Below are 58,213 nucleotides of genomic sequence, written 5' to 3' on the forward strand. Positions count from 1 at the left end.
GAGCCTCAGTTTGCCCATCTGTATAGTGGTGATAAAAGTTGAATTTACATCATGCAGTTGGTGTGAGAAAAGCATGATTCATGTAATGTGATCCACTAACATCTGGTACAGAGTAGCTGTGTGGTTAATGGTGATGGTATTGTTATTTTTATTATTACAAGAATCACTCAGTCTTAAATAATTGTTGACATGCTCTTCTCCCCCACGGGCTGGGCACCTTGTCTCCTTCAATGGTAAAACCCATTGGTCCACCTCTGTGGCTCCAGTGTGGGGACACTGGCGGTCACCAGAGAGATCTGGTGAAGGAGAGGGTATTTGATAAGGCAGAATAATGCCCCCTCAAAAGATGTCCATGTCCCAAACCACAGGACCTGGAATATGTCACCTTACATGGCAACAGAGACTTTGTGGGTGTGATTAAATTTAAGTATTTTGAAATGGGGAGATCATCCTGGATTATCTGGGTGAGCCCAGTGTAATCATGAAGGTCCTTATAAGTGAAAGAAGAAGGCAAGAAAGAGAGTGATTTGATGTGAGAAAGACTAGACTGGTTATTGCTGGCTTTGAAGATGGAAGAAAGGGGCCAAGGACTGCAGGCTGCCTCTAGAAGTTTGAAAAGGCAGGGGAATGGTTTCTCACCGAGAGCCCTCAGAAGGCCCAGAAGGAATGCAGCCCTGAGGACACCTTGTGAGACTTCTGACCTCCAGAACTGAAAGATAATACATTTGTGTTGTTTTAAGCCACTGAGTTTGTTGTAAATTTGTTACATCAATAACAGGAAACCACTAGATGGGGAATGGGGAAGGCAATGGCACCCCACTCCAGTACTTTTGCCTAGAAAATCCCATGGACGGAGGAGCCTGGTGGGCTGCAGTCCATGGGGTCTCGAAGAGTCGGACACGACTGAGCGACTTCACTTTCACTTTTCACTTTCCTGCATTGGAGAAGGAAATGGCAACCCACTCCAGTGTTCTTGCCTGGAGAATCCCAGGGATGGGGAAGCCTGGTGGGCTGCCGTCTATGGGGTCATACAGAGTCAGACATGACTGAAGCGACTTAGCAGCAGCAGATGGGGAAACACATATCCTCTCCACTCCCTTCCTTCCTCCTTCTCAGGCCTCCACTCTATCAGAAATGTCCAGTCCTGTGGCCCCTGGCCCTGGGATGAGATGGTGGCTCTGTCCCTTCCATCAGTCTCTGAGACAGGGGGAGACAGGAGGGTGCAGGTCCACTGAGGAGGGTATATTGGGACCCAGTGCTTCTCAAGGTGGCAGACAGGGAAGGGGCCTGGGATACAAAGGAGGCCCCCTGCCCATTATCCACCACTATAATAATACACATACTTGAAGGTAGACACAAAGTGTCATGAGCCTGTGATTGTGAGATCTAGAAGGGGCTGATAACAACTGATGTTTACTTGCTCAGGTCGAGCACTGCCCCAGGTGAAAGTGTTATCTCATTTAACCTTCACCACAACCCTGTGAGGAGGGAAAGTCATCACTCGTGATGACAGAGGAGCAAAGGGAGACACAGAGAGATTGTGTAACTTGCCCATCATGTGACATCATGGAAATTTAGTCCTGGACTGTGTCATTCCAGAGCCCCGCCTCTTGCTCACCCTACTCCACCGCCTGGATTACTAGATTAATCAAAAGTGGTCATAGGAAATTCCCTGGAGGTCCAGTGGTTAGGACTTGGTACTTTCACTGTCAGGGGCCCAGGTTCAATCCCTTATTGGGGAACTAAGATCCCACAAGCTGTATGGTGCTGTGAAAAAAAAAATGTGGTCATAAATAAGGCCATTACACATATTTTCTCCAAAGCCCGGTGGGCACTAACCCCCTCTTATGAATGAGAAACAAAGGCCAGGAGAGGAAAGATGATTTGCCCGAGGTCACACAACCAGGACTTGAGGTTCTGGCCTTTATAGCACATTTACCAGACTCTAAAACCACATTTCCTCAGTTAGTATGAATGTGAATGAGGTCCAAGGGAATATGGACTCCAGAGTCTGAGGACAAAATTAGCAGATCCTATCCATCCCCTCAAACCTGTCAGTCCTAAAGGAAATCAGTCCTGAATATTCATTGGAAGGACTGATGCTGAAGCTGAAGCTCCAATACTTTTTTTAGCCACCTGATGCGAAGAACTAACTCATTGAAAAAGACCCTGATGCTGGGAAAGATTGAGGGCAGGAGGAGAAGGAGATGACAGAGGATGAGATGGTTGGATGGCGTCACCAACTCAATGGACATGAGTTTGAGCAAACTCTGGGAGATGGTGAAGTACGGGGAAACTCGGTGTGCTGCAATCCTTGAGGTCACAAAGAGTCAGACACAACTGGGCGAATGAACTGAACTGATCCATCCCCTCAGAGAGGTATCCCCACACCACCGCTGGTGTCAGGAGATAAAGAATAAACAATTTCTGCAAAATATGACTTCAGACAGGGCTGAGGGAACGTCAGTAACTTCCAAGACTGATGGTTAAGAGGACTCTGACTCCAGAGGAGGTTCTGACGGAAGTAGTCTACACTTCGTGGTCTAGACAAGGAAATTTGGGTGGCTCAGAGCCTGTGTGGAGGAGTCCCAGAGAATCATATTACTCCTACTTCTCACTGCATTTTTAGTTGTCTTTGGTGTTTTTTTTCACTTGAGAAATGTACATCTTAATGCAGATTAATGAATTTCATATCTATGAACAACCACCCAGATCAAGCAGTAGACCATTATCCACATTCCAGAAGTCCCCTGGATCCCTTCCCAATCATATTCTTCCCTCCTCCAGAAGTAAACACTATTATGACTTGATGATTATTATTCCCTTGATTCTCTTTGTAATTTTACCAGTAGTAATGGATTCACTTCACCTGTTTTTGAATTTTGTGTAAGTGAGTCATACAGTGTGTAAGCATTTATGTTTGGGCTTCCCTGGTGGCTCAGAGGTTAAAGCGTCTGCCTGCAAGGCGGGAGACCCAGGTTCAATCCCTGGGTCAGGAAGATCCCCTGGAGAAGGAAATGGCAACCCACTCCAGTATTCTTGCCTGGAGAATCCCACGGACGGAGGAGCCCGGTAGGTTACAGTCCACAGGGTCGCAAAGAGTCGGACACGACTGAGCGATTTCACTCTTTTGCTCAACAGCATATCTGTGTGGTTCATCCAGGCTGTTCCATGTATTCATAGATCTTTCATTCTTATTGCACAATAGTCCATTCTACGAATAAACTATTTACACACTTCATGTCACTTTTGGTTTTTCTATTTGTAGTTTTTAATATATTCTACGTTTGAGTCTTTAATCAGTTAAATGTGTTTCAGTTATCTTCTCCCAATTTGTGCCCCAATTTGTGGTTTTCATTCTCTTTATGGCAGTTTTGATTAATAGACATTCTTAATGTAATTGAATGTTTTATAATTGTCATTTATGGTTAGTGTTTTTTCTGTATTAAGAAAAATCTCTATACTATATTAAAGTCTTAAAGCTCTTTTGTCTTTCACATTTAGGTTTTCAATCCATCTAGTACTATTTTTATTTGTGTTTTGAGGTAGGGATCTGATTTCATTTTTTTCAATATGGAAAACAGATTGTTCCATTTATTAGAAATCTAACCATATTGGAAGTCCGATCTCACAGTACCTCCTTGGCCACATATTCTCTGTCAACATACAAGTGGGTCTGTTTCTGAGACTACTATCTTTCATTGGTCTATTTGTCTACCCTTGCAGCAGTATCACACCATCTTAATTGCTATACCTTTAGAGTAAGTATAGGTGCCCTGGCTTGTTGGAACTTCCACATAAATTTAAGAATTATCTTGTTGTGATACACAGACACAATATCTATTGAAATCACGACTTTATTTGTATTGAACCTATAAAACAGTTTAGAGGGAACTGAAAGCTTTATGACATTGAGTCTTCCATTTGATAAATACGTATATCTATTTAGTATTTTAAAATTTCTTTCTATAAAGTTTTATATTTTTCCCAAGAATGTTAGCTTCTTTCATTAATTTCTAAGAAGTTCAAAAATGGTATCTTTATTAAAATTTTCTTTGTTGTTAGCATATAAAAGCAGTAGATTTTTAAATATGGATTTTAAATCAGAAAGCTTAAAATTCTTTTTTTTTTTTTTTTTGGCCTCACCGTACAGCATGCAGAATCTTAGTTCCCCCACCAGGGATCAAATCCATGGCCCCTGAAGTGGAAGCACAGTCTTAACCACTGGACCACTGAGGAAGTCCCAGAAATATAAAACACTTAATAATTCTTATAATTTATCCATGGACTATTTTGAGTTTTCTAAATATACAGTGGTATCATCTACAAATGGGGCTTCCCTGGTGGCTCAGTGATAAAGAATCCGCCTATAATGCAGAAGACCCAGGTTCCACCCCTGGGTCAAGAAGATCCCCTGGAGGAGGGCATGGCAACCCACTCCAGTATTCTTGCCTGGGGAATCCCATGGACTGAGGAGCCTAGTGGGCTACAGAGTCCATGGGGTCTCAGAGTGGGACACGACTGAAGCAACTGAGCATGCACACACGCATCATCTACAAATAATGGCAATTCTGTACTTCTTTTCCTTGCCTTACTGTGCTTGCTAGGCCCCCCAGTACGATACTGAGCAGAAATGGTGATAGCAGGCATCCTGTGTGTGTGTGTGTGTTAGTCGCTCAGTATAACTATAGACTGTGTTTGTGTCCCCTCAAAATTCAAAAGTTGAAACCTAATCCTCAGTGTGAGGGCATTAGGAGGAGGGCTTTGGAAGGTGACAAGGTCATGAAAGTGGAGCTCTCATGAATGGGATTGAAAAAGAGAGAGTGAAAGTCACTCAGTCGTGTATGACTTTTTGCGACCCCATGGACTATACAGTCCATGGAATTCTCCAGGCCAGAATACTGGAGTGGGTAGCTGTTCCCTTCTCCAGGGATCGAATCCAGGTCTTCCGCATTGCAGGCGGATTCTTTACCAGCTGATCCACCAGGGAAGCCCGTGATGAATGGGATTAGTGCTTTAATAAAATAGCCCAGAGAGCATCCTTGTTCCTTCACTGTGTGGGGACACAGCAAGAAGAGAGCCGCCCATGAACCAGGAAGTTGGCCCTCACCAGACACCAAATCTGCCAGCACCTTGATCTTGGATTTCCCAGCCTCCATAACTATGAGAAATCAATGTTTTTGTCTATTAGCCACCTAGTCTACATATTTTGTTATAGTAGCCTGAACAAAGACAGGAAGTTTTCATTTAGTTTAAAACATTTACATCTATTTTCTTTTTTAATATTTCTTTATTTGTCTTCTTCAGGTCTTAGTTGCGGCATGTGGGATCTAGTTACTGGGGCCCTGCGTTGGGAGTGCAGAGTCTTAGCCACTGAACCACCAGTAAAGTCCCACATCTATTTTCTAATATCTCATTAATATTTTTTTTACTCAGAAGGTTTTAGTATCAAGGTTATATAAGTCCCATAAAGTGAATTAGAAATGCTCCCTCTTTTTCTACAATCTAGAATTGCTTTTATAAAATTGGAATTATTATTGTAATTATTACACATTATTATTATTCCTCAGAGCATTTCACCACTGAAGCCATCTGAGTCAGTTTTGGCAAATTATATGTCTGCGAGTGATTTGTCCATTTTACCTAGTTTTTCAGCCCAATTGGCATAAAGTTTCTTTTTTGGACACTGAGCAAATTATCACATCAGTGGAAGGCCAAGGGCACATGTCTAAACTTTGATACTTAACAAAGTCAGAGTATCCTCATTAAAAGGTGAAATATGAGTGTGCTCATTAAAAGGTGAAATATGAGTGTGTTGAAAGAATCCTCCTGCCAACACAAGAGACACAGGTTTGATCCCTGGGTTGGGAAGATCCCCTGGAGAAGGAAATGGCAGCCCACTGCAGTTTTCTTGCCTGGAAAATCTCATAGTCAGAGGAGCCTGGCAGGCTACAGTCAATGGGGTCACAAAGAGTCAGACATGATTGAAGTGACTTAGCACACACAGCTGTTTTCTTGGCAGAGAAACTTGGGTAAACTCTGAGAGATGGTGAGGGACAGGTAATCCTGGTGTGCTGCTGTCCATGGGGTCACAAAGAGTCAGACACAACTTACGAACTGAACAACAAGCTGTTTTCTACTTCCTGACCTCAGCAATGCTATTCCCTCTGACGGGACTACCCTCTCTTCCCTTCATCACCTGGTGGATTCCTTCTTGTTTTGTAGGGGAGAAGGAGGGTTGTTGTTAGTTTTGTTTGTTTTTTTTGTGTGCCAAGCGGCTTATGGGATCTTAGTTCCCTGACCAGGGATGGAACCTCGGCTGTGGCAGTGAAAGCACCAAACCACTGAACTGCCAGGGACTTCCCATTTCTTGTTTTTCAAAATGCAGCTCAGGCACCACATCCTCCAAGAAGGCTTTAAGAGTCCCTACACTGGACTGAGCACCTGTCCTAGGGCCCCCACAGCTCACTGGATCCATTGCTGCTAATGCTCTAACCACACTGTGGTACTAACCCCCTCTGTGTCTGTCTCTCCCACTAGACCATGGGCCCTTTCCTCTACGTCCTAGAGTAGAGCACACATCAACACTTGTGGAGCTGAAATGAGCTGTAACCACTGAATTATCAGCTAAGTTCTCTAGCCACGTCTCTGTATTTCCCCACATACATTTGTTTGTTCACTTATTTCTTTCAAAATGTATTTATTGAACACTTACTATGTGCCAGGTACTGTTCTAGAAGAGTGGCCAGTGGGGAAAGAGGAAAACTTACAAGAGTGTGGTATCCTGGAAACCAAGTGAAGAAAGGATTTCAAGGTTGAGTTGATGGCCCACTGTGTCAAATACTGTCAATCAATTAAGTCTGATTAGGTCTGAGATGACTGTCAATAGCATAATGTGAGTATCATCAGTGTCTTCAGCACTTTTGCTGAAGTGGCTAGGCAAAAAAAATCCAATTGGGGCTGTTTCAGAAAAGCATTGGAGCCCTGGAGGAGAAGGACTAAAGAAAGATGACATAAAGTTTTGCTATGAAGGCAAGTAAATAAATTTATGGTGTTTTATTTTGCTATATAGAGTTTTTCATTTGCATGCAGTATATACATCTATCCTTCCTTTCAAAGATTCTGGGTTTCCAGTTTTGAGTTAGAATGCAATGTCTTGGACAGCAACTCAACTATGACACATTAAGTCCTCTGTCCTTTCTGAAGCCATCCCAATCCTGAGGGCAGAGGGCTCTCCCTGTGTGTCAAAGGCTGTTTTTGTTTTTCACTAACCTCAAAACCTTGTGGCTGATTCACAACCAATATCCCCTCATCCACAGCTGGCCACATGTCATAGAGTCATATGTGTGACATCAAACACTCATGTGGCCACCATTCTTCCTCCACCCCTGGCAGAAGGTGGAAAAGACCAAAGGATCTGCCCCCACTCCCGCAAGACCACCAGACTACATTTTAGTACCATAGGTGAGATGACAAAGATCCTCAAGGACATACTGAAGCAGCAGCAGCAGGTATGACCACATCCCACCCCACCCATCCACCCCCACCCACTCTCCACCATGGTCCTTCCACAGAACATGGCCACCCTGCACATTTAGGCCCAAAGAGGAAAACACTGCACAACAAGACACATTGTTTCTCATAGAGTTCTATTGCGGCGTATAATAATAGGTACTCTATATAAATTAAATTAAAAATAAAGCTCCAGCAGGTTGCACAGGTTGGCTGTTAATAAATACATCTCTGGGTAATTGTGCCCCAAGACCAGCTCATGACCACTCTCCCTCAACCAGAGAATTATACAAAAATAAATACAGGCTTGAGGGTGGGGTGGGAGGGGAGGACATGCCCAATTCCATTCTGCAAGTTCTTACACCATCCCCGCATGCCACTTCTCTCCACTGGTATCACCACAGGGAACCCCGTGCTCACTGGAGAGCTGAGGGACAAAGAGGTCTCTCTCCAGTCAAGTATTCTCAGAAGCAAAGGACTGTTCACTGAACAGACCACACAACCCATCTGAACCCTCTGGGGGGGGGGGTGATGCAGGGGCTGCCCCTCCCCAGAGAGGGGAAACCTGTTATTGCTCATCTCACAAGCAGCTCCTACAAGAACCAGACCAGAGAGAGGCACAGTGCAAGCACCAGGAGGGACATACCATTGTTCAGAGCCACAGGGACCACCACCAGCACAGCTAGGACCCCCAGAGTCTGGGTCAGGGGTCCCCAGAGCTGGGGAGGCAATACACACATGCTTTCTGCAGGGTCTGCTAGGGTAGGAGACCTCTTTGGGGGTTCAAGGCTTGGGCCTGAACCCCCTTCATCCTGGGGGCTTACATGGGGCCTGGCCAGGCTGGAAGGACAGACTTCAGTCCCTAAGGGACCAAGGAGGGAGAGATCTTGCCGCCCCTGCAGGACCAGAGCAGCTGGCTCCTGGCCAGATATAGAAATCAGCCTGTCTGCCAACTCAGTGGTAAACTCCATCTGGGCTTCTGTGGCACCTGAGGACCCAGTCACCCCAGATATCATCCTACTCACATGCAAAGAGTCAGAGTCCTTGCTCGTCCCCTTCTCTGGAGCCCCACTGAATTGACCCTCTATACCCAGAGCCACAGGGCTGTTACATCCAGAACCCTCCGCCCATGGGAGCCACACATCTCCCATAGTGGATACCAAAGAAGGGGCCCCCGAGAGGATTTCTGGAGGTGATTCCTTAGGGGTGTCCCCTTCTGGGCTGGAGGGTATGATGGAGAGCCCCTCTTCCCCCTCCCCCTCCTCATCAGGGTCCTCGGTGTCCTTGATGAGCTCCACACCACGTCCCAGCCGGGCATAGTGCAGCGTGATCTCCTCAGCCAGGGCACTGTTCAGGGCCCGCTCAGGGCCAGGCCACTTCAAGATCAGGTCGCGGTCTGTGAGTATGCCCAGGGGATGGCTGGGGGACACCCCTCCATCTATGGACCCCTCCCCACCACCTCCCGCCCCACCAGCAGCCACGGCAGCCCGCAGGCGGCTCAGGTGGGACTGGTAGAGCTGCTCCAGCTCCTGGTCGATGGTGTCCTCTCCAAGCAGCTCCTCCAACCCACTCACAACCTCCAGCCCCCCGGGAGGCTTGTCCATGACAGCTCCCACTACGGGCTCCTTTCGGCCCCTTCCATTCTCGCTGGATACTTCCCACGTGGCCTCCATCTGTCGCTGGCTCGGTTCCAGGAGAGGCCCAGCTGCCCCCTCACTTGCATCAGGCCCAGAGGCCTGGTCCCGGGGAGAGCGACCCAGGGCGCAGAGAGAAGAAGAGAGGGGAATCCTGATGGCCGGTGCCTGGGGAACCTCTGTGAAAGTCACAGGCGGGCTGCTTCTGGTGACATCACCTTCCTCTGGGGGTCTGCCAGTCACTGTAACTTCAGAAACCTGGAAACCATGGTGGGAGGTGGGAGCAGAGAGAAAGGGAAGGGAATGAAGAGGCAGGGGAGGCAGGGAAACAAGCAGAGACAATGAGAACTGGTGACAGCCTGCACCCAGCCCCACAAGTGTTTCCAGATGAAAACTCCTTAAAGAACTATAATTTCCTTAACTCCAAAGAGTATGCCTATATTAAAATAGATGGAATAAAAGGGGACTTCCTGCAGATCATAAAGCTGAGCAATTCAGTGGGCACCAATATTTGATGAACAACTATCAGTAAAAACTATTGGTTGACCTCCAAAACATATCCAGGACATCCATATGAATTCATATATTTTCTCTTTAAAAAAAAATTGTATTTCCTAGCACTGTCTTTTGACAAGGCCTAGAAACAATGACCAGTCTAGTAGCAACAAGCATTCCTAGCTCCCAGATCTTGGTTTCTAAATACCATTCTCCACTAAAAGGAATCAGGGATCCTGAAATAAATGACTGTTTTTCAAGTATGGGGCAGGAAAAGTACAAGATGAGGTTGTGACATATTGACATACCAGAATGTAAGAAAGTGCTCAAAGAATGTTGGGGATGTGTCAAAACAAGTCTGGAGCCAATGAAAATAAATTCCCACTGGCCAGAGACAGTTCAACTTAAGCAGTTAAATTTATTATCAAAATAAATAAATAGGTTCAATGGGTTGAAACTCATCAAATATGTTTAAAATTCATGAGTTAATAATATCACCCCAAAACTTAAATCCCTAACTGGTCACCTTTGGTGTTCATTTCTTCTGAAAACTGGTAAATGAAAGGGAAAATTTTAAATATTTATCCAGCTTTCTATACAAACTATATATATCCTCAGTGTATATATGCTCAAGGTAGCCAAATAGTTGATGAGAGAAAGCTTTTCTTTAGAGAAGAATTTCAGCTAATAAATAAAATGGAAATAGAAGTAAACAGAATTGATTCTATTTGAATTACTTTAATAACAGATTTAATAAATGTATTTAATAAAAATTAATAGTTTAATAAATTAATTAAACCTAATATTAGATCAAATAAAATAGAATAAATTAATAAAAATTAAGTAGAAATGTGTTTCCACGTGGATGCAATCAGCCAAATCCAGACTGTGGGAAACTCTATAGGACAAACAAGTCTTCGTCAACAAACAATTTTACAACTGTAAAATAGATTTAAAATTCTAAAAAGACTCATCAACCAAATGCAATGTGTTGACCTTGTTTGAACCCTAAAACACTTACAATATAAGGAAATTTGAACACTGACCAAATATTTGGTAATACTAAGGAATTACTGTTAATCTTCTGAGGGGGAATGATGTATTGTGGGGTTTTTTTTTTTTTTTTTTTTTTGAGTGCTTAATTTTCTGAAATACAAACTGAAGTATTTGTGGATGACATAATGTCTAAATCTTCTCCAAAATAATTTCATAGGGAAGGCGAGAAGAAGGGGTGGGTGGAGTATAGAAAAAGTAGGAATGGATGTGCTAAAATTTGTTGAAGCTGGGTGATAAGTATATGTGGGTTCCTTATACTGCTGCTGCTGCTGCTAAGTCACCTCAGTCGTGTCCGACTCTGTGTGACCCCATAGACGGCAGCCCACCAGGCTCCCCCATCCCTGGGATTCTCCAGGCAAGAACACTGGAGTGGGTTGCCATTTCCTTCTCCAATGCATGAAGTGAAAAGTGAAAGGGAAGTCGCTCAGTCGTGTCCGACTCTTAGCGACCCCACGGACTGCAGCCTACCAGGCTCCTCCATCCATGGGATTTTCCAGGCAAGAGTACTGGAGTGGGGTGCCATCACCTTATCCGTTCCTTATACTAGTTTCCTTATTATTATTATTATTATTATTATTTTGGCTGCTCCTATGGCATGCAGAGGAGAAGGCAATGGCATCCCACTCCAGTACTCTTGCTTGGAGAATCCCATGGACGGAGGAGCCTGTTGGGCTGCAGTCCATGGGGTTGCTAAGAGTCGGACACGACTGAGCGACTTCAATTTCACTTTTCACTTTCATGCATTGGAGAAGGAAATGGCAACCCGCCCCGGTGTTCTTGCCTGGAGAATCCCAGGGACGGGGGAGCCTGGTGGGCTGCCGTCTATGGGGTCGCACAGAGTCGGACATGACTGAAGTGACTTAGCATAGCATGGCATGCAGAATCTTAATTTCACCGACCAGGGATCAAACCCACACCCTGTGCAGTGGAAGCATGGAATCCTAACCACTGGACTGCCAGGGAATTCCTGGTTGCTTTACTTTGATACGCTTGAAAATCTTTGTATTAAAAAGTTAACACACACACACACACACTTACATCTCTAGAATCTCTCTCTCTCCCTGCCAGCACCAGCATCATTCACCTGGACCACTGCAGTAACCTCCTCTTCCTAAGGGTCCCCCAGCTTCTGCCCTCAACCCCACGGTCTATTTTCCTCAAAGCAGCCAGAGGGAACCAGCTAAACCCTAAGTCAGATCACAGCCCCACTCTGTTCCCCTGCCATTTAGAGTAAAAGCCAGAGTCCTCTCCACAGCCCATGAGGTCCCACACAATCTGTCCTCCCCAACCTCCCCCACCTCACCTCCTGCCGCTCCCCTGCACTCACTCTGCCCCTCTGCACTGACCTCCTTGCTGCTCCTCACACATATTAGCCACAGCCCCGGTTGGGGACTTTGCACTAGCCTGAGATGTTCTTCCCTTAGTTATCCACATGCCTCACTATTTCACTTTCTTCAGCTCTTCACTCAAATCTCACTGACCACTAAGGCCTTCCCTGGCCACCCAATCTGAAGTTGCAAACATCTCCCCTCCTCTAAACCCCCCTCCCACACACACACCAACATACTCTCTCTCTTTATCCCTTTATTTTTTTCCTTAGCACTCATCATCTAAAATACCATATTTTTAAAATTTGTTTTTTAATTGGTAAAATACCATACATTTTAACTACTACTTTGTTTTATTATGTCTCACTCCACTAAAATGTAAGTAAGCCCCATGAAGACAGTGTTTTTGGTCATTACTGTGTAACCAGTGTCCATAACAGTGCTTGGCACAGAGCAAGCACTCAATAAATATTTGCTAAGCAAATGACATTTCTATAAGCCCAAATAACTGCATTCTACTGTTCTGCCACCAAGTTCTGACTTGGGGGTCTCCCCCAACTCAGTGGACATTAGTTTGAGCAAAATCCGAGAGATAGTGAAGGACAGGGAAGCCCGGTGTGCTGCAGTCCATGGGGTCTCAAAGAGTCGGACACCACTTAGCGACTAAACAGCAACAAACTTCTACCTAGGGTTGACCCAGAGCAAGTCAGCCCCCACCACCCAGCCTCTCATTGGGCCGTTCATCCAGAGGCTGCCAGGTCTGCTTACCTGAAGTGTCATCTGGGGCCATGGACGGAGAGGTGTGGGGGCCACCAAGGGACCCACTGTCTCCTGGACATCAGGACGCTCTGCTGGAAAGAGGAGGACAGCGTTGGGGCCAGGCAAGTATATGAACTGGCCTGGTTTGATTAAGAAAATATATGCTTCTAGCCAGTTGTCAGATTTGCCTCTGAAGCTTTCTGTGACAATCTAAGGCAGAGGGTGCCTCTTAATTTATGGAGAAAGAAGAGAAAGATAGAAATAGTAAATATAAGCTAAAACTCCCACAGCCTGCCAATTGCTTACCCACAGCAGGGGTATTATCGTCCGCACTCTTCATCTTCAGCTCTTCGTTAGGCCTGTGGGGCGGAGGAGAGAATGCATGGATCTGATGCCCTGAAAGGCCAGTTCTGCCACCTACCGGCACTTTCTGAGCCTCTCTGCTGGGCCACCCTCACCTGATAGCTGCAGTTTCTCTTCTGCTGTCTCTCTCTATCCTCTGGTCATAAAGTCTACACACTCACTGTAGAAAACTGACGAAATACAGGAACGTGTAAAGAAGCAGGAGGAAAGTCATGCATCAGCCAGAGGCAACCACCATTACTGTTCTGGAAAATTTCATTCCACACATTCTACGAATCATTTAGATTCTACAGGCATAATTTTGCAGCTGGTTTTGTCCACTTAACAGTAAGAAGCAGAATTATATACTTTTGTAACCATCTGAAATGGCTGTTTACTGCTCCTATCACATGGGCTGACCTTAATGTACATAGCCATTCCCTTCCTACTGGGCAGCTAGGTTATTTCTTTCATCTTGCTCTGGCAAAGCAGACTTCAGCAGACATCATTGCTACTGCTAAGTCACTTTAGTCGTGTCCGACTCTGTGCGACCCCGTAGACCGCAGCCCACCAGGCTCCCGTCCCTGGGATTCTCCAGGCAAGAATACTGGAGTGGGTTGCCAGGACATAGCTTTGGATTATTTCTCTAGGGTATATTTCTGGCTGTGGAGGAAACCATCTTTTCCAAGAAATGGCAAGTGAGGACTGTGGGGCACAGGAAACAGCAACAGGAAGGAAGGAAGCAAATGGAAAACAGGAAGGTCAGAAGAAAAGGCAGTTATTTGAGGTTGCAGAGGCCTAGGTCCCTCTGCCAACCCTCCACCCACTGCTGTATCAGCCTGGCAGGATACTTAAACTTCCTGAACCTCACCCTCCTCATCTTAAAACGGAGCACAGAGGAGCCAGGATGTATACACCAAACACAGAGCAGTCATGGGAAATGAGGACTTCAAGCCAGACACCAGGGCCTGGCACAGAGCAGGGGCTGAATAGATATTTTTTTGGTCTTTTCCTCCTTTGCCAGGCAAGTCTGACCCCAAGGTCTGAGTAGCAGAAACCAAGTGTATTTCACCCAGTCCCTACCACAAGTGAGGGCATGAGGATCATGCGGAAATCATTGTTCTCATGAGTATCAGCTGTTTCCAATGAGGGAACCATTAACTAAAATCATACGGAGATCTGAGAAGAGCTGAAGCAATAGCTCAGGGCTTTTTTCTTTCTAAGAAGTACAGTATGATATTGACACTTCCGGAAGTGGTTGCAACTTTTTTGAAAACATATAATCAATTATCTTCACAATTACCTACAGAAACAGAATTATCACTAGCTGACCTGAATATAGTGCTTACTATGGTACTTCGTAGCATAGCTTCACATAGCTTCACATGTATTCACTTAATTCTCATGAGAACCCTATGAGATACTTTTATTCTTTTGAAGTAGACAGTATTATCCTTATCTTACAGATGATGAAACAGAAGCCAAGTAAACAGCTCAGTCATGCAGTGAAGATAGAAACATAGGCCTTTCAGCTCCTAAGTCTGTGCTCTCAACCAACAAACTGATGAGGGAGGCTGGGATCTTACCACAGCCCCATCTCCAATCCTTTCCAGAGTAGATAGGAAGCAGCAATAATGGACAAGATCCCTCCCTCCATCTTCATTCAAGCTTTGCTTTCGATCTGCCTTTTGCCCACACTGTCATTCCCAGTTTCCCTGCCTTTGTGGGACATGTGGCTAGAAGACCACCAGACACAGAAATGGCTGAAAGAACTGCTTTTTATTAGCACCCTTGGGGAGGGTGCTAATATAAAGCTTGAACAATGCACATGGATCTAGAGTCTGGAAGATCCAGAAAGGACCATCTGTCCTTCTCCACAGACTGGGGCTCACATCTCCCAGAATCAGAGACTACAGGGCATGGAGTGGGTGACTTTAGGAGCTCAGCCATCATCTCCTGTACTTCATGGATGAGAATGGGGGATTTGGAGCAAACTGGCTTGGTCCTGCACCAGTCCCTTGAGTAGGCTGAAAATCCAGGTCTTTGGATTTGTGGCCCAACACAAATTCTGCTGACTTCTTTGGCTAATGTAGTCCTTCATTAAAGAAAATGTCATCTTTCCAGGGTCTTCTCAAGCATCCTTAAGACCCACAAACAGAGAGGCAACCCTCCTTCCAGGGCAGGACTAAGCCAGCCTTCCCCTGCCATCTGGCCCAGTGCATGTACACAACAATCAGACTTCTAAAAGCCACTCCAGAGCCTTGGGTATATATGAGAGATAAGAGGGGGAACACAGGATGCAGCAAACAGCAAGGAAAGAACTCCACGGTCCATTTGAAGGAAGAGAGAGAAGAAAAACAAAGACATAACAATCCTTCTGCCCCTAGAACATCTCTTCCACAGCCAGGGAAGGTGAGAAGAGGGGGGACATCCAAAAACTGGGTCAAGCAATTCAGCCAATCCCAAGATCCACGAAGTCAGCAGAAGTACACAGTTCATTCTCCCTTCCTCTGACGTCAAAGAAATGAAAGCAGGAGGCACAAACATCGTTCTCCTCCTCCACCGTGGACCCTTTTCACTGATACACTTAAGTCATGTGAAAACCTTCATATCTATCCTTCTAAGCAATACCCTTCCTTTTGCAGAAACTGTTTGCAAATGCAGAAACTGAGGCTCAAGGAACTCTCTATACACACTAACTACTAACTACACACCACTCTGATAACATCCAAAGAGGGTTCCATTTTGAAGACAGTTTGAAACTTTGGGCCTTAAAAAAAAAAAAAAAAAAAAAACACTATCCTTGAACTGTCTTTCACAGTAAATATTTGGAGGCAGCTAGGATTTCAATCAAAAGGAGGATAGTAAAAGAAATGGGAGTACAAATGTATACTGACTCAATAATCGGTAACAGAGAAGAGGGGTTCTTAGAAAACTGGAGAGGGAGATTAAGAACAAAACTGTACCTCCAGTGTGCTTGCTAATTTTTGAGAAGGAAACCTGCCCTTTTGGCACCAACCCCACACATGCCACATGGTATCACCTTAAGGGTTATGAGCAGTCACAAGCGGGAGCACACAGATCAGGGGGCATCTTGGGTGCTCTTCTGGGTGCTCTCCTGACAGCTAGTCAAGACAGTGTGGCCTAGAAGGGGCCATGTCAGGCCTGCACGCCTGTCTCCTGGGCCTGAGAAGTCTTCCTGCCATCAGGAGACTCAGTGGCCTCTGACCTGATGGCAGCTGAGACTGGGGGTGGGGTTTCTGAAAGAGCTGCTGGGGACCCCAGCCTAGGCCAGCCAAGACAGAACAAAAAAAGTGCATCGTCACAGTGAGTGAGCAAGTGATGGCTGACAACCCCTGTGGACAACCATGGAGAAGAGCAAAGCAGACTTTTAGGGATGTCACATCACTGCCGCCACCACCCAAGTCCTCTGAGAGCACCCCCAACACTCGTGTTTTCAAAGAACCTGGCCAGCCCAAAGTGGGTCATGCAATGAAACCCAAAGGGAAACTCAGCAGACCCCAGCTCCCATGCAGTCAGCCCAAAGATAATGCTGACTCTCCAAGGGGACAGGTGGCTTTGGAAACTTGCCCAAGATACTTGGAATCCCAGTTACCCTGAGCCATCTGCTTTCTGAAAAGAATGGGGTTTGAAGGAGGCTGAGAAAGCCAAGTTATGTGGGGCACTGCTTTGCCTTCCCCAGCTGTGTGTGTCAGTTCTGGAACTTACGGACAACCCAATAGGGTGGAGGGAGGAAGCTCAGCAGTTTATTGTGCTATGAGTTTCTGTTAAAGCAATGCCTCTATTCACTTCGCAGTGACCCACAGTGAGATACATTTTACATCATAACCCAGTACACGCTCATACATGTGTAAATATATAGACATATACCTGAAAACCAGTTGTTCTTTGAACACTTACCTTTACTACATGTTGTGATGCACTCATTATTTTCTATGCTGTTTTTTAATGTTTGTTGGAATCGAGTAAACTGATCTCACATCTCAATAAAGGGTCATGACATGTAGTTTTGAATAACCCCAGCTCTACCACCTACCAGCTGTGTGACCTAGAGCAAGTTATTTAACCTCTCTGTGCCTCAGTTTCCTCATTGTGAAGAGGGTGTAATAGTAATACCTACCTCAGAGAGCTGTTTGGCAGATTGAGGAAATATTTTGAAATTGCCTTTAAAGTGCTTAACCAACAGTACTCCCCTCCAAATTCCCACTAAAAGAAACTGAGGCTCTAAAGAGGAAGGAAACTTGCCCAGCTGGTAAGACCCATCACCCAGCCTGGCACAGCAGTTGAGAACTGGGGTGCCAGAGCAGGAGCTCCCAGCTCAGATCCCAGCTGTACCATTTTCATAAAATGTGGCCTCAGGCCCACATCCTTGACCATGATGCCCTACTAGTTTTCCATGGAATAAAAGAGGATCACTTTCCCACTAAAATCCTCACTTTCTAGACAACTAAGATGACCCCTGGCCCATCCTGTTTCAACTTTGATTGTTCTGATGTCCCAACTGCTAACTCGGATAGCAAGTCAGGTCCCCATTCATTCGCCTACAGGTACACCTAAAAATCATGGAGGCCTTACTGTGCATCAGCCCAGGGACAGACCCTGGAGACAAAATGGTGAGCAAATCCGACTAGGAGGCTTACAATTCAGTGTGCAGGAATATATCAAAAAAAGATACTCACACTCATTCTTTCAACAAACATTTATTGAGCACCTGTTAAGTGCCAGGCACTGTGACAGGCCCTGTGGGAATACAGTGGTGAACAAAAGCAGACCATGTCCCTACCCCTCACGGAGCTTACAGTCTAGCAGGGCAGAAAGGGTCATCCAATAATCCCCTAATGAACGTCTCACTACAAACTGAGGCCAGGGCCTTCAGAAAAGGAAAGAATGCCCTAGAACAAGGGGCCTTGGCCCAGACTACAGGATCAGAGAGGGCTTAGGATGCTTAGAAGAAAAATGAGCAATGGAGGGGTTGGGGAGTAAGGGGCTGCTCAGGACTCTATGGAAGAGGTGATGGAGTCAATCTTGAATGAGGAGAGTTTGAGGCATCTTTGGGACATCAGCCAAGTAGAGGTACTGAGTTAATATATATGAGGCTGAAGAAAAGAGCAGAGAGAAAGAGAAGAGCCAGAGTTCAGAGGAAATGCAGCAGAGGGTGGTCCCAAGGCAAGGAAAGAAAGTATTTTAAATAGGAGTGTTCAACCACTTCAAGAAAACAAAAACACCCCTTTGGAATCTGGTAGATGCAGGGGCAGGAGTGGAGAGGTGTAGGTACCTCTTCAGAGACGGGTCAACAGTGAAGGGGAGAAGGGTGACTGGGTGCTAGCCAGGAGCAGCATGGACAGAAGTAAGGTCAAATGACATATGGTTAAGACAGTAGAGACGCTGGCATGTATAAAGGCCAATAGAGAGGCTCAGCCAAGGAGGGCAGTGAAAAGCTGCCAGAAGAGAAAGTGTAACTGATTATGTCAGGTTCTGGAGCAAGGTGCGGAAAAATGGAACACAGAGTGTAAGCAGGGGACTGGCCTAAGGGAGGAAACACAAAGGTGGGAAATCAGTTTGCAGGCTTGGGGGCTACAAGTCGTAGGGAGTTCCACTCTTATGGTTTCTACTTGTTTTTTTGAAGCAGGAAGTCTGAAGGTAAAGAACATTCAAAAGAGTCACTTTAGGGACAAGACAAGAGTGGCTCAGAATAAAGTAGGACTGCCAGGCAAGGTGGAAAGTGATCCTGGATCTGTGGAAATGCTCATCTGCTCTGCTATATGACAGTCTCTATCAGGGCTTGCCTGCTTGGCTGATCAGTGCTATAAAAAGACCTGGGCCTGAGGTCACTGGGACGGACAGGCTTCCAGGAGGGGAATTGAAGGATCAAAATGAGGAGCTGCAAGGGGCACAGGACCAACATTCTTGGTGAGGGAAACAGCAGGGACAAAGGCTCTGAGGCAGGAAAGGGCAAAGCACCTTGCAAAGACCCCAGTGATAGAAGCTCAGAAGGCAAAGGATGGTGTGAGGTGAAACAAGTAGACCTGGAGGCCAGACTGGGGGAGAAGGCAGGAGGTGCTCAAAGGACATGCTGAGGCCTTCCTTGTCTTTATTTTTAAGAGGAACAGGACACTTCCCAAGGGTGTAAGCCGAGGCAGACCTGGAAGACTCTCCTCCCCACACCGGCCCTGGGATTCTGGACTCTGGGAGCCTCAGTTTGCTCATCCAGAAAAGAAGGATCAAAACAGTCTTTCTCACAGAGAACGTTGAAAGGGTTAGATAAGACTGTGCACGCAAATACTCCGCAGGGTCTCTGCCAGATCTTGTTCAACAAGCCCTCCATCCCTGCCCCTCCCACCCAGTTCCACCACCAACCCTTTGACAACTTAGCACCAGTCTGCAGTTTTTGCCCTATTTGAACCTAGCACTGTGCCCAGCACATGGCAGGCCTTCAATAAATGCTTGCTGATGGGTCATCTCTAAGCCTGAGGGTTATCAGAAGCCTAGTCCAGCAACTTGAGGAATGCAGCCATTTCAGTTTCTGAGCTGTATCCCAAGGGCTAGCACAGACTTCTCCCATGCCCCAACATGATGTGGCTGTGCTGGTGCACAATAGGCCTGGAGCCAACACTTTCTGAATGGCAAGCCATCTATGACAGGGCTCCCGCAGAAGGCTAGCCCCTAAGATCCTCTACCATCTCCTAAGAGGGCTGGGTCGCAGGGAGTGGCTGTTCTTCAACAGCGCTCCATGTCACCGGCAGCACCCAGGTTTTAAAACAATAATAAGTTGAAATGTACTCGCCAAGAAAGCCACCGACCTACAAAGAAAATCTTATCACTGATCATCGCTGATCTTGCAGTGAGCACCAACCTCCCCTTTGCAAGAGCTGAGATCAAGATAAAGAAGCTATCAAAAGCCATCTGCCCACTTAAAATAATATCACAAGTCATGTTAGGAACCACAGACCTGGGGCCAGATACCAAAACAATTGTCTGAACGGGCCGCTTCAATTTCTCCTTAAAACCACCCATGTATTTTTAAAAGAAAAACACCCTCTCCACCCACCTTGGCCCTGCAAGCTTTTGATTTCTCTGTTCCCTTCCTTTCACACTCTAAAATGACCAAACTCTGCTACCCAAACTGTCGCGTCTTAGACAGAGCTCCCACGACAGCTGCCTGGGATGACGACTTGGGAAAACTGACAGAAATGAGGGTGATTCTGGGGCACTGGAACAACTCAATTATCTTGATCTAGGTGATGGTTTCACAAAGGCATACATATGTAAAAATCTATTGAGTTTTACACTTAAGATCAATAAAGAATAAAAAAGATAAAAGGAAAGCAAGACATGCTGGAAACACAGAAACACCAGGAGTAAAATGTAGAATTTGCCCGGAATCCTATCAGGCCTTCAAGAGGAACAGTAGTTTTTTAAAAGGTCCCTACCTCTCCTCCCTGGTCCTGTCACTCACTAGCTGAGTATACTTGAACAAGTTGGCTCACTTCTCTGAACTACCTCAGTTTTCCCCTCTGTTAAATGGGCATAATCATAGCATCTACAGCACACAGCATGCACAGTAGGACTAAAGAGAGAACAAACTCGAAGCTCTCACAGAGATCAGTAAATGCTGGCCACTGTCAATCTTTCGAAGCTGCCACTATGCTTCAGTTACCTTGCCCATGCTTGCTGCATCCAATCCAAGCACCAAAGTGACTGTCACATCCCTTTAGCAGATGGGAAAACTGAGGCTCACAGATGAAGAAACTGATGCAAGGCTACACAGCTGATGACAGGCAGAGCAGAGATGGGGAACAGAATCCAAGAAACCATCTGTGATTCCCTAAGTATTAATACTGACACCTATATGGCCCCACTAAAAGCCAGGCTCAGTTCCGAATGCTCTTACTTGTCTCCTGTGAAGCAGGTGCAATAATTATGTTTTCCAGATGAGAGTACTGAGGCACAGTGCAGTGAGATGAGTTGCCCAAGGTCACAAGGCTAATAGACAGGACCAGGATTTGAACTCAGGCACTGATGTCAGAATCCACTCACCGCTCAGCCTTGCTGCTTGCCCTGTTCAAGTTACTGTGAGGCTCACTGGTTGGTAAGTGGGTACTTGTCTGCTTGCTCACTTACCCAGGCACATCTGCGCACCAGACCCAAGCTAGACCTTTCAAACCACTCACAGCCTAAGACTTTGCCAGAATCATAAACATCTTGCTGCAGCCAGAGGCTTCTGATCAAGCATATACAAGATCCAAAAAGCATTTTCCCACTCCAATTTCCAGTCCTCCAAAGAGTGGGGAAATGCATGCATTTCCCACAAGTGCACAAAGAACCTACTTATCCCAGGTTAGACTTAGGTGGCTCCCCTCAAAATCAGGCCTAGCTGCTACTCTTGAAGAACTCGCGACTTGATAGGAGAATCTTACATCAAGACCTCCTGGGGTTAACGGGTTCATTCTCCCAGGACCTGAATGGTCCGTCACAGGTGGTACAGCAAAAACAAAGATCAAGAGCTTCCAGTCCAGGCCCATCTGGTTCTGCCTCTGCCAGAGGCACTGCTTGCCTGTGAAAGCAGGGGCGCAGCCCCTCAAGTCCACAGGAGATATCAGACTATATTAGAGCGAAGCAGGAAAGAGTGCACAGGCTTCAAGGTCAGACATGGCTGAACTGGAAAAGCCAGGCACCATCACTTCCTCAACCAGTTTCTCCCTCTGGAACCCTGGCCTCCTGCTCCATCAAATGGGGATCAGATTCCCCGCCTCCCACTGGCAACGCCCTTGGTCCACACTACCATATCACTGCAGTTCTCTTCACTCCAGCACATTATCCTTCATTCATACCAGATACATTTCCAGCTCAGGACCTTTGCACTTGCTGTTCTCGCTCCCTAAAACACCCTTGCTCCCGTCATATGTGCATAGCTATTCCTCTTTATCATTCAGAGCTCAGTTAAAACAGCACCTCCTCAGAAAGTCCTCCCTGTTCCCTTTTCTACAACCCCCCCGTATCTGTACATAACTCTTTACCAGCATCCAGGATTCACTCCCTCAAAGGCCCTCCCCAAACATCCTGCCTAAAGCAGCTATTCCCTCCCAAACTATCCCCCTACTCTATTTTACTTTTCTCTCAGCAGTTAATCTTATCCTATGTATCTTATATACCTGTGGGTTTTTTTCAAACCATGCTTATAAAAGCTTGTATGAACCTTGAGGGCAGGGAAGATGTCTGTCTTGTTCAGGGCTTTACAGTGGACCTCAATAAATCAATGAAACCCCAGTAATTAAAACACGGCCTAGCACATGTTTGGTCTCCATTACTCTTTGACTAACTGACTGAACGTGCCCTCCTCCCTGTCCTGGACAGGCCTGAGGGTTGTTGGAATGCTTGTCCTCCATCCTAAACACAGCCCTGCGTTGGCGGAGGTGGCGCTGGCAGACATTACCTGCGCCTCATCGGCTTCATGCAGCTCTTCAGCTGCCTGGCCTCAGCCTCCACGGGGCCCTGGCACTCGGGCTGTGGCTCCAGCTGCTGCTGCTGGAGCAGCCCTTCAGCATCAGTGGGTATGGGAGCGGGTGCAATCCGGAGCAGAACTGTGTAGTTGCGGCCGTGGTTGTTGGCCCAGAAAGTGCCCTCGGGGGTCTCATAGCGCACCACGAAGTCCAGGCGCGCCCCATCGCCCGCGCCCTCAGCAAAGGGCAGCTGGAAGGCAAAGCGGTCAGTGCGGCCACCGTCGTCGGGCGAGGAGGCGGACACCTGGCCAGGGCCCAGGCCAAGGCCCAGATCCAAGATGGGATCTCCTGCTCCTGGTCCTCCCGCTCCTGCCCCCGGCGGGCTGCGTGGGACGTAGCGTGCTGGGTGGTCGCAGAAGGAAGCCCAGCCGTCGTGTGAGGCCCGCACGTGCACCACCTTCTCGAAAGAGCGGTTCAGCACGCGGACCAACCCTCGCAGCACTGGCGGGCGCCCCCCAGGCACCCACACCCCGGCACCCCCGGGGACCGCTCCGGGAGGCGGCAGCAGCGCCTCCAGCTCCACCATGACGCGCCCCAAGCGCTCCAGACGGCCCGGCGCGGGCGGCAGCGAAAATGTGGGCACCAGGTAAAACCCCCCGCCAGCGGGAACGGGGCACAACGGCGAGGGCTCGGGGCAAGCCTCCTCTTCCTCCTCCCCTTCATCCCCATCCTCGCCATCGTCGTCCTCAGCCCCGCCGCCGTCACCATCTTGCCCGGCCGCCGCCGCCATCTTGCCCGCCCCGGGCCCGCCCCACGGCCGGTAGCGGCGCAGCTGCGCCAGCGGCAGCCCCAGGGCCTCGTCGGCGAACAGCACCCTCCGCGGGGCCACCGCTGCCTCTACTGAGGTGCGGGGCTCGCCCGAGGCCAGCGAGGGGGGCGCGGGATGCCGCAGCGGGGGCTCCACAGGGGCCGTGCGCGCCATATTGGCGGCGGCGGCGGCACCGACGGCACCGGCAGCGGGACCGGCGGGGGCAGGGCCTGAAGGGGCGGGCAGCCAATGGGAAGGCCAGCGCGGGGGAGGGTTACGACTCACGGGGGACGTAGGCGGTGAAACGAAGACAGGTATAGCGGAGAACCAATGGGGATCCGCGCATGCGTGACGTAGGCGATGAAGTTCGTGCAGGGGAAGCACACAACCAATGGGGATGCCCGAGAGTGGGCGGTGTACGAGGCGGGATGATCGAGGAATCAATGGAGAGGCCTGGATGCGTGGGGGGTGCGGGCCCGGGATGAAGAGAGCAGACGTAGGATAGCTAATGGGGAAGTGTGAGCTGGGGTGGTTGGGAAAATGGAATGGCTACAGGCGATGGGGCAGCAGGGAGCGAACAGAAAGGCCAGAAAAGTAGGAGATCCGTAGGTTGCGTAGGTAGTGGGACGGAAGAGAGAGACAGCGAAGAGCCAATGGGGAGCCGCGCGCCGGTGATGTAAGGAAGGATGACGATAATAGCTGCAGTGAGCCAATGGAGAGTCTTGTAAGTGTGCACTACGCCTTTAAGGGGCGGTGCCAGGGCAGACGTAACCAATAAGGAGGCTAAAAAAGATGAACAGGAGGTGGTGTCAGCAGCCTCAGCGGGGAGGGGAGGGGAAGAGCCAATGGGGTGGGCGATGAAGGAGCAAGGAAGAGCTGCCAGGTAGCCAATGGGGGAGCCAGAGTGAAAGCAGTTGAGACCGCAAAGGGCAGTGCTAGAACGGGATGAACCAATGCCGAAGCCAGAAAGTGTAGAAGGACCCGGAGGCGGGACTGCAAAGAGCAGAACCAACTGGGATGTTTTAGGTGTTGTGAAGAAGATGAACAGCCAATAAGGAGGCCAGAGAAGAGGACAGTGCGTAGGCCGCCTGAGCTGTAGGGTGATCAGGCCACTGATCTGTAGAATGTAGGCAGCCCTTAGGAAGAGTACACCTCTGACGGATGAATTTCAGTTCAGTTCAGTTCAGTCGCTCAGTCGTGTCCGACTCTGCGATCCCATGAATCGCAGCACGCCAGGCCTCCCTGTCCAACACCAACTCCCAGAGTTAACTCAAACTCAGTCCATCGAGTCGGTGATGGATGAATTTACGTTCTCCTTAATCCTCTGTGACTCCCTGTTGCCCCAAGAGTGTGAATGCCCAGAGCCCCTGAGACCTAGATTGCATCCTCATGTGAAACCTAAGAAGGCACAACGGACCTCTCCTGTCGCAGTTACTGGGCCTGCTCGACCCAGCTCCGAGCCTTTCCTTGAGCTGTACCACTAGCCAAGAATGCCCCTGATTATCATCTTCAGTATTCTCCAGACTTGGCATCATTCTTGAGTGAATGGCCAAATGAGAGTCAGAGCTTTATGGGGAAGATTAGCTTTTTCTAACTCCAGCTCAGAAACACTGAGTGATAACTGTATGCATCCAGGAGTTGGTTGAGCATGTTGGCAGACATTGACTAATGTAATCACAAACCAGAGCCCTGTCTTTCTTGCCTGACTCAAACTCCACACCCCTCAGTGGCCTCAGCTCCCTTCTTTCTGTCTCGGTCTCTACTCCTACTGTTCCCTCCTCCAAGAGTACTGCTCCTTGGTCATCTAATGAACTCCTCTCACTCCCCTTCCACTCTTACTTTGAAACCCTGCCTCCTGTGGGAACGGAATTGTAGCTTGTGTCCACTGAACATGACATGTTCTCCCTCCATCCTGGGAGGATTTTTCTGAACACCCACTGTATGGAAGGTTCTGACTCACAACATCCCTAGGAGAAAGGCAGTTCTCCCGGCGGGCTCCCCTCCTCAGGTCTGTGTCCAGGATAGGGTCATGGGCCAGGAACTAATATGTTTAGTTGCAAATAACAGGGAAACCCACACAAAATAATATGGGCTTAAACAAGATAGAACTTTTTTTTTCTCACCTAAAATTTCAAGATGTTAAGTAGTCCAGGAAGTCCTTCGTCTGTGTCCTGGCCTGGCCTAAGACTGTCATCCTTCAGCAAATCCTGTCAGCTCTCCATTTGCTATATTTCCCAAATATGCCCTCTCCCACTCCCTCCACTGCCAGCACCATCATCAGTCACATGGATTACTGCAGTAGCCTTTCTCTCACTGATGCCTCTGCTTCCACCCTCACTCCTACAGTCCATTCTACACTCAGCAATCAAAAGGATCCTGTTAAATCCTATGACAGTTCACATCTCTCCCCTGCTCACAACCCTCCCATGGCCTCCTGCTCATTCAGTAAAAGCCAAAGTCCTTACCATGGGCTATAAGGTCCTGTATGGTTCAATGCCCCTCCCCCCGTCCCCTGTCTTACCTCAGCTCCTACCCGTTTCTCTCACTTGCACCACTCTAACCACACGGACCTCCTTGGTATATTTTGAGCAGATCAGGCACACTCCCACATCAGGATCTTAGCACTGGCTATTTCCTCTGGAATTGCTCAGATATCATCTACATGACTCCCCCCTCACCTCCTTCAAATCTTTGTCAAAGGCCCACTTCTCTGCAGACTTTCGCCAGCCTCTCTATTTAATCCTGTCCCCTCTCCCATAGAAGCCTCCTCTGCGAGAGGATGTAGTCCAGTGCAGAGAGGTGGTGACCCTGACCTCTGCCCACTTGACCCCTTGGTCCTCGCTGTGCACGAGTCCTGGCCCCCAACAGCAGCAGCATCACCCCTCACTCAGCCTTCTCCCTCCTTTTCTGGTGCTCCTCTCACAGAGTGAGAGGAAGGGTAGGGGCCCTGTGGGGAGGATGCAACCCACACCTTGGACTCTGAAAGGGAAAAAAGAGCCCCCTCTCTCAGGAGGGAACAGGTCCTGGGGCAGGGAATGGGGCCTCAGCTTCTAGAACTGACCTGGTTTACAGTTATATAGTTCAGACCCCCCAAGTCCACAAGGAGCAAGGGACATCCGTAAAGTCAGACTCCTTCCTGACAAGCCCGTTCCTCACCCCATCTCTTGCTCTTAACCACATGCCACATCTTTTAAGCTCCTGCTGTATGCAGGATCCCTGAAGGCCTCCAGCCTGAGACCTTACCCCACTTGGTGCCTCCCCTGGCTGCTCGGCACACATGGGCCATCTTTGGGTCTCAGACATATCTTACCACCTCAAACGCCTCAACCAGTGAAATTGTTTTGAACTAATGGTAGGGAGATTTGGTTTTTTTTTTTTTTTTTTTTCTTTATTGTTGTTGGCTTTTTTTTTTTTTTTAGGTCTTTTTTCTCTATTCACTTTTTTTTTTTTTCTTGTCTTTACAAAGCCAGGCCACCAGGCCCCTCTGCACTTTTCCAGAAAGGTAAGTCTGAGTGGAGGAAAGAGGCTCTCCTTCTTTTGAAAACTTGAGAGGGAATGGGGAGAAAAAGAAGTGAAGGGGTTGGGTCTTGGACAGGAGGTTTATACCATGTGAATAAGCTCTTCCCAATTTCTGTTCCCCAGGCCTGAAGCCAATCTTGCAGACGGGTTGGAGTAGACATTGGATGGCAGAACCCTAGGCTCTGCAGGGCACTGGAGTGCTAAAGGCAGAGAGTCTCAGCCATGGCTTATCTGGAGAAGCCCGAGGGCTGCTCACACCTGTTGAAGATTGATTGGAGGGAAAGCTCACTGAGGTGAGGAAATGCAGCCACCAAGTCTTGGACAACCTGAAACCTTCAAGCCCCCCGAAGAATCTCCAAATCTCAGAACCTCCCTGTCATTGCAGCCTAGAATTTAAAACGTGAGACCATTGTGCTCAAGGAAACATGGGGGTTTCAAACTCCACCACTGATGGGACACAGGGCCCCTATTCACCAGCTCTGTGATCCCAGGCACATTGCCGGACTACCTCATGTCTCCGTTTTCCCGATATGTATAACCGCCATGATGACAGATGGATCTCCAAGGGCTGTGGTGAGGATTGAACATGATTAGTTGTGAGAAGTGTTCAGTGCTGTGCCTGGCACATGGAAAATCTGAGATAACTATCAGCTATAGGGATGATGGTGGATATTTGGAATACTAAATCCTTAGAAACTGGGATTTGTCAGAGTAGAAAATTACAAAGGCTGAGGGCCTCAGAAGCATCAGAACATGATGTACCTGACCATGAGAAGTTTGGTGTCCCAACGGGCCTCTCCAGGCTTTGCGAGGATGGATGTATTAATACTGGGGTCTGGTTGGGACCTTCCTGGTAGGGCAGCCTCTGGGTCAGAGTTCTCAGGCCTGAGATATAATGAGGCAAGACTTTTCTCCCTTTCCTCATTCAGTGATGTTCAGTGGATTCTGGGAGTGATTCCCAGACTCTTGGATTCTGTGAATTGTGCGGGGGTAGGGAGGGACTCCCTGCATTTTTTCTCGGTAAATTAACTTCTATGCCCCTCAGTCTCAGAAGATGGGTTGCAAGAATGTCCAGAGCTCCTCATCCTTGGGCAGTAAGAGCGTGATGACCATGTCAGTTCCACTTAAGGGTAAACAGGCCTGGACCACAGCAAGGCCTCTGGAAATGCAACCCTATTTCATTTATTTCCCTGGCATTTCCCATCCATGCATAGCCTGTAGTTCGTCTCTCCCTTTCCTCGGAGACCCTCACATATGCCTTCACTCATGGGGTGGCATCTCTACTTGCCTGAGAAGCCCCTGTGATTTATTTGAGTTCTTTTCCCTTTTTTTCTAACTCTACACAATTGTTTTAAAAACTGTGGTTTCTCATGAGCCTTGTTATCTCATTGATACCTCTCACCTCTGTAGTGAGGGGAAGAAATCATATTTTCAGATGACTCGTAAAGGGCAAAGAAAAAACCCAAAATTTCAAAATTTCCGTTTAAGTCTCATAATCAAGAAGAGAAGAAACAGAGCAAGCGAGTGAGAGAGAGAGAGAGAAGAAAAAAACTATGAGAACCCCCCCCCACCCCGTGATTATCAGCGTACACACTCATCAAAAAAAAATTGGATTATTAGAAGAGAGAGGTCTGTGGCTTCCACACCGTGGTTTTTCTTCTCGGTATAAAAGCAAAGTTGTTTTTGATATGTGACAGTTTCCCACAAGCCAAGCTGATCCTTTTCTGTCAGTCCAGTTCACCAAGGTGAGTGTCCCCACTCTCCCCCACCAGATGTGGGTACAACGGAAGAGACGACAGTGAGGTAGGCATTGAGGGGATCGGGGGCCCTTGGGGACTGTCAAGACGCACACAGCTCCTGTGGTCCTGGTCAGGTAAGGTATTATTTACAGTAATAATAGTAATAACAAACGCCAGAAGACTGATAGATAAGCACTTAATCAGTGCTGAGGCAGAGGCAAAGATAAATAAATGGATCAATGAGTGGATGGGTAAGATATTTTAAATATATCAACTGCCAATCTTTATGAATTGCAGAGCTTTGAACAACTTGAAATACTATCCAGGTAAAACTGGAAATTTCAATTACGTCTGTGGCATCTCTTCGGCTCTTCTCTCTTGATACCTCCCATACCTCTCTGTCTCGTTCTTTTTATGTTTCTCTGCCCCACTCTTTTTCTGTCTTTTCCTGGAATGCACACTCTCCATCCCTCTGTCTCTCTCTGTCTCTGACCATTTCCCCTGTTGCTGTCTCCTCCATCTTGACCACACTCCGTCTGTCTCCTTTCCTCCGTCTCTCCCACCACCTTTCCTATTCACTCATCTTGCCTTCTCCCTGCCTGCCTCCCCACACCCCAAAGTCTAGCACTGAACTTTGTACAGTTGGTGGTTAATAACAGTGTGTTAAATAACGTTGAGAAGGACATTTACATTTTACAAGAATGAGCTTCAATTCTGTTTGCCCTGATCAAAAGAGGAGTTGGGTTGGGCTGAGCCCTTAACATGAACTTGTGCTCGCACCGCATGATGAGAGCCTCCTGGGGGGCACTTCACACCATTGTCAACCATGGTTTAGCTGCAGGGTCATACCCTTAGGACCTGGTGTGTGTATGTGTGTGTGGCCAGGATCCATGTCCAGTAACAGAGTAGATCATTCAGGCTCCGTGTGATTTTGTCTCTGCAGGCTTAGCAAGTGCTCACTGAGTGTTAACTGTTAGTATTTTTTTTTTTAACCAAATTAGAATCATGCTATCTGGCTATCTGTTGATTTTGTTTCTGCTTTATTCAATGAATAGGAGCATTTTTGTAGGTCACTGAAAAATGTTTCAACATAAAATGATCTTTTATAACTGTCCAGACTATCTTCACTTTGGTGTGAACCACGGCTGGTTTAACCAAGTGCTGATTTTTGGACATTCAGGTTGTTTCTAGTTTTTCCCATAATCATCCCTGATTAATCCCTCGAATTCCTACAAGTCGAGTGGCTAGGGCAAAGGGTTTGTGCATTTTTAAGGTTTCTGACCTTTTCTACAAATTGTTCTCCCAAAACGTTGTCCTGTTTTATGTTCCCTCTACTTGAGCTAACCATGGGTGGGTATTATCATTTTTTAGTCCTTTCCCAACATAACAGGTAAGAAAAATATTACCATGTTGTTGAAATTTGCACCTTTTGATGATACTGTTTGTTGACCATTCATGCTTTTTCCCCCCCAGTTGTCTGGTCATGTCCTTAGTCCTAATAGGGTGTTCATTATTTTAATTTATTGATGTGTCACAGCTCTTTATATAAAAGGATATTAACCTTCTCTCAGCCATACATATACAGCAAATATTCTCTCTCAATTCATCATTTGCTGAAGTTGTTTTTCTATTTCTGCTGTTTTGTGATGCTTATGATGTTTTTATATTGTCAACGAGGTTAGTCTTTTCTTCTGTGGTTACTGTCTCTGGTTTTATGCTTAGAAAGTCCTTTCCCACTTGAAAATGAGATAAATGTTCACCTGTGTTGGCTTTTCTTCTCTTTTATGGCTTCATTTTTTCCATTTACTTTAGAGGTTAAGAGTGTGGGTATTGGAGCCAAACTGTCTGGGACAAACCCAACCTCAGCCCAAGCAATCTGTGTGATTTTTAGCCAGGCATCTAACCTCTCTATACCTCCATTTCCTCATTGGTACTGTGATGGTTATAATAGTACCAACCTCAAAGGGTGGTCGCAAGGATTAAATCTCTGAACCTTCTTAAATGCTTAGCATAGGGCCTGGCATACAATAAACCCAAGATCAATATAGGATATTATTATTTATCCCTTTAATGGATCTGGAATTTATTTTAGGGTATATGATGAGGGTGACATTTCACACTAGGCAGGGAGGGGTTGGTGGGAAAATGGACTGGTCAGTCATTAACTTTATTGTCCCCTTAATTATCCCAGAAACATTTGTTAAACAGTCTCTTTCAATGTCTCCTGGTTTGAAATGCCACGTGCCACATTCATCACAACTCCATTCCCTGTAGATGTTTTTGAGCTCAAATACATGGTCTGTATTTGAGCTTTTCCCCTTCTGTTCCCCCTCAGTGTCTCTTCTGGTGCCAGGGCCACAGCATTTTGTGATTGTTGCTCTTCGCTACAATGTAGCACCCACTGAAAGCCCTGGCGCCTTGCCCTTTGTTATTCCTTTGTTATTGTGGAATAACAAAGGATCAGTTCCTCCAGCTAGAGACCAACAACTGTTCTTACTTGGAGCATCTCTTTCTCTGTCTCTCTCTGTCTCCCTCTCTCTCTTTCTCTGTCTCTTGCTGTCTCTCTTGTCTGTCTCTTTGTCTCTCCCCATCTCCCTGTTTCTGTCTCTCTTGTTCTCTGTCTTTGACGTTCTGCTCCTGTGGGTTCCTTGCTCGTCCTCACTGTCTCTCCTCTCTCAGTATCTTTCTCATTCTCTTTGTTTCTCTCTCCGAGTGTCTCTCTCTGTCCCACCCCATGTCTCTCCCATCTCTCTCTGTAGCTGTTGTCCTCTGGGTCTCTCAATTTGCCTATGTCTGTTTCTGTCTCTCCTTGTCTCTCTGTATCCCGGTCTCCAGCTATTCCCCTGGATAGAAGGGCAGTATCGAATCAAAGGGCTGCAGACACCTAGCCGCTCACCCAGACACAGAGCGCAAGGCCCCTGGCCCTCATCCACTCCATACCCCTCCCCTTCCCAGCATACAGAGGGGGCAGATTGAGGCCGGGAGATGGGCAGGAAGACTCCATGAAGCCCTCACAGAGACACAGTGGCAGAGCTGAGACCCGAGCTCAGATCCCGAGACTCTCAGAGGGGCCCTGGCTCTGTCTCTCTCCCCAACCGTAGGCCTCAGACTACTCCTCGGCACCCATCACAGGCACGGGGGACCCTGGGCTGCCTCCCATCTGCTGCCATTCTCCCTTCAGCCCTCTCACAAGTTGGACCCTCAGGGTCACAGTGTGGGGCCAGCCTCACAAGAGCTAGGCTGGGTGGGGTCCCAGGGCCCCATGAGTCAGGAAGCCTCATGGCCAGAGGGTGGTGATACTAGAGGGACATCAGTCGGTCTGTTTGTGAGTCTGGCTGTGGACAGGGCTCAGCCATGTCCCCAGAGTTGGCACTGGTCCCTGGGACTCTATCCTGGAGCCCCTCCAGAGAGCCTGATGGTGCACTCTCTACTGGCAAAGACCAGGGCCTTTCCTGCTCCCACCATGAGGTCCTAGCCAAAGGTGTGCTGGCCTCAACGTCCCCTTCCTTCCCTCCCACATCTCTGGCATAGTGGCTGTGAGTCTGGGAGCTTTGTCCCAGAATGGACAGGAAGACAGACCCTTCACGGGTCCATCTACTGGTCACTGACATTTCATTAAGCATTTAGTACACATTAACTTTGGAAGATGGGTACTATTATTGTCTAAATTTACATTTGAGCCTGAGGAATGTTACAGCTGGTTAGTGTCAGAGCCTGGTTCCAGGCTGGGGGAAGCAGAGGATGATTCTGACCTTCCTGCTTTCCCAGAACTTAGGAGGGAGGCCGAGGGGAGGCTTGCTGCAATTCCAGGCCTGGTAGGCAGGAGGCACTGTGAACTTCAGGAAGTTCCAGTGAATTTGGGCACCAGGGACGTAGGCCTTCACATACTGAGAAGCTGAGCCCATGGACCCCACAGAGTCTGTGGGTTCGAGATTCTGGGATCGTTTGAATCTAAGAAATAATGTTCTATGATTCTAAGGTTCTGGCATCGTACCATTTGAAGACTCCGAGGGCCCCAGTCTCTGTGGGGTCTACATGGCGCTCCCCAAGCGTCTAACCTTGGGCCTCTCCATGGCCCAAGAAGGGCCAGGTCTACAGGGCCCAGGGCTCGTCATGGTGGCCAGATGGACGTCACTCACCACATCCGCCAGCACCCACATCACCCCACCTGGGCCAAACCAGCTGCAGGACGGGATGGCCAATTCTCGGAATGAAACCCGTGGGGTGGGGTACCTGCCCCCTTCTTTTCCTCCTTGGTACTGATGAAGCCCAGTGCATCCGGCCGCCATGACGTCAATGGCAGAAATATCTGGGGAAGTCGGGGGCTGTGACAGCAGGGCTCAGATGCAGACCCCGATACGAAAATACAATCTGTGTCCCAGAAACATCCTCCATGTGGCTTCTGAGAAATAGTCAGAAAGGGACGCCCCAACAGACAATGCAGGAAGCCGGCTGCCCAGTCTGGCCCTCCAGGTACCCCACCACCAGACAGACCATATCCACGGCCCCTTTCTGAGAATGTATCTATGCTGCCCTGACTCAGGTGGTTCCAGATGTATCTGGGGAAGTGGTTTCTTATATGCTCTGGCCAAGGGTCCAGGCAACTGGAGAACCGACCACAAGCTAGCCTTGTGGACCAGGCCAGAGCGCTGGGAAACATTCATGCATCCACCAAAACCGGTATTGGTTTGCTCAGGTCTTCTGTGACAAAGTACCACAAACTAGGTGGCTTACACCACAGAAACGGTTTGTCGCACAGTTCTGGAGGCCAAAGTCCGAGATCAAGGTGTCGGCAGGGGTGGTTCCTCATAGGGGTATGAGAATCTGTTCACGCATCTTTCATAGCTTTGGATGGTTTGCTGGCAGCCTGATGTCCCTTGGCTTGTTCAAGCCTCACCGTGATCTCTGCCTGCCTTCATCCACTCATTCATTCACTCACGTCTTCAGGGTCTTCGACAGTCTCTCTGGCCCTTGTTCTGAGCCTCCACAGACCCAGGCTCTTAATTCTCAGGCAGTAATGCCCTAAGCCCCTGAAAGACTAGGGGTTTAAATACCTGGATTCTTACCCCTACTTCCTTCAGCACCATAGCTCTGACACCCGCTGACAGCAAAGAAAAAAAGGAGCTACTGCCCCCTCAGAACCCTCCCTTCTACTCCCCAGGTCTGCTCTCAGCAGCTCTGTGCCCATCCCAGTGCTGTGGGGTGAGACTGGGACATGAACACACACACAGACACACACACACTTTCTGGAGAAAGTAGAGTTCTCAAGTCACCATGGGGCTGTGGGACACTGTACCTGGTTAGCCACTTCCATAGCATGGAAGTTGGACTTGGCAGTCCCTTCCAGTTCTGGCTTCCTCTCCGACTTGGATTACATGAATCTGAGAAACCAAGGCCCTGCCCATCAGAGAGTGTAAGGTTCTGGAGCCATTTAGGAGAACTTTCTGGACAGGGCTTTCTGGATAGGAAAAGGAGCAAGCATTCTGGGTAGGTCGAATAGCATGAGCAATGGCTGGGAGGCAGGCCTGCAAAGCAGAGACTGGGGTAAACTCTGGTGGGAGCCAAGTCAAGGAGCTTGTACCAGCCCTGGCTCAAGAGAATCTGTATTTCCTCTTTTCTGGTACCTGCCCTGCCAGCTCCGTGCAGGGTGGGAGCATGGAGATGATCTTAGAGATGCCCGTCTAAGCTCCAGACTTCTTCACTCAGCTCCTACCCGGACTTGCCACTTGCACATCTAATGCCAGACTTTCCATGTCCCTCCACACCTGGATCATGACCCCCTACCCTGCTCCCCCATGTCTCCCCCATCCCAGGTCATGTCAGCTCTGTCCCTCCAGCTGCCCAGCTAACACCCATAAGTCACCATGACCCTCCCTCTCTCACCTCCCACATCCAAGCTGCCATCCAGTTCTCCTGACTCCACCTTCAAAACATAACTCAGCATAACTCACCACTTCTCACCATATCCACTGCCATCAGCCTGGTCTGGACTGTTGCTTGCCTGGACTATTGTAGTAGCCTCCTCACTATTCCCCCTACTTCTGCCCTCACCTCCCTAGAGCATCCCCCTCTTACAGCAGCCAGAGGGATCTTTTGACTCCGTGCCCCCCTCTTACTCCCAGATATGCCCAAGTCACTGGGGTAACAGTGCTCCCAGGAGAAAATCAGAACCCAGTCCTAGCAGGGTCAGCAAAAGTTGTGTGGCTTGTACCCAGTTCTGGGAGGACAGGAGGGCGGAGGTTTGAAGTCCACCACTCAAGTGCTGAAATCTACCCTGACTGAAGCCCCCAAAACCAGCCTGAATTCCCCAGCAGGGTTGTGCCAGTGTGTGCGGGCAGGCTGTGTACTCGGTCTATGTATGTCTGCACGGGGGGTGTGCTTTGAGCCATAGTAGGCACACCTGTGTCCCTGACACCAAGTATGTGTGTACACAGGCACACACATGTGACCAGAGCTGGGGTCCCTTTGGGACAGTCCCTGGCCAGTGCCTGCTCTGACCAGAGGGGGTGTCCACATGGTTCAAACAGTTGAGTGTTTCATACACGCACAGCCCAGCACACATGTAACTTCCTTCTTCTTGTGTCCCTGCAGCCTGCCCTTGAACAAGGACCCAATGCCCAACCCCAGGCCAGCCAAGCCCTTGGCCCCTTCCTTGGTACTCAGCCCATCCCCAGGAGCCTCGCCCAGCTGGAGGGCTGCACCCAAGGCCTCAGACCAGCTGGGCACCAAGAGCCCAGGGACAACTTTCCAAGGCCGGGATCTCCGAAGCGGGGCCCACACTTCCTCTTCCTCCTTGAACCCCATGCCACCATCACAGCTGCAGGTAAGGCCTAGGGTCCAGGATAGGGCAGGCAGGGTGGGGCACCTGGGCCTACAGGTGCCGACCTTTACTGTGGCACTGGGAGGGGGGGCCCAGCTGGGGCACAGGAAGTGGTTTTCTGGGTCCCAGGCAAGTCTGTGACTTATGCAGATGTCACAGGGCCAAGAAAGTCCCCACATAGCAGGTCTCAGAGATTCGAGGCTCTCACCAACCTCCCAACCCATATCTCAGGAGAGGAGACCCCATCATCGTCCCATAGGCATAGCCGTGTGTGTCTCCACCCCCATTTGACAAAGGGCTGGGGGCCCACAGAGGTAAGGTGACGGGATGGAAGCCAGCTCCGAAACTTACTAGCTGGCTTGACCTTGAAACAGTCACCCAGTCTCCCTTAGCCTCAGTTTCCACATATGTAAAATGGAGATGGTCATAGTATCCAGTAGGCAGGGTTGTAGTGAGGAGTATAGGGATTAGACATGTAGAATGAGCATAAGGATAGCATGTCACCCACCTGCCTTCCCCCAGATGCCCACAGTACCCCTTGTCATGGTGGCACCCTCCGGAGCTCGGCTGGGTCCCTCGCCCCACTTGCAGGCGCTCCTCCAGGACAGGCCACACTTCGTGCACCAGGTACCAGCTCAGCACGGGTAGGGAGGGTGGAGCAGGCGGGAGAACTGGGGAGGGGACCAGGTTGAACCACAGCCCTCATGTGCCCCCAGCTCTCAACGGTGGACGCCCATGCCCGGACCCCTGTGCTGCAGGTGCGCCCACTGGACAGCCCAGCTATGATCAGCCTCCCGCCACCCACTGCTGCTACGGGGCTCTTCTCTCTCAAGGCCCGGCCCGGCCTGCCACCTGGTAACACTGTACCCCACAGTTCCACAGAACCCCAGAGCCCCCAATCCTTGAACTAAAGCAGTGTGGGCTGCTGAATCACGGCCCTCGGGGGGCCAGAGGGGTCAGGTCTTATCATCTTGGAAACTCCAACCTCTCAAAAATGTCAGAATCTTAAAGACGCAGAATGTCAAAATCCCAGAACCACAGATCTTTTGCAGTTAGTCGAAATGTCAGCACAGTCTTTGAGCTGTTCTACAGAAGCTTTGGAGGTTAGGGACCACAGAGCCCCCTGGGAGTCTGGGCCTGCTAAACTCAGGGGGGGGTCGGAAGCTCAAAACGAGAGGCCTGGTCGGGGCCAAGCTTCAGAGCCTGGCACCCAGAGGTGCCCTGTCCCCCCTGCAGGAATCAACGTGGCCAGCCTGGAGTGGGTTTCCAGGGAGCCAGCACTGCTCTGCACCTTCCCAAGCCCCGGCATGCCTAGGAAAGACAGGTCAGTGCACAGGGCTGGGAAGGCTCCCTGCCCTGCCACACCCGCCCCTGACACTCTTTGTCCCCCCTAGCACCCTTTCGACTGTGCCCCAGGGCTCCTACTCACTGCTAGCAAATGGCGTCTGCAAGTGGCCCGGATGTGAGAAGGTCTTCAAGGAGCCAGAAGACTTCCTCAAGTGAGTGAGCTGGGCCCACCAGGCCCATTCTGGTCCAGGGGTGGGGGTCAGTTTGTGGGAGGTCTGGGGGTGCAGGTTTCAGCTCACGCCTCATCCTGATAGGGAGTAAGATGAAAGAGGCAAAAGCTGAGACTGTGGGTTCAGAGCCTGACTCCATCACTCATGGGCTCTGATCTTGGGCAAATTACTTAGTTTCTCTGAGCCTCAGTTTCCTCATCTGTATAATGGGGCATCACAATAGAGGTGTGTGCTGATTGCCTCCATTTTACAGATGAAGAAATTGAGGCCAGCGAGGTTGTGTCTTGATCAAGATCACCCAGCTTCTGAGTGATAGCCAGCCTCCAGAATCCACACTCCTAACTGCTTTGCCCTGCTACCCTGTCATGCCAACACACCAGCCTGATTTTATTGATCCCTGAAGTCCCAGATCCTCACAGTGGCTGTTGCTGCCTCCTCTCAGCCCCATCACACACACACACACATACACACTCTGTTTCTCTCTCTCTGTCTCACACCCACCCCCTTCTCCAACCATACCCAACTATCAGTGGCAACTCAGTGCATCCTGTCTTCACAACCAGGCCTTTGGACAGGCGGTCCTCTCCATCTGGAATGCCTTTCCCACTCTCACTTACCTGGCCCGCTCTCAGCTCACTACCCATCCATCATCATCTCCAGCACCCTGGCCATAGAGTAGATGCCAAGTGGCATGCATTGAAGGAATGACAGGTGTGAGAGGGAGACTGAGGTCAAAAGAGGGGAGGGAGGCTGAGACTCTGAAGAGACCTTCCTCCCAGAGAGTCTGAGCCCTTTCCCCTCAGAATGTTGAGCCAGAAGGCTTGTCCCACCATGGTCACCTGCATGGACTCTTCCCCCTACCCAGGCACTGCCAGGCAGACCATCTCCTGGATGAGAAGGGCAGGGCGCAGTGTCTGCTCCAGAGGGAGGTGGTGCAATCTCTGGAGCAACAGGTGATGTGGGGGTGTGGTAAATGGTCAGTCCACCCCATGCCAGGAGCCAAGCTCACCCAGGAAGGGGCCTGGCCTGAAGGAAGGAAGGGGGCAGGGCACTCCCAGGGAAGACCACAGCCCGGGCAAATAAGTGGAAGAGAAAGAGTGGGTCGAGGCCTCACTCTGTGCCTGTCCTCACAGCTGGTGCTGGAGAAGGAGAAGCTGGGTGCTATGCAGGCCCATCTGGCCGGGAAGATGGCCCAAACCAAGGCTCCATCTGCGGTGAGCCACCCCAGACCCCACAGGTGGCACGGACGGCTGGGCAGTGGGAGAGGCTCCTGCAGGGTGCAAGGGACCTATCCTTGCACCCAGGTCCTGGGATCTCTGGGCCCCTGTCCCCAGCTCCAAACACATCCAGACCTGGGAATCTGTCACTTTCTGCTTACAAACTCTCTGATCTTAAGATCCCCAGACATCACGATCTTGAGTTTGCAAAGCAACAGCAAATCACCCAACACTGAACACAGACCACGTGCTGCTGGCAGAACCACCTATATAACTCACAGGGCCTGGTGCAAAATGAAATCACAGGGCTCGGATTTCAAAGTGATGATTGCAGAACATTAAACAAAGTGCCGGGCCCTGGGCACCTGCAGTGATCATATAGCCAGCCCTGGGTGTCAGGCATTGTTTCTGAGCACTTTGGTGATGTTACCTTATTTAATTCCTCATGATGCCTGTGTGAGGTATTACTATCATCTCTACTTCACAGTTGAGGAAAATTGAGGCCAGGGAGGCTTAGGTGACTTCCTCAAGGTCCCAGTTGGGTGGCAGAAGAGCCCAATTCCAATTCAACCCTAGCTTGTGGCCCCATCACTGGTGCTCTACACCCATTTGTCCACACCTCCACTCTAATAAATATGGTTTGTGCTGCTTCGTCGGATTCCACATCAGAGTGGAATTGAGGACGCCCTTGCTTTTGTTAATAAAAACATTTATTTAAAACTAAAGTGGAAAGTTTAAGCCTCTGGGTCACCAGCCCCTCCCTCTTCCCCCAGGCATCATCTGACAAGGGCTCCTGCTGTATCGTAGCCACTGGCACCCCAGGCACCACCGTCCCAGCCTGGCCAGGACCCCAGGAGGCCCCCGATGGCCTGTTTGCTGTGCGGAGGCACCTCTGGGGCAGCCATGGAAACAGCACATTCCCAGGTAAGGGTGGTGCATGTCCTACACGGTGCCCCCTGACCCCTCATCTCCCTAACTGGTACAAGGTTGGGGACCACTCTCCCCTGCCACTGCCACCCAGCCTTTGGGAAATGGCAACTGCTTGCAAAAGCTTCCTCTCTGGAATTCCATGGCCTCCAAGCCCCCATTGTGGTCTCAGATGTCTAGCCCTGTCTTCCCTGGAGGTTGGGACTCACTCACTCTGAGCTTCAGCCACTCACTCTATTTGGTCATCAGGAGGGAGAGAGCTAGCTTAATAATTCCCAGGGACTCTTTGTCTCCCCACCACCAAGAAAAAGCAGGGTGACTTGCTGAGCTCCCCAATCCTCTGCCATCCACAAGGTCTGGGCTATGGGTTTAACAGGGATCAGGGCCTTTGAGTGCCCTCCTGGCCCCGCCACTTAACCAGTTACATCCCTTTGGTGTGGAAGTTACTACTTTTAAACCTTGGGAAGAATAAGCCCTATAGTGGTGGGAGCAGTGTAAAGAGGAAATGGTATCATTTACGTAGAGTGCTTAGCCAACAGTGATTGTGATCCTGGAAAGCGGTGTACACGGTGGGATTTCAGGCATGCAGACTCGACAGCTGGTGGAGAGCAGAGGGTGGAAGAGGGAGTGAGGAGTTCCCAGATGGCCCCTGATCCCTCCCCACCTCTTGCAGAGTTCTTCCACAACATGGACTACTTCAAGTTCCACAACATGCGGCCCCCTTTCACCTATGCCACCCTCATCCGCTGGGTAAGCGGGGTGCCAGGCTGAGGAGAAGGAAGAGAGGGCTGGGGTGGAGGACCTTCCCCTCACCAAACACCCTCAGGGGGCCTCCTGTGTGAACAAACCCATGCCTTAGATGTGATTCCCCATCTACACCCCAAACCCACACCTCAACTGCTGTCCAAGCCATGGCAAGCCAAGAGCCGGCCCTAAATCCACCCCTTTCCTAACGACCACCTCAACCCCATGCCTAACTGCCTCCTGGGCCTATAAATAGCCCCCAAACTAATCTGATCTCTGCCCCTTCCCCTATGCCCACCTCAGGTTCACCCTAACTCCTTCCTCAGCCCTGACGTACCCTAGTCTGTCAAGACATCCCCCTGCTAGACCCCACCCCTAACCCCTTCCCACCTCACCCCATCCCAACCCCTTCATCTTAATCTCCCTAATGCCTTCCCCAAAGCTTCACCAGATCCCACATGGACCTTCATCCCAGGCCCACACCTAACCCTACACAACACCACTCATTCACCTGCCTCACCCCATCCAAACCCGGAGGCTCACTGCAGCCATGATCACCGACCCCTGACGCAATTCCATTCCTAAATCCCAGCAGATCAAATTCCCAGACCCTCAGCCTCACTCCACACCCAATCCCATCCCTGATCCTTAAATGACCACACACAGTCAAGACCTAACTACAGTCCAGACACACAAAATAACTAGGCCCATCTCTGCCTCCTGACCTAATGCTACACGTCATCCCACCCCTCACCCCTTGACTCACCCCACCTCATCCCCAGCCTGACCCTTAACCAGTCACTTATCTGACCTCTAACTCTGCTGGGCCCTTTACTCCTTCCAAACCCTAACTGTACCCCACCCCTGGCCCTTAAACTTCCTAAACCCTGAAATCTCACCCTACCCCCATCCCAAGAGCTCCAACTCCACCCCAGAAATTTAACTTCACTCCAGCCCTGACCCTGAACCAGAAGCAACTCCAACCTCAGCCCTGATCCTTCACCTAACCCCATCCCAGCCCCACCCTCACCCCACTTCTAACCCTGTCTCTGACCCGTCACCCCTCACTATCTCCCTCCCTTCCCCTGTCCCCACAATTCCACCCAGGTCAGAGGCCAGCCCAAGGTGGGCCAGTGCCCCTGTCAGGCTGCATTTGGGGGAGCAGCTCCCCTCACCCCCACACTCCCTAACCTCCAGGCCATCCTGGAGGCTCCTGAGAAGCAGCGGACACTCAACGAGATCTATCACTGGTTTACACGCATGTTTGCCTTCTTCAGAAACCACCCAGCCACCTGGAAGGTGAGCTTCTTTGGACGGGGCAGTGGCTGGGAGGGCCTCAAATGCCACCACAGGTGGGCCTGGGAGGGGGCTTGGAGGCGTGTTGGGAAAGGGCAGGAGGTCAGTTTGGGGTGGGCACTGCTGGCATCAGTGCATGGCTGCCTGATCCCCCCACCCCCTGGCCCTGGCCCGGCTGGCTGGTCCTCCTTGCACAGAATGCCATCCGCCACAACCTGAGCCTGCACAAGTGCTTCGTACGCGTGGAGAGCGAGAAGGGGGCTGTGTGGACCGTGGATGAGTTTGAGTTCCGCAAGAAGAGGAGCCAGAGGCCCAGCAGGTGTTCCAACCCCACACCTGGCCCCTGATCTCAGAGCCAAGAAGAGAAGGGAGGACAGGGGAGGGGATCGAAGTGGCTGGGGGCAGGGGTGACCAGCCCTGGACATGCCCGCAGGGACCAAGAAGTAAGGTGTGCACTGTCCTGCCAGTCAGGGACCCCACTCCCCAGCTGACCGCCCTCTTGGATCACATGCTCTGCACCAAGGATGCTCAGAGGGACCCCAGGCCCAGCCCTGCACCCACTCCCCAGCCCCCTGCGATGGGCTCTTCAGCCAAACTGAGACTTCACAGTCACACACACAGCCTGCCTCAGTCACTCTCACAGATGACCTTGGAGCTGGAAAAGGACACATAAGAGTCACAATCCTGTCCCCTGGACTCGATGCAAACCCCCAAAACATGAAGAGCCTGCCTCAGTACACTCACACCACCTCAAGTTTGCAGTCACACAGTCACACCCACACACAGTCAACCCACGTCCCCCAAAGCACATACCCACAGCCGGCTTCCAGGCCCACAGGTGCGGTGTCACATGAGGCAGGCCCTGACAACAGCACAGCAGCAGCATTGGGACCTTCAGGATGTCAGGTTCCAGAAAGCCACCCAGACGCATGCACGCAGGTCACACACGGTAACGCGTGGCTCCCGACACACATGCTTGGTCACACAGACTCTGAACTCACCAGCACGTCTCATGTGCACATGCACACCCACACAGCACCCCGAGGGGCCTCTGGAGTCCCAGGCAGACGCCCAGGGCTACACACACCAACTCACCAAATGTATCCAGCGTCTCACCTGCCACCCACCCCTCCCCCACCCTGAGCCCTGCACCCTCTTCCATGCCTCAGCTTCGACTGCAGACAGAGCCCCTCATTTATTTGAGATCCAAGACCCCAACCCCCGCCCCGTGCCCTTCACAATAAACTGAAGCCAAGCTCCCACACTCTGGATGACTGCCCCAGATAAGGGTCGGGGTGAGGTGGGCGAGGCTCTGGGGCCAAGGCTGCAGCAGGAGGAACCCAATGGTAATCAGAGGGCACAGCGAGGGCCAGTGCCGCCAGCACTCCACATCCCTGCCTGAGGCCGGGGGCAGACCTCTGGTGGGGCTACTCAGGCCTCGCGGACCCGGCCCAGGAGCCCAGCGTTCTCCTGGCGAAGGGCTCGGTAGTCCTCGCGGATCTTGTCCAAGTTGCTGAGGGTCTTCTTGCCCATCTCCGTCTCAATCTAAGGCAATGTGAACCACAGCCCTTTAGCACACAGGGCCCCTTCTCAGTTCCTGCTTGCCGCCAACACCCCACTGCAGCCACTCAGGGCCCCACTGTGCTCCTCCCACCCCCTGCCCCAATAACAGCCTGCTCTGTCCCACCACCAGGCCTTAGCAGATGTCACCCATCCACCTGAAGCATCCTTGGCTGCGTGGCAGGATCACCCAGCCCATACTTAAGCTGAAGCCTCTGCCAATGGCCCTGGAGGCAGGTATGAGGACCCTCAGGACGGAAGGCGGGGGTCAGAGCAGGCCACTGGGCAGTTCCAGGTCACACAACCAGTTACTAATGGGCAGGGCTAAGACCCCAGCCATTGGCTAGGTCTGGTCCCACAGCCTCTCTGTCCCCCGGCCTGCCTTGCTGAGCCCTCCCACCCCCTGGCCTTACCTGCTCCTCCAGGTCTCGAACCTCCCTCATGATCGTGCCTGTGTCCTCGATGGTCTGGATAAGCTGGCTGCAGTTCTGGGGACAGCAGGAGTGGAAGGCTTACACCCAAATTTGTCCCCTCCCCAGCCAGCCCCCAGGCACACTTCTCCCCTCACCTCATGCAAGGCAGCTAGATACTTGTAGGCCTTCCGAACAGCATCGTCCTTTTTGGCATCCTGATGAAACAGGGGATCTTGAAGGTGTCAGTGGGCTGTCCTGCCCCACTCCCACCCCACCCCCACCTTCCCCCAACAAGGCCACCCATTTCCACTCCTCTGACTTCACCTTCCATGGGGCAAAGCCAGGCGCAAGCATCACTGTAACTATGAGACTCACACCTGGTCCAGGCCCACCCACCCCACCCCTGCACCCAGCCCAGCCTGCCCTAAACCTTGAACACAAGTTCATCAGTCACTGCAAACGTCCGGTCCAGCTTCCCAGACAGAGAGTTGATTTCCTTCTGAAGCTCCTTCGTGTCAGACAAGATCTGGCAGAGACCAGGGTACCCGTGAGCCCATGTCTGGGACAGGCAGCCAGCCAGCTGAGGCCATTCATATTCATGCTGTCACATCTAGACAGGCTCAGGGGTGGCTGGAATGGACTATGTGGGGCTGTGCTGTGCCAAGTATGGCCAGATAGCTCTGCCTTCCATAGGGTGTAAGGTCCCTGTGTCACCCTGCAACACACATCCTGCCCTTGGGCATGTCTGCCTGCGTGACCCACCTTCCACAGCCACAATGGTGTACCTTAGTGATCTCTTCCTTCTGCTTCCGGATATTGCCCACAATCTCCAGGATGCGCTGGGTATAGGCCAACCGGGACACATCTTTGGGCAGGGTCTCAAGCTCTGACACCTACACAGAAACAGCGGGTGCTCCCCTTGGACCCACACCTCCCCCACTCTGAGCTACCCAAGGCCCCCACACAGGTCTTTGGTTGTTGGTTGGTCAGTCGCTTCAGTCATGTCTGACTCTGCGACCCCATGGACTGTAACCCGCCAGGCTACTCTGTCCATGGGGAGTCTCCAGGCAAGAATACTGGAGTGGGTTGCCATTTCCTTCTCCAGGGGATCTTCCCAGATCAGGGATCAAACCCATGTCTCCTGCATTGGTGGGTGGATTCTTTACTGTCTGAGCCACCAGGGAAGCTCCACGGGTCTTACCAGCTGCTTGTAGACCTCCTCCTTCCGGCGGGCTTCTTCGGCAGCTGCCCGAACGCTCTGGTGCAGCTCCTGGATCTCTGCCAGCCGTCGAGAAGATTCCAGCTGCCAGGGTCCCACAGAGAGAGGGTAGTGAGGCAGAGCACAGGACTAGCCCCCTAGGGAGGGACTGAACCTGCCCCACCCATGGTCTGGGACCCCACCACCTACCTCTCTGCAGTCCTGGAGCTTTCGGAGGTGGCGGTACTCAGCGAGGAGCGGGACCCGGTGCTTTTCCCACTGACCCGCCAAGTGGATGACCCGCTGGGCACTGCTCTCTACCACAAGCTGGAGGGTGATGGTGGGAGGGAGGCTGCAGATAACACAGGCTGGGCCCGCCCAACTCCGACCCTCCCAGCCCAGCCTCAGCACCAGCCCCACCTGCAGCTTGGCAAGGTTGGCAGCCCCGTCGGGCAGCAGCTCCACCGCCTGGCTCTTCAGACGCAGGGCTTGCTCACGCTCCACGATGCTGAGCTCACTCTGCCGACACTCAGTCTCCACCTGGCACCCCAGAAACCCTTACTCCCAGTCAGTGGGGGAGCCCAGCCTACTGGGCCTGGAAAGCCCTGGCCTAGCCCAACCCCAACAGATGACAATACATCCCTCTAGCCCTTATGGCTTCCCAGGTGGCACTAGTGGTAAAGAACCCGCCTGCTAATGCAGGAGATGCAAGAGATGGGGGTTCGATCCCTGAGTCAGAAGATCCTCTGGAGGAGGGCATGGCAACCCACTCCAGTATTCCTGCCTGGAGAATCCCATGGACAGAGGAGCTACGGTCCATGGGGTTACAAAGATTCACAACTGAAGTGACTTAGCATGCCCCTATAGGCCCCTCAGACCCCTCCCAATAGCAACAGAGACATATAAGCAGAGACAGGCACCCACAGCAGACCCCTCTGACTCCTTGACCTCAACACTGACTCCCCTGGAAGCCCCGAGGAGGCCCACAGGCCCCTCCAGTTGCCCATGGACAGTCACACCCCTCCCGACTCTCACAGACAGCAAGGCACCTCTAACCCCTACAGGTCCCACATCCTCCTCCCACTCCCCCTGATTCTCCTGAACCCTCAAGAGTCCCACAGGTCCCCCAATGGCTTCCACGAATCTTTCTGACATCTGCAGACCTCTACAGAGTACCCTCAGTCCCCGCAAGTCCCTCTAAGCCCCCTAAGCCCGACCTCAGCGGGCAGCCCCTCCCCAACCCTCACCTGCACAAGGTTGATTCCCAGCGTCTTCATGTTAGCTTCAACCTCTTCAATGTTGTGGTTCACCCCCTCCAGCTGCTCCCGAAGAGACTCCAGCTCCTGCTCCTGGGCTGCCCACGTGTCCTGGTAGACACAGGCCAGGCGATGTGGGGGTGTCAGGCCCAATAGACAGCCAAGGGCCCAGGACACCGCCCCACCCACCATTGCTCTGCTCACCTGTTCAGGCCGCTGGGAGGTGGCCGGCACATCTGACACCTGGGCTGCCTGGGCCTCAGGCTCCTGGGGAGGGAGGAAGGAGCATCTTGGCTGTCGGGGAAGGCCCAGGCCCTCACAGCCAACCTCAATATCCCCTGTCGGCGCCCTCCCAGCACAGTACTCATGTATAGTGCACTGATGGCTGTCGGAATATGTGTGAGGATCAAAGCACTCTCTGTGACCTTAGACTGGAGTGTTTACTTATAAAAAACCTCCCTGACCCTGACACAGCTCCTGCCCACCTGCCCATGAAAGGGGTGAGGGCCCCTCCGGGTGACCATCCAAGAAGAGATATCCAGAAGAAACTCTCCAGAGAAAGCTGAGCTTTGCACAAAGAGCAGTCCTACACATTTACACGGCTCCCACCCCTGGACCCTTTCTCCACAGAAGTTCCCAAGAAGCCAGGGGACTCCTCTGGGTACCCACCTCAGTGGGGAGCAGGCAGGTCTGGTGGGAACAGGGGCCTCTTGTGTGGAGAGAGTGTGGTGTGTATACCTACAGCAACCTTGGTGCCATCAGCATGCCCTAGCCCCACCTACCAGATGGAAGGTGAACTTCTTGGAATGTGTGAAGCGGGAGCCTTTGGGAGTACCAGGCCTGGCCCCAGCACCCCAGGCCTGCAGCACTTCTCCCAGGTCTCGGGCTTGTTGCGGGGGCCCTGGCCGGCCCCAGGTCTGGCGCAGATGCTCGGCCAGGTGCTTCTGTAGCCGCTGCCGCTGAGCCCGTGTGTCCTCCTGGAAACAGTGGAAGGGGGTGGAGGTCTGCTGGGTACCCGAGGCCCTGCCTCCACCAGGGAGCTGCCTGACAAGGGGCCACCCCCAAGTCGCACCCACCCTCCAGCCTCTCCAACAAGAGGACCCGGCCCCACTGTCTGGGCCCACCAGCCTGGGAGCTCCCTGAGGACAGCCCCATTTCTCTCCACCCACTCGGCTCTCCACAATGGAGGAGGCTATGGGAAGGGAGACAAGCCTGCAGCTCCCAAATTAGAGACCAACACTGAAAGGACATGTGGGGACAGAGTGGAGACTGAGTCAGATGAGCTGGGAAAAGAAGGGGGCGGAGGCAGAGTGGAGCAGAGAGATATGAAAACAGAGGCAGTTTTGAGACAAATGGAGAAATCTGATTGTGAACTCAGTGTTGGATAGTATTAAGAGGTCACTATTCATTTTCTTAACTGTGAAGATGGCCTGCTGGTTGCATTAAAAAGTCAATGCCCTGGGGCTTCTCTGGTGGCTCAGTGGTAAAGAATCTGCCTGCCAATGCAGGAGACACAGGTTTGGTCCCTGATCCGGGACAATCCCACATGCTATGGAGCAACTAAGCCTGTGTTCTAGAGCCCGTGGGCCACAACTACTGAAGCCCACATGCCTAGAGCTTATTCTCTGCAACAAGAGAAGCCATTAGAAGCCTGCACACCACAACTATAAAGTAGCCCTTGCTTGCCACAACTAGAGAAAAGCCCACGCAACAAAGACCCAGCACAGCCAAAAATAAATAAATTTTAAAAACTTATTTTTAAAAAGTGAATGCCCTTTTGAATCACGAGATGTCTGCCTAAGTATTCAGAGTTAAAATGACATGATGTGTCCCCCCATCCTGAACCCCCCTCCCACCTCCCTCCCCACCCCATCCCTCTGGGTTGTCCCAGAGCACCAGCTGGGACACATGTACACCCGTGGCTGACTCAAGTCAATGTATGGCGAAAACCACTAAAATACTGTAAAGTAATTGGCTTCCAATTAAAATAAATAAATTTTTTTAAATGACATGAAATCTTGAATTTGCTTTAAAATAATACACACAAAAAATAAAGAAGAGATGAGGAAAGATTGGAAAAATGCTTGGATCTTTTTTTTTTCTTTTTGGCTGCACCACAGAGCTTGCAAGATCTTAATTCCCTGACCAGGGATTGAACCCGGGCCTGGCAGTGAAAGCACAGAGTCCTAACCACTGGGCTGCCACGGAAGTCCTGCAAAATGCTTTAATTGAAGGTGGATGATAGGGCCATAGGGCTCATGAAACTACTCTCTCTACTTCTGTGTTTGAAGTGCCTATAAGTTTTAAAATGAGAGAAAAAGATAAAGACAGAACAAATGGCAGTGGGGGAGGCAGAAAGGGACAGTTATAGAGGTAGACAAAGTGGGGAGGGGATGGAGACAGACACTGAGGTGGACAAAGGGGATATAGGGACAGATATAGAGGTAGACAGAGGTGGGGAGACAGTACAGAAATGAGACAGTGGTGGGGAGAGAGAAAGAGGGGCAGCAAAACCACAAAACGAGAAAGCCAGTGGTGGGAAGAGTTGGTCAGAGATCTGGAGGCTGTAATCGGTGATGACGACACAGAGAAAGAGGAAGCGAATTAGGGGCAGGAAGGAGGTAACAGAAGCAGGGAGAAAGGGAGGAGATCCTGATGGCTCTGGCTGCCCGTGCACGACCTTTGGTGGAACATCACCCTCGGAGGAGAGCAGTATTACCACCCATGTGTCAGAGCAGGACACCGAAGCTCTGAGGGGCCATACTGACTTGTGTGAGGACTCTCTGGCTCCAGCGTCCTTTCAGGCAGGGAACCAGGTAGTTGCACAGAGAGAGGAAACAATGGAAGAAAGGGACAAAGTGGGGAAAAAAGAGTGGCAGAGGACTAAAGGGAGATGAAATGGGAGCTGTAGGGAGGAGCGGCCTCATCAGGGGGGGCCAAGCACCAAGCAGTACCTGGGCGGGGAGGCGGGATGTCCGGTGGCCCCAGTCCTCGTCCCCAGCACGGTCCCGGCCTGTGTGCTGGCAAAGCTGGATGGCATGGTGTTCGAGGAGTGAGGCCGCCCTGGCAGCCGGCTGGGGCACCTGGGCAGGAACTGGTAGCAGCAGGGGACCTGCCTGGAACTCCCGGGACTCTAGAAGCAGCAAGAGTCAGCCAGCCCTCCGGCCTCACCACACGGGCAGGCCCACCTCTGCCCCTCCCTTCAGCCCCTCTCCACAGCCTCCTGCTCACCTCCTCTGGAGCTCAACTCAGGCATGACCAGCCTGCTGGCATGGAAAGGCTTCTGGTGGGCTGAGCCCTGGTGGGAGAGCAGAATCAGAGAGCCTTTAGGGTGAATCGTGTTTGGGGGTGGGCAGAGGGAAGGGGCCAAAAACCTGAGCAAACAATTGGGGACAAGGCAGGCAGGGCAGTGACAAGCAATATTAACACGAGTTGAGGGGTCCCACCTGGAGGTACTGTAGTTTAGGAGTGCGAAGGAGGGGTGGGACCCAGGGCAGGGCCAGGTGGTCCCGGATCCGGCTCCCGATGGCCCGGAGGAGGATAGCAGATTCACCTAGGGGAGAGGGGAGGGGGTATCCATCAGGTAATAATGCCACAACTCCAAAAATGCATACACCCTGGGAGAGCAGCCTGACCCCCTCGCAGAGATACATATCTATGTAGCTATCATTTTCACAGTCATTCAAGGAACACTTATTAAGCGCCTACTCTGTACCAGTCCCCATTCTAGACCCTTAGGCTACCTCAGTGAACAAACTGATAAATATCCTCCTGCCCTCCCAGGGCGGCAGGCTGATAGAGGCATGACTGAGGTCATAAGTACAATGCAGAAAACTGGCAGGTGGTTGTCAGGAAAGGAGGCTAAGGACCAGGGAGAGGAAGATATTGTTTTGAACAAGGCAATCCAGGGAAGGCCTCCCTCAGGTGACACATGAACAGGAAACTCCAAGGGGTAAGGGAGTGAACCATGAGAGTAAGTACCTGGGAGAGTAAGCCAGCAGATGCAAAGGCCCTAAGGCTGGAGTGGCCTGATGTGTCTGAGGAGCATCACTGAGGCCAGTGTGGTTAGAGTCGGGGCAGGCAAGGCAGGAGGTAAGGCCACAGGACCCTTCCAGCACCAACTCCCCACCTGGGTCAGCCCAAGCCCCAGTTCCCTCCCCATGACCTGTATCCCCCTCTCCACCCCAGTCCTCCCACTTAGCTCTCCCTAAGACACATACTCCACCCCCACCAAACTTTTCACCCCTTCCTCTTTTCTCAAGCCCCACAACACCCTCTCCCTCACTCCCATCACACCCCAAGCGCCCCATACCAGCAGACTGGTCTGCATCCTCAGAGGCATCAGTGGGCAGACGCTCAGCCAAGAACAGAAGCAGGTCTCGGAGGTCAGGCTCACTGGGGTAGAGGAAGTTCTGATAGCCAAGCTCCAAGGGGTAGCCCAGGTCCTGGGGGTTGGAAAGGGTGACACCTGTGAGTCTGACAGGCAGGATCGTCCTGACCTGAGAGCCCAGGGCAGAGACTCCAAATGCTACCATGCTCTCACCAGCCACCACCCTCCGAACTTTCCCTTGCCTCCCCACGGCCTCCAGAACTTTAAAGTTAAAGCTCTGGCCTTGCTAAATATGATCAAAACCCAGAGGCCATAAAAGAGAAGATGAGTGTTTCTGAATACACAAAAAAAAAATTTAAAGAAAAAATATAATGAGCAATGTCAAAGCATAATAACAAGATGGGAAAAAATAGTATTTGGACTTGATTTTTTAATTTAAGATGTTGCAACTAGCTGTCACATATCCAGCCTCTTGTCTGCATTCTTTTAAAAAAAATTTATTTATGTTTAATTGAAGGATAACTGCTTTATACATATTATGTTGGTTTCTCCCATACATCAACATATCAAAGACAAAGAGTGAATCTACCTAGTATATAGCATACATGCTAAGTTGCTTCAGTTGTGTCCAACTCTTTGTGACCCTATGGACTGTAGCCCACCAGGCTACTCTGTCCATGACATTCTCCAGGCAAGAATACTGGGTGGGTTACCATTTCTTTCTCCAGGGGATCTTCCCAACCCAGGGATCAAACCCGCAACTCTTGTCTTCTGCACTGGCTTTACCGCTGGTGCTAGGTTCTTTACCACTAGCGCCACCTGGGAAGCCCACCTAATATATATAGAGTACCTAAAACCACACAAGCCGAAAGACCAGCAGTGCAACAGTAAAGGAGGCAAAAGATAGGAACAGATAGACAATTCCCAGAAAAGAATGAAAAAATGGTCCTTAAACATATGCAAACATGTCCAACTTCACTTACAAAGGAGACTTGAATTGAAAGCACACTGAGCCCCAACGTGAGTATCACTGATCTGGGATAAACTGACATTATGTTCTCCTGAAGTTCCACTTGGGTAGAGAGATACTATCACTGGCACAGAGTTACTGCCCCAGACTTGAATCTAGTCATGAACAAACAATCAGATCAGATTGTGGGCATTCCATCGAACGACCAGCCTCCTCGCTTCAGACATGGGTCATTGCAAAAAGAAATAAAGAAAAACTAAGAAGGACTGCTGCTGGATACAGAAGATTAGAGATATAACAGTGAAATAAAATGTATGATCTTTGATTGGATTCTGTAATTGGAAAAAAACAGCTGTAAAGGATATCTTTGTAACTACTGAGGAAATCTGACCATGTACAAATATTAAATACTACTATTCTATCGATATTCAATTTCATGGGTGTGATCATGGTACTACGGTTATACTGGTGATTGTCCTTTTATCAATACTTAGGAAAGGTGCACTGAAAGTTTTAGGTATGAAGTATCACAATGTCTGCTGTTTTCAAATGGTTTAGAAAAGAAATGTGTGTGTGTGTACCCAGATAGAAAAGAATGAAGTAAAATGTTAACAGTATAGGAAGCTAGGAGAAAGATGTTATGTTTCTATTTTCATTTTTCCTTAAATTCAAAAGCTTTTCAAAGTGCAAAACTAGCGGGAAAACTATTTGGAGATACTATTCCTCACCTATTGAACAGGCAGAACTCTGACACTACACTTCCTCAGTGCAAGACGCTGTGGGAAAACAGATACTCTCTCATATACTGCTGTCAGAAATACAGAAATTAAACAATCCCAATGAAGGTGATTTGGCAAAATCTAACAAAATGACACATGCATTTACTCTTTCACCTAGCAATCCTACTTCTAGTTTACCATGAAGATATGCCTCCAACAATTCATGAATATAGATGTGCAAGATTATTCATTACAGCATTATCTGCAAAATACTGGAAACTCCCTAAATGTTCAAGCATAGGAGAGTAGTTGAATAAACTACAGTGCGTACATACAATGAACTACTCTACAGCTTCACAAAGAAAAAAATGAGGAAGAGCTCTATTGTCTGATATGAAACGATTTCCAGGATATGCTGCAAGGGGGGAAAAAGTATAAGAATTTAGGTATATGTTTTCTTTTATGTAAGAAAGGGGGGAAATAAGAATATATATTTATATTTGCTTATATCTTCATTTTTTTCTGAAAAACTGGAAAGATACACAAGAAACTAATCAAAGTAATCCCCCTCTCAGCAGCCAGGTAAGGGTAATCAGGTGAATGGTTTGGAGTGCACGTGAGACTTCTCAAGGTATCGTGTCACTTCTGTCACACCTTGGAGAGTTACTCTTTCAGTAACTAACCATCTTTCATCTAGTTAACAATTCTTGTTCTTTTTTAAGAAACTGTTTATTTTCTCTCAACTGAATTTCCATCTTAAGAGTTTGTAGAAGCACAGCTTAAGGCCCCTCGGTAGTTGTCCCTCCCCATTCAGTGGGCTGGGCAGTGGGAGCTGCAGACAAGTCTTCAGTGGCAGGCTGCTGAATAAGCATAGAAGGCACATGAGCACCTTCAGACCAGTCCACCACCTCAGGCTGAGTTGCAGCTGGAATGGTCCATTCACCCTGAAATTCCTCCTTGGTCACAACTTCTCAGTTGCCACCTGCTCTTCCTTTTCAATCTCTTCAAGATCTCTGTAGAAGTAGAGGTCAGGCTACACCTCTCATGGGTATTCACACAAGATCATGCCACACAGGCACAGAGCATCCATCACATCTGACCCACTGAGTGAGCTCCCCTGTTGTTGCATGGGATAGCACTGTCCACATCCTGCCGAGAAGAGTTTGTGCTGCATCAAGCAACAGTAGGCAGGTTAACGTAAGAGGCTTCTGTGAGAGGCTTGTGGTCAGCCCTGGGATCAGTAACCACCAGGAGTCTTGGCTCCTGGAAGGCTGCCTGGATCTGGTTAATAAAGGTTCCAGGAGTGAAGTGGCCAGCAACAGAAGTGGCTCTGGGGCAGCAGCAAACTTTAGCCCAGCTCACTGGCCAGTATTCCTAGAGAAGGTGACACTGACATCAGCTGGGTTTTCAATGGCAATGGCATGAGCTGCCAACAGAAGCTTCTCCTAGGTTCTCTTCAGATTTACGATGTAGATGTCATCACTTTTCCTTCTGTAGATATACTGTTCCATCTGGAAGTCAAGGTTGGTGCCACCTAAGTGGGTTCCTGCTGCAAGGAATTCAAGGACATCCTCCTCCTTCACCTGTAGGGTATCAAGGGCTCTGGACACTGTGAAAGTTCCCCTTTAAGTTATGATGGGAACCCAGAACAATGCCACATGGACCCCTGTCTAGATAGTGTCGAAAGGCAACAGTTCTTCATATTAAATTTTCCCTATTCAAATTACTGCTAGGGTTTCTGTGTCTGGACTGGACTCTGATAAAAATGACCTCCATAAAACAGTAAATAATGGTTTCAAAAGAGACTATGGGCTTTGGAGTCAAAAAGGTTGCAGCTGAAATCTAACCTGTGCTCCTTGACTCACTATAAAGCTTTGGACTCATTATTTAACCACCCAGTTCAGTTTCTAGCTGTAAAATGGGGCTGACAGTAGTGTTTCTATGTGGATGCTTTAAGGGATTAAAAACAAAAAAAAGGCTTCCCTGGTGGCTCAGATGGTAAATAATCTACCTGCAATGTGGGAGACCTGGGTTTGATCCCTGGATTAGGATCCCCTGGAGGAGGGAATGACAACTCACTCCAGTATTATTGCCTGGAGAATCCCCTGGACAGAGGAGCCTGGCAGCCTACAGCCCAGGGGTCACAAAGAGTCAAACACGACTGAGTGACTAACACTTTCATTTTAACTTAAGTGGTAAAAAGGCCCATCAAGGTTCTGGTCTGGAGCTGCATGGATTCTGAAAGCAGACTTTCTGGATTCAAATCTAAGCTTTGCTTCTTACCAACTGTGTGACCACAGGCAAATCACTTAACCTCTCTGAGCTTTACTATCCTCACCTGAGTAAAAGGATACCAACAGTGCCTACTTCAGAAAGCTGGCTCAATAATTCAATGGCTTGATGCCAAGTTACCACAACAGCCAGCACAGAGCAACACTCAGAAAACATCATGATTATATATAACATCGTTATTATACAGACATATGTGTATTTGGTCACAATGTAGGACATATTTATTTCAGAGGGTCGCAGACAAAAAGTGTGAAAACCACTGTCTTTTAAGCTACTTTACTTTGGGTTTTTCCCGACACCTGCAATCAAAGAGTTGTGACTGATACAGAAACTCATTCCAGGAGTGGGGTGTGTGAAATGACAGACACCAAAATATGAAGGTGCCTGAGTCGCAGAAAGCGGTGTCAGCAGTAGGGCACATGACAAGGCAGACACCAGAAGGTGGCAGTGCTGAGCCAAGGTGTGCTACAGAAGCAGCACCCAGCTGAGTTAAGAAACTTTCTCTACTTGCTTTTGCATCCCCTGAAGAAGGAAATGGCAACCCACCCCAGTATTCTTGCCCAGAAAATCCCATGGACAGAGGAGCCTGGCGGGCTACAGTCCATGGCATCACAAAGAGTTGGACACACAGCAGGCTTTCTAGATGCTCAGGCCAAACCAAGACTTTGGGGCCAGACAATTACGTGAACTTCTCCATCACTGAAAAAGCCACATTCTCTTCCCCACGCAAAAGTTAGTGTGCAGAAAAGTAGATAACCATCAAATCCAGTGGGAAACAACACTGAGAGAAGGAGGTAACAGAAAACTGGGGGAAGCCTAAGCCCCAGCCCCTCCTCAACATGTCTCACTGTGCCCCCGTCTAGACAAACAGAGGACCCACGTTCCCCCTTATAAAGTGCCATTCTCAAGAAGACAACCCCAGGCCAGAGGACAGACTGCTCGCCTTGAAGGCCACCAAAAGCCCGAGACAGAAGAACCCAAGAACACCTAAGAGCTAGGTGAACCTGAGAGCCGAAGGCTGGGTAGAGGCCTATTTCTAAGAGACAGAGACTACACAAGCAAGGCACAAATTCAAGAAACCGGACCACCCTGTCCCTTGGGGCTAAGTGGAAAGTTTTACTGTAGTTAACACTATTGGCCCTCTACCACCAAATACTGCATATGTTGGGTATGCTGACATTCATTACATAGCTACAGGCTGTTGGAATGCAAGAAGCCAGATCAAGCCTATCTGGCTAACAGGGCAGAGTGAAGTTTTAGTGCAGACACTGTTTAAATTAACCAGCATATCTTCCTTTGGATAACCCTCCCTCCCCCAACTCCATGTGATCCTGATGGAGTAGCTACTCACAGTGCCCTATAGGGATGACCATAGGATCCAGGCTGGGCCAATCAGAACAGGTGGTTAATTCAGCCTGAGCATTTAATCAAACAGGGCTGTTTCAGAACTGGTAAATGGATATTATAGGATTTAGAAAAATACTTGGTGTTAAGCTCAAAATCGGAGAAGGCAATGGCATCCCACTCCAGTACTCTTGCTTGGAAAATCCCATGGATGGAGGAGCCTAGTAGGCTGCAGTCCATGGGGTCGCTAGGAGTCGGACACGACTGAGCGACTTCACTTTCACTTTTCACTTTCATGCATTGGAGAAGGAAATGGCAACCCACTCCTGTGTTCTTGCCTGGAGAAGCCCAAGGATGGCAGAGCCTGGCGGGCTGCCGTCTGTGGGGTCGCACAGAGTCGGACACGACTGAAGGGACTTAGCAGCAGCAGCAGCAAGCTCAAAATATGAAAGCCAGGAGTCACCCAGGTGCAAACTGGATCAACTCATTTGATGATCCTAACAACCCTACTTTTATCATCCCAATTTCACAGAGAAGAAAACTGAGGGCTACAAGGTTTAGGGTCACACACAGCCAGTGCTGTAGCCAGGGTCTCAGTTACTTAGGCAGTTTGACCACAGAGCCAGCAGCCTTAACCACTAAGTCACAAGGGGAGGTAGCAGAGAGGAAAGTCAAAAGAGTTTCAAAGGAGTCTGGCGACTATAAAGGAGGAAGGAAGAGGCTGTGTATATCGGGAGGAAGGCACTCACCATGCAGGCCTGAGCCAGGCTCATGGCCAAACGGAAACGGGCAGACATGGCAAGAGGCAGCAGGGGGCTGAGGCCAGAGCCCACAGCGGGGTTGATCACACGCAGGCAGCGGACCACAGCTTCTACCACCAGCTCAGTGGTGAAGGCTCGCAGGGTCTGCACATCTGGAGGAACTGCCCTGAAGAAGAAGGGGGCAGACACAATGAGGGGGATGGGAGTAGTCAGGAAACAGGGATGAGGCATAGCCGTACAGTCTCCTGTAAGCCCTAATACTGGGATGGGGTGGTGAGGATGGACACAGTTCAGACAGGTCCTCAGTGTTGCTGGCTGACTTCCATTTGTAAAACTAAAAATGGTGGTGGTGGTGGGAGGTAGTCCTTAGGTCCTAAGACCTCAGTGTAGAATGGTGGATGGAAGAGATCCAAATTCAAAAAATCTCAAATTTCCCTATGCCTAAAAGTCCCAAATTCCTGGGGTCTGGGAAGGCCTAGAAGCCCAGATGGAATGGTCTCTGGGTTTCTGCATCCCCAGATATCATGTTCCCTGCATGTCAGGGGCCCCTAGATATTGAACTGCTAGGGTTTTGAGACTCGACGTCAGGAAGCTGGGATTTTCAGGACTTCCAAATGTCAGAGTCCCTGGATATCAAGACCACCTAGTCTCAAGCAATCTGGAAGTCAAGCTCCCTACATGTTGTCATCCTGGGTTTTTAGGACCCTCGAATGCAGGAGTCCCAGTGTGTCAGGGTCACCAGGCATTAAGAACACCAGATTTTAAAGTCCTGGGATTGTAAAAGCCTTGGGTGTTGGGAAAAGAGGTTTGAAGGTTCCCAAGTATCCAGTCCCAGAGGGTTTTGGAGTCCCTGAGTGCCAGGACCCCAGGGTTTTAAGTTCCTTGGTTCTCAGGATACAGGTGTTTTAGAATCTCCAGATATCAGGGTTCCAGGGACTGATGTTAAGATCCACAGACTTCAGGAGCTCAGGCCTTGAGATTGCAAGGTTTTAAGGTCTCGAGGTGCCTAGGTCCTGGAGTTTGGGGTTTACCAAGTGTAGGGGTCAAAGGTTGGGGAGAGAGAGAGAGAGAGAGTGTGTGTGTGTGTGTGTGTGTGTGTGTGTGTGTGTGTGTGTATGGAGGAGGGAGGGTCTTAGGGTCCTGGAGGTTGGATCCCTAGATGTTAAGGTCTGGGGTTTTAAGGTTCCCGGGTGACTGGATCCGGAGTTTTGGAGTCCCGGATGTGGGCATTCCGAGGTAGGCGGGGGCTGTGTCCTTACGTGCCGGCCTGGCGCAGGGAATGGATGAGGATTCGGTCCGCCTCCTCCATGGTGGAGCCGTTTTGGAGTCCGAGGTTGGGTCCAGGGCCGGGTCCGAGGAAGAGAGGCGCAGCTGAGGAAAGCCCGCTCCCCGCTCGCGGTCCAAGGAGTGTCACAGGCTCCGCGAGGAGAGTCGGGAAGTGTAGTCCCGAGAGCGCGTTTGACGCAAGCCGGGTGCCTGTCGTACTGGTGTGAATGAGCGCGTGCACGCTTGAGCGCGCAATGGCTGCTGGGAGTTGTAGGTTCCGTTCTGTTTTGTTTTGCCTACAGCCCAGTGCGTTCTTCCAAGTGGCCAAGGGATGGTACTGAGCACGCGAGAGAGAAGGAGACGGGGGAGAGAGAGAGAGAGAGAGGCTTCTTGACTCATTCCTTTTAAGGCATTCATCTTCTAGATTGTAAAAGTGTACAAGTTAATTAAGGCAGAGGCTTTCGCACAAAGCAACTAGGTTTGAGTCTCAGTTCCACAGCCTGCTAAATGTGCAACAGTGGGGAGGTTACATAGCTTCCTTTGTCTTAGTTTCCTCATCTGTGAAATGGGACTATTCATAGTACCTGTTTCCTAGGATTAAAGGAGAATTATTCATGTAAGGTGAAGGTGAAGTCGCTCAGTCGTGTCCGACTCTTTGCGACCCTGTGGACTGTAGCCTACCAGGCTTCTCCGTCCATGGGATTCTCCAGGCAAGAATCCTGGAGTGGGTTACCATTTCCTTCTCCAGGGGATCTTCCCGACCCAGGGATCAAACCCAGGTCTCCCGCATTGGAGGCTAATGCATGTAAAGCAGCTGTTAAACTGTGTGTGATACATAATACAGTAAAAAAAAAAAAAAAGCACTATGGTGGCTTAGACGGTAAATCGTCTGCCTGCAATGTGGGAGACCCGTGTTCAATTCCTGGGTCG

At 50.1% G+C, this 58,213-nt stretch overlaps 3 protein-coding genes and 1 pseudogene across 8 annotated transcripts; 1 reads left to right on the forward strand and 3 right to left on the reverse strand.

Moving 5' to 3' along the window:
• Nucleotides 1-7,631: 7,631 nt before the first annotated feature.
• PPP1R3F (protein phosphatase 1 regulatory subunit 3F) lies at nucleotides 7,632-24,046 on the reverse strand. 4 transcript variants are annotated; one of them, XM_027533254.1, is made up of 4 exons: nucleotides 22,581-24,046; nucleotides 13,091-13,143; nucleotides 12,794-12,873; nucleotides 7,632-9,404 (listed from the first exon to the last, which is right to left on the reverse strand). In XM_027533254.1, the coding sequence occupies exons 1-4, from the start codon at nucleotides 23,567-23,569 to the stop codon at nucleotides 8,106-8,108; spliced, it is 2,421 nt and encodes an 806-aa protein (XP_027389055.1). In that variant the 5' UTR covers nucleotides 23,570-24,046; the 3' UTR covers nucleotides 7,632-8,105. The 4 variants fall into 4 exon arrangements, with proteins under 4 accessions (XP_027389055.1, XP_027389054.1, XP_027389058.1 ...); XM_027533253.1 differs by having other exon boundaries at nucleotides 12,794-12,876; nucleotides 22,581-23,569; XM_027533257.1 differs by lacking the exon at nucleotides 22,581-24,046 and adding an exon at nucleotides 13,243-22,579.
• Nucleotides 23,146-42,436, forward strand: FOXP3 (forkhead box P3). 2 transcript variants are annotated; one of them, XM_027533261.1, is made up of 14 exons: nucleotides 23,146-23,233; nucleotides 26,862-26,897; nucleotides 27,038-27,207; nucleotides 35,245-35,476; nucleotides 35,996-36,100; nucleotides 36,190-36,328; nucleotides 36,710-36,797; nucleotides 36,868-36,972; nucleotides 37,856-37,943; nucleotides 38,124-38,204; nucleotides 38,981-39,131; nucleotides 39,808-39,884; nucleotides 41,076-41,177; nucleotides 41,372-42,436. In XM_027533261.1, exons 3-14 carry the CDS (start codon nucleotides 27,137-27,139, stop codon nucleotides 41,519-41,521), a joined length of 1,389 nt encoding a protein of 462 aa, XP_027389062.1. In that variant the 5' UTR covers nucleotides 23,146-23,233; nucleotides 26,862-26,897; nucleotides 27,038-27,136; the 3' UTR covers nucleotides 41,522-42,436. The 2 variants fall into 2 exon arrangements, with proteins under 2 accessions (XP_027389062.1, XP_027389061.1); XM_027533260.1 differs by lacking the exon at nucleotides 26,862-26,897 and having other exon boundaries at nucleotides 23,147-23,233.
• Nucleotides 42,345-57,507, reverse strand: CCDC22 (coiled-coil domain containing 22). 2 transcript variants are annotated; one of them, XM_027533258.1, is made up of 17 exons: nucleotides 57,277-57,507; nucleotides 56,006-56,183; nucleotides 49,914-50,046; nucleotides 49,048-49,154; nucleotides 48,833-48,899; nucleotides 48,556-48,734; nucleotides 46,384-46,578; nucleotides 45,806-45,868; nucleotides 45,593-45,712; nucleotides 44,766-44,885; nucleotides 44,556-44,672; nucleotides 44,349-44,450; nucleotides 43,933-44,040; nucleotides 43,578-43,673; nucleotides 43,303-43,362; nucleotides 43,148-43,222; nucleotides 42,345-42,719 (listed from the first exon to the last, which is right to left on the reverse strand). In XM_027533258.1, exons 1-17 carry the CDS (start codon nucleotides 57,324-57,326, stop codon nucleotides 42,606-42,608), a joined length of 1,884 nt encoding a protein of 627 aa, XP_027389059.1. In that variant the 5' UTR covers nucleotides 57,327-57,507; the 3' UTR covers nucleotides 42,345-42,605. The 2 variants fall into 2 exon arrangements, with proteins under 2 accessions (XP_027389059.1, XP_027389060.1); XM_027533259.1 differs by lacking the exon at nucleotides 43,578-43,673 and having other exon boundaries at nucleotides 57,277-57,493.
• On the reverse strand, nucleotides 52,400-54,814 carry LOC113887477 (annotated as a pseudogene).
• Nucleotides 57,508-58,213: the final 706 nt, after the last annotated feature.

Source organism: Bos indicus x Bos taurus, chromosome X, assembly GCF_003369695.1.
Source record: "Bos indicus x Bos taurus breed Angus x Brahman F1 hybrid chromosome X, Bos_hybrid_MaternalHap_v2.0, whole genome shotgun sequence".
Classification (NCBI taxonomy): Eukaryota; Metazoa; Chordata; class Mammalia; order Artiodactyla; family Bovidae; genus Bos; species Bos indicus x Bos taurus.

Bases quoted from the DNA above. Each gene is read 5' to 3' on its own strand.
- PPP1R3F (XM_027533253.1), bottom strand. From the start codon at position 23,569: ATGGCGCGCACGGCCCCTGTGGAGCCCCCGCTGCGGCATCCCGCGCCC. The intron at 13,144-22,580 runs GTAATGTCTGCC...TCCGCCCCACAG, and splicing joins ATGAAGCCGATGAGGCGCAG to GCCTAACGAAGAGCTGAAGA. The intron at 9,405-12,793 runs GTAAGCAGACCT...CATGGTTTCCAG, and splicing joins GGCCCCAGATGACACTTCAG to GTTTCTGAAGTTACAGTGAC.
- FOXP3 (XM_027533261.1), top strand. From the start codon at position 27,137: ATGGCTTATCTGGAGAAGCCCGAGGGCTGCTCACACCTGTTGAAGATT. The intron at 36,329-36,709 runs GTAACACTGTAC...TCCCCCCTGCAG, and splicing joins CCGGCCCGGCCTGCCACCTG to GAATCAACGTGGCCAGCCTG. The intron at 38,205-38,980 runs GTGAGCCACCCC...CTCTTCCCCCAG, and splicing joins AAACCAAGGCTCCATCTGCG to GCATCATCTGACAAGGGCTC.
- CCDC22 (XM_027533258.1), bottom strand. From the start codon at position 57,326: ATGGAGGAGGCGGACCGAATCCTCATCCATTCCCTGCGCCAGGCCGGC. The intron at 44,041-44,348 runs GTAAGACCCGTG...GTTTCTGTGTAG, and splicing joins AGGAGGTCTACAAGCAGCTG to GTGTCAGAGCTTGAGACCCT. The intron at 42,720-43,147 runs GTAAGGCCAGGG...ACATTGCCTTAG, and splicing joins TTCGAGACCTGGAGGAGCAG to ATTGAGACGGAGATGGGCAA.